The 72,089-nt window shown below is 39.5% G+C and overlaps 2 pseudogenes; both read left to right on the top strand.

The window, feature by feature from the left end:
• Positions 1–14,831: 14,831 nt before the first annotated feature.
• Positions 14,832–23,477, top strand: LOC143399406 (growth hormone-inducible transmembrane protein pseudogene; annotated as a pseudogene).
• A 22,709-nt stretch (positions 23,478–46,186) lies between these two features.
• LOC143408196 (serine/threonine-protein phosphatase 2A catalytic subunit beta isoform pseudogene) lies at positions 46,187–47,721 on the top strand (annotated as a pseudogene).
• The last annotated feature ends 24,368 nt before the right edge of the window (positions 47,722–72,089 follow it).

Here is a 72,089-nt window from a genome sequence, read left to right as displayed (position 1 = left end):
TACAGAGATAATAGTAACAAAAACAGGCAGGTACTGGCATAAAAATAGAAACAGATTAATGAAAAAGAATAAAAACACAGACATACCCACAAAGCTATGGTCAACTGATTATTCACAAAGGTCCTCAAACATACATTAGTGAAAATATTCCCCTTTAACAAATGATGCTGAGAAATTGGTCATCTCTATGTAAAACATTGACACTAGGCTCCTCCACCTTGCACAAATATCAGCCAGCCTGAGACCAGAAACTTTTAAACTCTTTCATACAGGTATAAAGCAGTGAGTTCCTCAGCATAACTCCTGGAGCTCAGCAAGTAACATCAAAAATTAATAAATGGGGTTAGGTGTGGTGGTGGATGCTTGTAATCCCAATGGCTTGAACCCCAATCCCAGAATGACAGGTTCTTGGGTGCATCTATTCTCTCTCTCTCTCTCTTTTGGTACCAGGGATTCAACTCAGGTGTACTCAACTACTGAGCCACATCCCAGCTCTGATTTTTAAATTTTATTTAGAGACAGTATCTCACTGAGTTGCTCAGGGCCTCACTGTTTCTGAGGCTTGCTTTGAACTTGTGATGCTCTGGCTTCAGCCCCCTGAGGCACTGGAATAAAAGGCAATCACCATATGCCTGGCTTTTATTTATCTTTGGAAGTGATCATATTTAAGCAGAGCCCTACATAGTAAGGTTTTGTTGTTGTTCTTATTGTTGTTCTTATTGTTATTTGTTTTGTTTTGTTTTGTGGTGGGGATTGAACCCAGGGCCTTTCACTTGAAAGGCAACGACTCTACCAACTGAGCTATAGCCCCAGCCCTATATATCAGTTTTTGAAAGGCATGCTTTCCCTGAAGTAGTGGAATATAGCCTGGCCACCAGGATACTGCATTTAGCCTTCTACATAGGGTGATATGAAATGATGAATTATATGTGCATATATTATTCATTAATTGAAATAATTTTGTGAAAATTTAAAAAAAATTATATAACTTTTCTGATGTACATTCTTATGAAAAGGCAAATTGAGCTTTGAAGTAGGAAGCCATCCCCTTTATGTCTAATATAAAGAAAATATGAGGCACAGGCGTAATTTTAACTTTTCTAGTATTTATATTTAAAAAAAATACAAGAAACAGTTGAAATTCTTTGCAATTACAAAACCCAACATATCCATAATATTTCTATTGTGTAAAAAATAGAGAATTACTAATGAAGAATATATATGTATTTGAAATGACATCCTCACAATTCACTCTCTATTTGAAGTTTCCAGCATATCTCGGTTAAGTCACATTTCATCTTTGAGAGCTATGGCTCCTTGGACCTTAGGGAGGTGAAGAGTGTGGAGTCCTGCTTTTTCTGTAAGAGTTGAGAAAATACACTTTTATTTTTACCAATTATTTATCCACAGATCCAAAGAGCAGGGGTGACACTCCTTGAAAGAGCAGGGAGCTCCAACAAAGCAGGGTCCAAAAGGAGACCACTGTTTCCACCTGAAGCTGGACACAGATCCATTCTAATTTCAGATGTCAGACAGCATAAAGGAAGATAGAGTCCCAGGAGTTGGAGGCCACATGTCAGTAGATCTTTCCACAGCCTTGACTCTAGAACTTAAAAAAATTAAAAACAAACATTTTATTTTGCAACTTACCCCTTGACCTATTGCCCAGGCTGTAGTGTCTCTTTCCTCATTTAGGATGGGTTACTGTGAGAGTTTTAGCAACAATATTATGCATACATTTCTACATATATTTCTTTGTAAGTAAATGCCATCAAAATAGAGGACTAGACTGAAATTAGAAAAAGAGAAAATCAGTACCAATAAAGCACCTACTGTTTTCCAGACAAGTTCTGCATAACATGTGTCAGAATCTAGGCATTCACCTCCAATGGATCTATTAATTATATAACTAAATAAGGTACTCCAAAGCTGATTGGATCATGACTGGGCTGGTCATCTGTTCAGGCTGGGCTTACCTGGGGCTTTTTTGGTACAGGTTTGGTTACCTGATGACTGTTGAACTTCAAAGGGTAAGCTGTTATCATTACACAGGGCATCTAGACTCTCTGTTTGGATGTGTTCTCGTTACTATGTTAATGTGGGTCTGTTATCTTGGAGATGGCAGGATTTGAAAAGCAAAGGCACTCAAGATGTTTTCACCCTGGGCACCAGACCATGCACTTTTATTTTACAATTTTCTATGAGACATAGAAAATAAAGACATCTAATATTTAAAAATTTTGAAAGATTCTACATTCTGAGAGGTGAATAAAACTACATAGTTCATAAATATAAGAAAGAAGGAAGACTTGCTGACATTTTGACACTCGGTGTCATTCTACCTTTTTTCCATGTATTTTTAAAATTTATTTTTTAAATACAGCTGGATAGAATATCCTTATTTTTATGTGGTGCTGAGGATCAAACTCAGTGCCTCACACACACCAGGTAAGCAATCTACCTCTGAGCCACAACCCCAGCCCAACTCTGCCATTTTTTTATTTTTTTTAGTACATGAAGCTTATATAATGCTTTGAAAGAAAGAAACATGTAGAAAGAGGTTACAGGGAATTAGGCTCCACAGGTGTAGATTGAGCTATGCTTTCTTTAAATTTAGATTCTCACCCCATGCTAAAACTAAATATTTAAGAACATGAATTTAATGAGCTACTGGATAGAGGTGCAGACATTAGCATCATCTCTCGTCAAGAATGGTCAAAACAATGGTCGTTACAACAAGCCACTCAAACGCTTCAAGGCCTAGGAGTGGTGACTAAACCCCATAGAAGTGCAATGGTATTAGATTGGAAGTATCCTGAAGGATGTAAGGGAACTATACAGCCATATGTATTGGATCATCTTCCTATAAATTTATGGGGACGAGATGTCCAAGATCAATTAGGACTAACTTTAACAAATAACATCAATTGAAATGCGTCCACTATTAGGGCTAGACAAGGTTTTAGGAAAGGAAAAGGATTGGAAGAAATAAGAAAAAGTATAGTGGCACCAAAACAAATAGATCAAGAAATAGATAGACATGGATTGGGTTTTCAGGACGAGTCACTGAGACAATAAAAATTACTTGGAAATCAGAAAGACTAGTATGGGTTCCTCAGTGGCCCCTGACTAAAGAAAAGATACAAGCAGCCTATGACCTGGTCAAATAACAATTAGTGGAGGGACATATACAATCTTCTGTATCTCCCCGTAATACTCCCATTTTGTCATTAAAAAGAAATCTGGTAAATGGAGATTATTGCAAGATTTAAGAGCCATTAATAATGAGATGGTTCTTATGGGACCTGCTCAATCAGGGATTCCCCAATTGTCTGCTTTGCCAAAAAAATGGTATGTTTTAGTTAGAAATATTAAAGATTGTTTTTTTTTTTTTTTTCAATTCCAATTCATCCTGAGGATAGTCCACTTATTGCATTTACTATCCCTGCACTGAATCATGAAGGTCCTGATCAGAGATATGAATGGAAAGAACTCCCTCAAGGGATGGCTAACAGCCCAACTATGTGTCAAATTTATATTAACAAAGTAATCCAGTCACTTAGAAATCAAAATCCTGAACTACAAATATTTCACTATATGGATGATGTATTATTAGCACACAAATATAAAAACACATTGGTAGTTTGTTATGCCACACTTACAAACTTATTAAAAAGTTATAATCTAGAGATAGCAATAGATAAAGTACAATTAAATTTTCCAATTAATTATTTAGGAGTTCTATTATCCTCAACCATGGTCCGTCCACCAAAAATTCAAATGCGAGTAGTTCAACTAAAATCACTAAATGAATTTGAAAAGTTATTAGGAGACATAAATTGGATAAGGCCTTATCTAGGCATACAAACAGGAAAGTTGGAACCTTTATGTGATATCCTAAAAGGTCCATCAGATCCAAATTCACCCCGCATGATAACGCCTGAAGCAAGAAAGACATTAAAAATCATTGAAACATATAGAAAATATGCATTTGGATAGAATTGATATAAGTTTGCCTTTATTATTTATTGTACTCCAACAAAATATGTTCCTACAGGAGTATTTTGGCAAGAAGGTCCATTATTATGGATACATTTATCTTATTCTCCTAACACTATTCTTACTAGGTATCCTGAGGCTATAAGACAATTGATACTCAAAGGAATAAAAGCAGCAAAGGGAGTGTTTGAAATTTCTCCCAATAAAAATATTACTCCATATACAATGAATCAAATTGATGAGTTAGCTAATGAGTTAAATACTTGGCAATAATCATGTGCAAATCTAATGTTTCATTTGATAACCACTTACTATCTAATCCTTTGTTGTCTTTTTGGTCTTTGCATCCTATAGTTTTTCCACAAATGACAGGAAAATCACCTATCATGAATGATCCAAATATGTTCACTGATGGGTCAAATAATGGTACAGCAGCAGTAATTACCCCTGACAAACTTTTACATATTTAGTACCCAAACAATCAGCTCAAAAGATAGAGCTTAATGCAGTATTACAAGCTTTTGTAATGTTTAAAGATTCTGTATTTAATTTATTTTCCAATAGTCAGTATATAGTTAATGCTATAGTATCCCTTGAAGATGCTGGTAGGATTTCTTCTTCCTCTACTGTTTTCTCTTTCTTTTCTACTATACAAAGTCTAATCTTGGACAGAAAAGATCCATTCTTTATAGGACATATCAGAGCACATACAGGATTGCCTGGAGCCCTTAGTTTGGGTAATGATTTAGCAGATAAAACTACACAGGACTTACATATTTTCTCTACACTAGAAAAAGCTATAAATTTTCATAAAAAGTTCCATGTCAATGCTAATACTTTACAAAAGTGTTTTAAAATAACTAAGGGACAAGCTAGACAAATAATAAAACAATGTCAAAATTGTGTGACCTTTTTACCACAAGTTAATCTTGGAATCAATCCTAGAGGACTGATACCTAACCATATTTGGCAGATGGACGTCACGCACTTGCCAGAATTTAGAAAATTAAAATATTATCATGTTACAGTTGATACTTCTTCTGGATTTTCGATGAGCTTCCTTCATGCTGGAGAATAAAATTAAAGATATTATAGCTCATTGCTTACAGAATTTTGCCACTATGGGCATTCCAAAACAGTTAAAAACAGATAATGTCCCTGGTTATACTTCTACCTCTTTTAAACAATTTTGCTCATCATTTGGCCGTACTCATATAACAGGAATCCCATACAATCCACAGGGACAAGGCATAGTTGAAACAGCTCATCAAATTACTAAAATGTACTTATTAAAGCAAAAAGAGGGAATTGGGAAGGGGTATATATCCCCCATAACCCTTTTTACTATAAACTTTTAAAATTTGCATTCATCAGGGCTTAGTGTTGCGGAAAGGTGTATGTGTCCAAAAAATGTACATAAGCCTAATGTACTTTGGAAGGATATTCTAACAGGACAAGGAAAGGTCCTGACCCAGTGATTGTCTGCAGTCGGGGGTCTGTGTGTGTGTTTTCACAGGGAGAATAGCAACCGATATGGATTCCAGAGAGATTAACTAAGGTCCTGACCCACTGATTATCTGGAGTCAGGGGTCTGTTTGTATGTTTGCACACGGAGAACAGCAGCCAATTTGGATTCCAGAGAGATTAACTAAAGCAATTTCTACAGACCAAAAAAAAAAGATGATTTGCCTCAAATCCATAACAGCTGATATCCAGAACTCCAGTTTGGCTATCCTTACATCTGCGGCAGTGGTTCTCCCACACCTGGAGGCTAATGTTACCAGGATGCTTTTTTCAATATCTTTTTATTATTGCCCTTTCCCACATTATGAAGTTCTATTTTGTTTTTTGAGCTCATACAGACCTAGGTTAATGTTTTGCTGATCAGTTCTATTTTTTTTTTTTTTACTATGGAGTTTTTAAACATTGCAATGGAGATTTCACCTGTAAAAAGTTACAAGGCCTTTACTATTATGTTATGTGTTGTATGTATTATATTATGTGTGCACACTTGTGTTTTCTGTTGTGTGTTTGTATGTGCATATGTCCATATATCATATATGATGAGCACTCATGAAACAATGGATCCAAATATTTTTTTTCTTATTCACATGATTTAAATGTTTTAATTTAAATTGGGTAAATAGTTGTTGAGGATTGTTTTAATATGTGAACAAAAAGGAGGTTAACAGATCTATTTGTTTACTTTCACCTTTTCTTATCATTGTATTTAATAATTCTGTTCAGGATAATGTAAATTGTTCATAAAAGTGTTTTCTTTTAGTGCCTGCTGGAATGTTACATAATTTTTTATTTAGCCATTATTGCCAGAATTTCTATCTTCATCCCAGTGCTGGTGAAGACAAAGAAAAAACCAAACTACAGCTTCTGCAATAGATATCACTGAACTGCTTGCAGAACTTGCCTCAACTATGTATCGCTTGTATGCATTGTGAACTATCTGTTGGTGCAGCGACTTGTGGTCTTGCTGGGGTATTTTTGCTGATGTTGTCATCGGTGGTACAATTTTTCCAAAAGGAGCCATCAATTGGCTTGGTGTATCCCCCTCCCATCTTCTTTTGATGGTTGTTCAGCTAAAATTTGGGGGCCAATAGAGGTGAGGCAAAGATCCTCACCCCCCACTGGTACAAAGGCCTATGTACAGGTGTGGCTGTATGCTGGACTGGTAGTCAATGAAGGGTAAGATCCAATTACAATGGTACTAACCTAAGACATGAGGCTGATGCCTTGAGTTCAGCTCATTCGATGACGGGTAAGGACCATATGTAGTATTGGACAACCTAAGTCAGGCACGGTTTCTAAGCCACATGCTTGTTGTTTAATTAAACAGAGAGGGTGAGATGTTGAGAGCTACAGCTGAAGTGGCCCCAGCAAACTTCCAGCTGATTGGCTCACCGCGGCCCCAGCAATCTTCCAGGTGATTGGCTCCTCTGCAGTGATGCTCATTGGGCTGTTTCCCCGCCCTTTCAGACCACGGAGCTGCTCATTGGGAGACTCTTTTGGCTCCACCCATGCGACCCAGCCAATCGGCCCAAAGAGCGATTGAGGTGCTGGCCAGAAGATCTGGTGGTGGCAGTTGGGCTCTGAGGGATTTCCTGAAGAGCTCGCGTGTTGTGGCATGTGCATTCCAAAAATAAAGTCCGTTCCTGCTTGATAAGTGGCTCGTGAATTGTGCCCAGCCAGACTGCAGCAGGGAAGTATTCATAAAGATAAGCTAAGAGAAATACTGTGACACACCCTTTCCTAGATGTGCCCCATCAACCTCACTCCTAACACTGTACAGTCCAGAACATCAGGGGACTGACACACTGTCTTCTATCAGTGGGGTGATCTGAGAAAAACTCACAAATAAGGGCCTTAGGAGTAAGGCTGCCAGCTTCACACTTGGATGGCCTCTTGTACTGGGTACTAATATTGTACTGGAATTTCTGTGTGTAAGAACATGTAAATTACAGGGAATTTAACATGAATTTCTAAAATAGGTCACATTTGAAGACTCCACTTCTGGTAAAAGGAAGAATAGGCTTAGCGAGCACATGAGAAAAACAGATCACTCATGAAAAAAAGAAATGTCCTCTCAAATAAGAACATTCCCTTATTAGAGCTGATAGTGAAGACTGGTAGACCCTCATGGTTAAGGCTCCCCTCATTATCTGGATTAAGGAAGCAGGCATGTTAGACAATGTGCCATCCTACAATTACTAACATAATGTGTGCTCTATGATGCATACGCCATCATCCATGTTCACCCAAACTTGTGAGACCTACGCAGGCAGTGGACATGAGCTGGAGGACAGGACAGAAGTAGAGAGAATTGCAGGAGGAGGACACCCCTTTGCAGAGCCTACTGCAAATTTGGGTACTTAGGGTCTTCTAGGTGGGCAGATCCAGGGTGAAGGAGTGAAGGGAGCACACATCTGTTCTCTAATCTGCAGTGTGAGAAGCATCCTCCCTCCCTCTCTCAGGGATGAGATGAAGATAAATCCTGTTTTTACTCATCACTTAGATATGCATGTGCAGAGTCACATAGTTAAGAATTGTCATCATCACACAGCTCAGCTTCACCACTGCTGCCAATCCTCCCCTTCTATAAGTAGAAGTAAACTAAGGTAAAAGTGGACCTTGGGGATCTGAGAGTTGATATTGGTTCTGCTTCAAGAAAGTGGGTTTGGCACTGAGGTTTCTGTAAGACAGCACCCTGTACCTTGTAGCACTATTTTTATGGAAATCTATAATGAGTACTAGGGAAAAATGGCTGGCACCCCTGGGAAGGCAAAACCACTACCCAGAAGATGTCAGTCCTGTGAGCACCTCTACTGTGAAATACAGGAACTCCAGCAATAGCAGCAATGGACTGGGTGGGGTTAGCAGAGTCACGTGTCAGGTACGCCCTGCCCTGGACTCCCAGACACACTCAGTGCGGGAATGAAGAGCCTGTAGGTGAGCTGAGGGTGAGTCAGGTGCATGCTCAGGAAGCGAAGGAGCCCAGAGAGGAGGGTGTGCCTGGAAATACTGTCAGAGGTCACTGTGGACCCAATGGGGAGCAGGGCCCTTGGGCTCCTGCTACCAAAGATGTGACCCCAGAGTCTGCTCCGCTGGGACTCAGTTTCCCATTCACACAGGGGGCTGTGGAGGGAGGCTGAGGACCCGATGTGCAGCCTCCTTTGTCCTTCCTCACGGCATGTGGTGGACTCTGCTCAGGTGAGCTGGGGTTCTGGGGTTTCTGGGAGGATCCTGGGAATGTCACCTTGGAGGCTTGATTTTCTGGGAGTGACCATCATCCTGGCATGTAACAGAGACTCCTCCTGGTGTCTTCATTATAGGTGTTGTGACCTGACTGCCCAGAGAGGGTGGGCGTGTGACGTGGATGTCACACGCTGGTCCTGGTTTGGCACCCATGACCCCCTCATTGATCCTTGGCAGGGCTTCCTGGCCCTGGGCAGCGAGAAAAGCGCTGATGGGCAGCAGCCTTAACCCTGCCAGGGGTGACCTTGGGGACTAAATGTAGCTGTGAATCAGGACACAGAGAGATGCCACCTTTCAGGCTGGTGTAAAGCCAGCTCAGTTTCGTGGTCTCTAAAGGACAGTTTAGCAGTGGCTGGGGCAGGACCAGAGATGACAGCATTGTCATGAAGATTGACAGGTGGAAAATAATCTATTTATTTAAGCCAAACTACCATGGAACAGGCTCTGCTCTAGACAGTGAGAACATAGGAAAGAACACATCAGCCAGGAATCCCTGCTTCTCTGGGAGAAGGCTGCTGTTTCTTTGTCTGACCCAAGAATTCAGACACTGAAACCATTAAGCATGTGATCCAATGTTGCCACCCATGGCGATGTTTCACATGTTCGTTTCTAAAACACACTCCTCATCATGTCACTCAGCTGCCCTCCATCCTTTGCTAGTTGAGAGATAAAGGTTACATTCAGGAGCTGTCTCTCGCCTGCTTCTCTAGTTGCTTCTCCCAACCCTCCTCCCTGAGGTTTCAAGAACACCTGTCTCACCTCTACCTGTCCATACCTCTGCTTGATGCATTTACCTACGCCTTTGTCAGAAGTGCTGAATTTCTTATTAGACACTAGATAGTGCCAGAATTGTACTTAAGACTTTATTTCTAGAGTCACCAGATATCTGCCTACCAATTGGCTGGCTTGGTTATTGGAAAATTAAAAAAAAAAAAAAAAAACTTGCAGTACTTTTTTTACAAGAAGCCTGTGTGTTTTTCTCAGTACAACTCTTAAAGAATTTTATGTATGGAATTAATTATCCCACAATTGAAGGGAGTATCATTACATGCACTACCCAGAGAGTTCATTGTCATTGTGGGGAAAACAATGGAGTTCTCTCTCTCTCTCTCTCTCTCTCTCTCTCTATATATATATATATATATATATATATATATATATATATATATATATATAGTCTGAATTCAGTCATGGGTCATGGTGTCTTCTACATCTGTTGTTCTTTGGATGTTTCAGGAATCTTTTCCAATGTTGGAGGTATTATGTATTCTTTCCTAGGTTCTGATTATTATAAGCCAATAAATAGAACACACACACACACACACACATGCCTGTATATTATTCATAAATAAAAATTACTGAATTTTATATATGTATATATATATATATATATATATATATATATATATATATATATATGTAATCCAGACCAATATATTACCCAATATATTACCTAGTATAATATGAACAAAACTTTATCACTTATCTGAGTCATCTTGGGCCTCCCATTTCAGAATCCAGGGAATCCTGGTTCAGTTTACATCAAAGGAAAACACCAGCTAGAATTCATTGCATTCCCCTTTACACATTAAAATATAGGTTGATATTGAAAATGTGTTACGTTTAATCAGGTTTTATTAATTATAGACACAGGCTGATCTAGAGGTTCTATGTTTTCAAAACAAAGATGGAAATGGGTTTTAAAGGGAAGCAGCAGAAAATTGTATTATTGAAGGCATAGAGCAAAAGGAAGCCAAGTAGGAATATATAATTATTGGCAGTAACATGAATCATCAGAGAAATTGAATCTAGATTTTAGACAAGGAAGAGGTGAGAGAATGTGTTTAGGCATGTGGATGACAGAAGTTTCCATGGTGACCATGTTATAAGCTTCTGAAAGAAAATTGATGTAAGTTGTCACATAATGGTTAAAAATGTCAGATAATGGTTAAAATGGTTACAGTATCTTCACAGTAACTTCAAGGTGTTCTGTCAGCTGTGGATGCCTGGAAACTACCTAGATCAATAGCTTTCCTGAAGCCATTATTAAAATGACTCCTCCAAAAGCATTCAATTGTAGAGATGAAAAAAAAAACACAAACTTCTGGATATCAAATGGCATCTCAACAACATGTGTCATAACTGAGAACTGCCCAGCACCGAACTGTATAAAATTTATTCATAGCTTCTCAAAGTCTGGTTTATTCCTAATAGAGAGGACGTCCATCTGGAGAAATATGATTACTTCCCCATTTTAAAGACAGAGCCTACAGACGACATCCCAGGAGTTCCCTTTGACTTGAAAGACTATTGTTTATTCTTCTTTCATGTGAGGGAAGCCTTCAGAAATAGATGTCTGAGGTATAGCAAAATGGGAACTCAGAAGTTAAGAGCTGGCAGGCTGTGTCTTTTCTGTTTCCTAACAGCTGGACTGCTTACTGACACATAACCATAGAGGCTTTCAGTGGCTAAAAATACCTATAAAGCACAGTATTAGAAGCAGGAAACAAAGTAATGGGGACAGAACAATCCCTCTTTAGGTTTAATGCAGTAAAAGTACCTAAGCTGTATAAGGTAAGAGTCTCTAAGTTGTTGAAAAGCTTCTACCTATGTAAGGAGTGTAGACTGCACCATCCAATGGTATTGCACCAACTTTGTTGCCTTGATGTACCTCAAACTTGCTTATGTATAAAAGTAGAAGCTCCAATGTGCAAAGGGCTCAGACTTTAGGAATCATCCCTCTGGATCACTGACACTATAATAGAGTGTTGCTTCCAGATCTCAGTGTCCTGACACTCATTTTCCCATATATGTCAAGCCACGTTCCTCACAGGGGCACATGCTTAGAGACTACAGAGTACAAGAAAGTATATAACAGGGCCCAAACTGCATATGGCTCAGGGAAGAAAAAAATATATTGGCTGTTAATTAACTGAAAAGTAACTCAAGCTTGTCAGCTGAGAAGTTGAAAAGAAACTAGAAAAGTGTGATTTTATTTGCCACAATGACAATTTTATTTCCTTAAATGCCAACACTCAGGGAATCCTGGCTTCAGAGAAGCTTCTATAACCAGAGATCTCTTGCTCCGTCTCTGTGCAGTTTCCTGGGCTTCTACCTTTCTCTCAGGTCTGGACACCTTTGGCAGACACCACTGGGAGAGAGATTCAGAAAATTTGGGGATGTACCTAAAGACATTTAATAATAAGGCTATGATATCATCAATTTGGTTTCATGTTCCTATCTAATATTTTTAAATTTATTTTATTTTAGTGGCTCTCTTTAAATATACATAACATAGAATCCATTTTAATAAAATTATATAAGCATATGAGTTCCTAACTATAATTCCTATTTTAATCATTTTAATTATAAATCCCATTATTGTGGGTGGGCACAATGGTGGAATTCATTTATGTATTTTATATGCATACAATCTAACTTATGTTAGTTTAATTCTATTGTCTTTCCTATTCCTATGTATGCTCCCTTACTTCAATGCTTCTTTGGATAATCTCCTGAACTTCTCTTTCCCTCTCTCATTTATTGTGGTTTGGCCTCCACATATCAGCAAAACATGCCACCTTTGGATTTTTTGAATTGGCCTGTTTTACTTAGCATTATAATCTCCATATCCATCCATTTACTGACAAATATCATATAGCCATTCTTCTTTATTGTTTAGTAATATTCTGTTGAAAATATATACAACAATTTCTATATCCATTAATCTGTTGATGGGCATCTAGGTTGGTTCCATAGCTTAGCTATTGTGAATTATGCTGCTATAAACATTGATGTGGATGTGTCCCTGGAGTATGCTGATATTAAGTCCTTTGGATATATGATGATGAGTATGAAAATTGGTTCAAAAGGTGGTTTTATTCCTAGTTTGTTTTGAGGAATCTCCATACTACATCCCAGAAAAGTTATACAAATTTGCAGTCCCAACAATAACGTATGAGTGTTTCCTTTTCTTTACATCCTCATCAAAATTTGCTGCTACTTGTATGCTTGATAATTGTCATTATAATTAGAGTGAGATGGAATCTCAGTGTAGTTTTAATTTGTGTTTCTCAAATTGCTAGAGATGTTGCCTTCTCAGTGTTTTTGACTCTTGCTTCTCAGTAACAGCATATGTGGTAATTTGGTGACAAGTTTTGCTCTATTTATTAAGTGGGAACAATATTTTCTTTGAAGGATTGACTGGGAAGCTTAAGGTACATGACCATTAGTCCAGGGATGCCTTGTACACAGTTGTCCTTCCCATGATTATGAGAAAAATGGATATGTGGTTAGAAGAGGGAAGTGAGCCAGGGAGCAGGAAAGAAATGAAACATACTGGGGCCAAAAATTACACCTTCCCCCATGAAGTGTAGGTGAATGGGAACCAAGCCTGATTCTCAGATCTTGATTAGAGAAATAGGCCATTTTCCTAAAAGCCTGTTCCTTAGCTAAGCCAAGCTGAGACTGATACCAATGTGTCCAAGATCCTCCTAGCTATGCTGTGTGACTTGTCTCTAAGAGTGACAACTGAGGTCAGTACCCTCTTGAACTATTTAGGTTAAATTAATGCAGGCATTCCTTCTGGGCACATTGATCCAGGTGCTGTGCTAAATGCTGGCACAGGATCTTGGTCATGGCAGACAAGGCCCAAAATGCCTGAGGATTTTCTAGCCAATGAAGGTAGCAGCCCCAACCACAAAGGGGAACAAGGCTCTAGATTCATCCTAGTGTTAACAAGCAGCATGTCAAAATATGGCCTTAAGCTGTGCTGATGAAGGAAGTCCCTTGTGGGATCCTGCTGAAGAAAGTGGATGTCAGGGAGAGAAACAGAGAAAGAGACACAGGGAACTGTGGCCATAGCTGGCAGCATTGTCTGGTGACCTTGAGTTCCCTTACAATACTAGAGGAGAAACAAGAAGTAAAGAGCTCACTTGTGAATATTCTTCCTGAATTGTAAACTCCCTGAGGTCAGGATCAGAGCTCAACATCCAGCAACTTTGGCACATTCAGTCCCATAAGAAAGTCCAATCCAAGCCTTAAAATTTAGGAAAATATTCCTCAAAATCACATGCATTCTGCAAAATCGATTTCCATTTTTTCTTGATGTGAAACCTCCCATGAAGTAAGACAAGCTAGGCACACCTGGTAGAGCTTTCTAGCCTGAATTCCCAGGGACAGCTGAGTAGGGCTTACAGGCCAGAGGTAGCTGTGTGTGGTCTCCGAGGCTCACTCACAATTTTTCATATCTCTGGTTGTGTACAAAGTATATTCACACCAATTTGTGTCTTCATAATGTCCTTTGGATAATAAATTCCATCATATTTAACAGCTGTGTAGGGCATACAGGCCAGAGGTAGGTGTCCCAGGTACCTCTGGGGCTCTGAGTGAGGTCATGGACTATATTTGGGTCATATCTTTTTTATGTTTCTACACACTGCCTCAGAAGTTCACTAGAACCATTATAGTTTTATATGGGTTGAAACATTTTGCTCAAGAAATGCAGCATCAGATAGTACACTAGTAATCTCATCACACATGCAATTAACTATTTTTTTTACATGTGAACATTATCTGAATTAAATCATCCATATTTTTAAACCATCATTCTTAAGTCTGCATAAGAGCTTTTAGAACAGTTGTACCATGATTGACCCAGACATATTGCTCCTCTTGAATATTTGGGTTCCTCCTAGTTTTTAGATATTCTAAAAATAACATGTAAAATATAAAGATCTTGCATGGGAGGTATAGACTAGTTTCAATAGGGCGAGGGGTGGGAGGGGAGGGGAATGGGCATGGGGTTAGAAATGATGATTAAATATGATGGACATTATTATACAAAGTACATGTATGAAGACACAAATTGCTGTGAATATACTTTGTATACAACCAGAGATATGAAAAATTGTGAGTGAGCCTCGGAGACCACACAAGCACAGGCAGTAGGGAGCAGGAGGAGGGCGGGGAAGTGGGGAATGCACATTTTTCAGACCCGGAAGGCAAACAGCATGGTGGAGGTGACTGGGAACTTAGTGGTTAGATCTGCTCGGTAAACCTGGTGTGTCACCCGGTTGGCTGCAAGTTTTGTGTGTCTCTGGACACTACCTTCCAGGGTTTTCCATCCAGCTTTCACCAAGGCCTCCCCTTTTATGAAGAATTTCATCACGAAAAATCAATGGCTCTTAACACCCAGCAGGGAATATGCCACCAGGAAAAGAAGTGGGATCTGCCATGGAAAAACTGGCCAAGAACTCAAAGATGCTGCAATGGAACCATCGACGGAAAAAATATTTAAAATTAATCAGATTGAAATGTAGTTTGTTAGCTGGAGGAGCTGCTGTTGGTCTTGGGGCACTGTGCTACTATGACTTGGGAATGTCTAAGGAGATTGGAGCTGTAAAAAGGCTGTAATTTGGCCCTGCTATTGGACAACCTAAAGCAGGCATTGTCCTTAAGCCACATGCTTGTTATTTAAACAGAGAGGGGGAGATGTTGAGAGCCACAGCCAAAGTGGCCCCAGCAAACTTTCAGACTGCCAGCTGATGATTGGCTCACAGAGGCCCCAGCAACATCTAGCTGATTGGCTCCTCTGCAGTGATGTTCATTGGGCTGTTTCCCTGCCCTTTCAGGCCACGGAGCTGCTCATTGGGGGACTTTTTTGGCTCCACCCACGCAACCCAGCCAATCGGCCTCAAGAGCAGGAGGATTGTGGGAGGTGGAGAGGCTGATGGTTGGGAGAGTGGCTTGTGGGAAGCCGGTGGTGGCAGTTGGGCTCTGAGGGTTTTTTTCCTGAGGAGCTGTTTTGTTTGGCGTGTGCGGTTCTAAAAATAAAGTTAGTTTCTTTTGACAAGTGGCTCCTGAATTGTGCCCAGCCAGACTGCGGCATTTGGTGGCTCGCACGGGGAGTGACTGAGGGTAAGTAAACCGCTCGCCCCTGAGGGCAGGGCGAGAGGATGGGTAGCCATTTTAAGATTCCTCTTTTGTTTTGCTTCATTTTTGTTTTAAGTTGCCTGTCCCTGGAGATGAGTGAGACGGAAGAAAAACCACTCACATCTGAGGAAAAACTATTTACGTCTGAGGAACAGATAGGGAGAAAGGACGGATACACATGTCAGGAGGATAGAAAGGTTATAATGATTTTGTGTGGTTCAATTGTTATTTCATTCTGTCTCGGATTTCTTTGGTGTTATCTTGTTGGGTTCTATTATAGTAAAAATACGGGATCAGAAATTAGTAAAAAAACAAACCGAAAGATTGTTAAGTAAATTGTTAGAGAAAGGAGGCATCCCAGTAAAACCAAGAGCAGTCAGGGCATACGTTGATACAATACAAAAATGTAGCCCATGGCTTTTTAAGGAGGAGTTGTTAAATATATGACAATGGAACCATCATGGTGAAGATTTAAAAAGAATAGAAAAGAAAAGCCCAGGGACTCTGCCAGTTGGCATATTGCCATTGTGGACGTTCGTATCTTGTTTGCTTAGTCCAAAGCCTTCAGTTCAGACAATGGTAGAGGAAGGAAGTTTAGAGCAGAAAAAGCCATCAGGGGAAAAGTTACAACAGGAGACTGCTATTAACAACTTTCTATCATCAGAGGGTGTAAGTGTCCAACCAACAGCACCACCTCTACAGGAGACTGCTACTAACACTTTCTATCACCAGAGGGCATAAGTGTCCAATCAACAGCACCACCTCCATATGTTGAGAGACTCCCAACCCCCGCAGTTGATAGTTGGAATTCTGAGACAGGATCTCAAGTATTAACATGCCCTGTACTTGAGGTAGGAGGGCAGCGAATTTATCATGCTTTAAATTTCAAAACAGTGAAGCAGCTAAAAGAGGCTGTAACAACCTATGGTCCTCAAGCACCCTTCACTGTAAGCTTGGTCGAATCCATTACCAACTTGAACATGATGCCAGCAGATTGGGCTAATATGCATAAAGCTATGCTAAATGGAGGACAATACCTGTTATGGAAGGTTGCCAATGAGGAATGTTGCAAGGAGACGGCTAGGCGAAATGCAGCAGCTGGTTATCCTCGCAAAAATCTAGATATGTTGTTAGGAAAGGGACCTTATGAGGATCAGCAGCAACAAATTGCACATGATCCTGGTGTATATTTACAAATTGCTGTAGATGCAGTTAAGGCATGGAAGACTTTACAAGGACATGGAGATTTACAAGGTCAATTATCTAAGATAATACAAGGAACTAATGAATCTTACACTGAATTTGTAGATAGGCTTACTCAAACATCTACCAGAGTTTTTGGGAATACAGAACAAGCAATGCCATTAATAAAACAACTGGCTTATGACCAAGGGAATTGTTGGTGCAGAGATATCATTAGACCATGGAAACATGAAGATTTAAACTCATATATTAAATTACGTAGAGACATTAATTAACAAGAGCAAGTCATGGCAGTTGCACTAAAGCAGGCTTTAGATGCCAGAGACATTAATGGACAAGGGAAAATTGTGGCAGCTGCAGTAAAACAGGCTTTAGATGCCAAGCCAAGAACATACTACAATGGTGAACAAACAGGACATTTTAAAAGGAATTGCCCCATAGGAGGAGAGTTTAACAAAACTAGGTATCAAAGGAGTAGAATACCGGGTATTTGCCCACGATGCCGTAGAGGGAGACATTGGGCTAATGAATGCCGTTCTCAAACCACCATAGAGGGTACTCCATTATCAAAAAATAAACAAGGACCAAGTGTTTATCCACGATATCGTGGAGAAAGGCATTGGGCTCCATTGCCAAAAAATGGACAGGGGGGCCCAATGCTCTGGGGCCCAAAACCACAAATATACGGAGCACTGGAGGAACCCAGCAACCCCATCAGGGTAGTGCCCAGGACACATTGTCCATCAGATTCCTCATCAGACAAACCAGAGGGAGCACAGGGTTGGACATCTGCGCCTCCACCAGATCAGTACTAACTCCAGAGATGGGAGTTCAAATCATTCCCACAGAGGTGAAAGGACCTCTTCCCAAAGGAACAGTAGGCTTATTATTGGGACGCAGTTCTTCTACTCTAAAAGGACTTATGATAAGTCCTGGGGTAATTGATCCTGATTATGAAGGTGAAATAAAAATTATACCCAGTTCTCCAAAGGGTATATCAGTAATTTCACCAGGAGATAGAAAAGCACAGTAACTAATAATACCAAGCCTACATGATAAATTTTCCAGTCGTGCTATAGAAAGAGGTTCCAGGGGATTAGGCTCCACAGGTGTAGATTGGGCTATGCTGTCTTTAAATTTAGATTCTCACCCCATGCTAAAACTAAATATTCAAGGACATGAATTTAATGGGCTACTGTATACAGGTGCAGACCTTAGCATCATCTCTTGTCAAGAATGGCCAAAACATTGGCCATTACAACAAGCCACTCAAACACTTTGAGACCTAGGAGTGGCGACTAATCCCCATAGAAGTTCAATGGTATTAGATTGGAAGGATCCTGAAGGATGTGAAGAAACTATACAGCCATATTTATTGGATCATCTTCCTATAAATTTATGGGGACGAGATGTCCTAGATCAATTAGGTTTGACATTAACAAAAAACACCAACCAAAATGCACCCACTATTATGACTAGACAAGGTTTTAGGAAAGGAAAAAGATTAGAAAAACAAGAACAAGGTATAGCAGCACCAATACAAATAGATCAAGGAACAGACAGACATGGGTTGGATTTTCAGAAAGGGCCACTGAGACAATAAAAATTACTTGGAAATCAGAAAGACCAGTATGGGTACCTCAGTGGCCCCTGACTAAAGAAAAGATAAAAGCAGCCCATGATCTTGTCAAACAAAAATTAGCAGAAGGACATATACAACCTTCTGTATCTCCCCATAATACTCCCATTTTTATCATCTAAAAGAAATCTGGTAAATGGAGATTATTGCAAGATTTAAGAGCCATTAATAATGAGATGGTTATTATGGGACCTGCTCAATTGGGGATTCCTTAATTGTATGCTTTGCCAAAAACTTGGTATGTTTTAGTTATAGATATTAACGATTGTTTTTTTTTTCAATTCTAATTCATCCTGAGGATAGTCCACGTTTTGCATTTACTATCCCTGCACTGAATCATGAAGGTCCTGATCAGAGATATGAATGGAAAGTACTCCCTCAAGGGATGGCTAACAGCCCAATTATGTGTCAAATTTATGTTAACAAAGTAATCCAGCCACTTAGAAATCAAAATCCTGAACTACAAATATTTCACTCTATGGATAATGTATTATTAGCACACAAAGATAAACACACATTGCTAGAATGTTATGCCACACTTACAAACTTATTAAAAAATTATAATCTAGAGATAGCAATAGATAAAGTACATTTAAATTTTCCAATTAATTATTTAGGAGTTCTATTATCCTCAACCATGGTCCGTCCACCAAAAATTCAAATGCAAGTAGTTCAACTAAAATCACTAAATGAATTTCAAAAGTTATTAAGAGACATAAATTGGATAAGGCCTTATCTAGGCATAACAACAGGAGAGTTGGGACCTTTATGTGATATCCTAAAAGGTCCATCAGATCCAAATTCACCACACATGATAACACCTGAAGCAATAAAAGCATTAAAAATCATTGAAACATATATGGAAAATATGCATTTGGATAGAATTGATATAAGTTTCCCTATATTATTTATTGTACTACCAACAAAAAGTATTCCTACAGGAGTATTTTGGCAATAAGGTCCATTATTATGGATACATTTATCTTATTCTCCTAACACTATTCTTACTAGGTATCCTGAGGCTGTAGGACAATTAATACTCAAAGGAATAAAAGCGGCAAAGGGAGTGTTTGGAATTTCTCCCAATAAAATTATTACTCCATATACTATGAATCAAATTGATGAGTTAGCTAATGAGTTAAATACTTGGGCAATAATCATGTGCAAATCTAATGTTTCATTTGATAACCACTTACCATCTAATCCTTTATTGTCCTTTTGGTCATCGCATCCTGTAATTTTTCCAAAAATGAGAAGAAAAACACCTATCGGGAATGCTCCAAATGTATTCACTGATGGATCAAATAATGGTACAGCAGCAATAGTTACACCTGACCAAACTTTTACATTTTTAGTACCCAAACAATCAGCTCAAAAGGTAGAGCTTAAGGCAGTATTACAGGCTTTTGTGATGTTTAAAGATTCTGTATTTAATTTATTTTCCGCTAGTCAGTATATAGTTAATGCTATAGTATCCCTTGAAGATGCTGGTAGGATTTCCCATTCCTCTACTGTTTTCTCTTTGCTTTCCACTATTTGAAGTCTAATCTGGGACAGAAAAGATCCATTCTTTATAGGACATATCAGGGCACATACAGGATTGCCTGGAGCCCTTAGTTTGGGCAATGATTTAGCAGATAATACTACACATGACATACATATTTTCTCTACACTAGAAGAAGCTATAAATTTTCATAATAGGTTCCATGTCAATGCTACTACTTTACAAAAGCATTTTAAAATAACTAAGGAACAAGCTAGACAAATAATAAAATAATGTCAAAATTGTGTGACCTTTTTACCACAAGTTAATCTTGGAATCAATCCTAGAGGATTGATACCTAAACATATTTGGCAGATGGACGTCACACACTTGCCAGAATTTGGAAAATTGAAATATTTGCATATTACAGTTGATACTTCTTCTGGATATTTGATGGGCTCCCTTCATGTCGGAGAAAAAACTAAAGATGCTATAGCTCATTGCTTACAAAATTTTGCCACTGTGGGTGTTCCAAAACAGGTAAAAACAGATAATGCCCCTGGTTATACTTCTACCTCTTTTAAACCATTTTGCTCATCATTTGGCATTACTCATATAACAGGAATCCCATACAATCCACAGGGACAAGGCATAGTTGAAAGAGCTCATCAAACTATTAAAGTGTACTTATTAAAGCAAAAAGAAGAAATTGGGAAGGGGTATATATTCCCCAAAGATAAACTTAAAATAATGCTTTTTACTCTAAACTTTTAAAATTTGGATTCATCAGGGCTTAGTGCTGCAGAAAGGCATATGTGTCCAAAAAAATGTACATAAGCCCAAGGTACTTTGGAAGGATATTCTAACAGGACAATGGAAAGGTCCTGGCCCAGTAATTGTCTGGAATCAGGGGTCTGTTTGTGTGTTTCCACAGGGAGAACAGCAGCCGATTTGGATTCCAGAGAGATTAACTAAGATCCTGACCCAGTGATTGCCTGGAGTCGGGGGTCTGTTTATGTGTTTTCACAGGGAGAACAGCAGCTGATTTGGATTCCAGACAGATTAACTAAAGCGATTTTTACAGACCAAAAAGAAGATGATTTGACTCAAATCCATAACAGCTGATATCCAGAACTCCAGTTTGGCTATTCTTACATCTGAGACAGAACCTGGATGCTTTTTTCAATATCTATTTTATTATTGCCCTTTCCCATATCATGTTCTATTTTGTTTTTTGAGCTCATACAGACCTAGGTAATGTTTTGCTGATCAGTTCTATTTTTTTGACTATAGGGTTTTTAAACATTGCAATGGAGATTTCACGTGTAAAAAGTTATAAGGCCTTTACTATTATGTTATGTGTTTTATTATTATAATATGTGTCACACTTTTGTTTTGTGTTATATGTTTGAATGTACGTATGTCCATATATCATATATGATGAGCACTCATGAAAAAATGGATCCAAATAATTTTTTTTATTCACGTGATTTAAATGGTTTAATTTAAATTAGGTAAACAACTGTTGAAGATTGTTTTAATATGTGAACAAAAAAAAAAGAGGTCAACAGATCTGTTTGTTTACTTTCACCTTTCCTTTTCATTATATTTAATATTTCTCTTCAAGATAATGTAAATTGTTAAGAAAATTGTTTTGTTTTAGTGCCTTCTGGAATGTTACATAATTTTTTCTTTAGCCATTATTGCCAGAATTCCTATCAGTGCTGGTGAATACAAACATAAAACCAATCTACAGCTTCTGCAATAGCCATCACTGAACTGCTTCCAGAACTTGCCTGGACTATGTATCACTTGTATGCATTGTGAACTCACTTGTATGCATTGTGAACTATCTGTTGGTGCAGCAACTTGTGGTAGTGTTGGGATATTTATGCTGATGGTGTCATCGGTGGTACAATTTTTCCAAAAGGATCTGTCAATTGGATTGGTGTATCTTCTTCCCTTCTGCTTGTCATGATTGTTCAGCTGAAATTTGGGGGGCAACAGAGGTGAGGCAAAGAACCTCACCCCCCCCGCTGGTACAAAGACCTCTACACAGGTGTGGCTGTATACTGGACTGGTAGTCAGTGACGGGTAAGATCCAATTACAATGGTACCAACCTAAGACGGGAGGCTGATGCCTTGAGGTCAGCTCATCTGATAACGGGTAAGGACCATATGTGCTATTGGACAACCTAAGGCAGGCACGGTCCCTAAGCCACATGCTTGTTGTTTAAACAGAGAGGGGGAGATGTTGAGAGCCACAGCCAAAGTGGCCCCAGCAAACTTTCAGACTGCCAGCTGATGATTGGCTCACAGAGGCACCAGCAACATCTAGCTGATTGGCTCCTCTGTGGTGATGCTCATTGGAGATGCTCATTGAGCTGTTTCCCCACCCTTTCAGACTACCAGCTGATGATTGGCTCACAGCGGTCCCAGCAACATCTAGCTGGATTGGTTCCTCTGCGGTGATGCTCATCGGGCTGTTTCCCTGCCCTTTCAGGCCACGGAGCTGCTCATTGGGGGACTTTTTTGGCTCCACCCACGTGACCCAGTCAATTGGCCTCAAGAGCAAGAGGATTGTGGGAGGTGGAGAGGCTGGTGGTTGGGAGAGTGGCTTGTGGGAAGCCGGTGGTGGCAGTTGGACTCTGAGGGTTTTTTCCTGAGAAGCTGTTTTGTTTGGCGTGTGTGATTCTAAAAATAAAGTTAGTTTCTTTTGACAAGTGGCTCCTGAATTGTGCCCAGCCAGACTGCGACATGGCCCCAATATGTGAAGGGTAGAATTAATTCTACCTATATGTACTTAGCAGGAAATATTGGTTTAACTACTTTGTTTGCTTTGGCAGTGTCTAGAACACCTGCTCTCATGAACTTAATGATGAGAGGCTTTTGGATGACAACTGGTACGACCTTTGCAACCATGACTGGAGCTAGATTGCTAGTGTACTCTATATACAATAAGAGCAAAGCCCAAGTCCAAAGCATCTTGCTTGGTTGTTGCATTCTGGTGTGATGGATGCAGTAGTAGCTCCTCTGACAAAATTAAGGGGGCCTCTTCTTATTAGAGTTGCATGGTACACAGCTGGCACTGTGGGAGGCCTCTCCACTGTGGCTATGTGTGCACCCAGAGAAAAGTTTCTGAACATGGGAGCACCCCTGGGAGTAGGCCTGGGTCTTGTCTTTGTTTCCTCACTGGGATCTCTGTTTCTTCCACCTACCACTGTGGCTGGTGACACTCTATACTCAGTGGCCATGTATGGTGGGTTAGTTCTTTTCAGCATGTTCTTTCTGTATGATACTCAAAAAGTAATCAAGCTCGCAGAAGTAGTACCATCATATGGATTTCAAAAATATGATCCTGAAAATTCAATATTGGGAATCTACATAGATACACTAAAAATATTTATGCAAATTACAACTATGCTAGCATCTGGAGGCAACAGAAAGAAGTGAAGTAACAGCTTCTGGCTTCACTACTGAATCGGATGTCTTACTTGTTTAACAGCAGATATTTGTCACATACTTTGGACAAGCAGCTTTCCATGAAGTTTAGAAGTTAGGAACATACGTTGTCAACATGTTTAAGATGTTCCAGTAATGTGATTCTTCAGGTTTGCTTTTTTTTCTAAAAAATAAACTCAATAGTTCTCTTCCAAATAAGCACATACATTTCCAATTCCCATTTTTTAAAAAAATACAATAACAAAATATGAAATCTAAGTTTTCTGATATAAGAATTTAAGCTTTTAAGTTTATTGGGTTAAATTTAGAAAACTCATATTTGCCTGCTTATTTGGGGAGATGCAGAATGCTGAAAAATATGGGTTTTGGTATAGAGACCAGAGAGAAGTAAAACGTCATCTGTAGTCTTTTGTTGAATACTTAATATGCCTTAGCTATGTGATCATGAGAAACTAATAAGAGTCATCTAGGTATTTGGAAACAGTTGCTATTTTCCCATGTGTCTATGAAACAGAGGTGATAAAATTTGCTCTGCTTCTCATTGCTGTCTTTACATTGTGGATGTAAATATTGGCTTCTCATTGTTAGGGCAGTCCAGAATGTCAATCATATGGAGAATTCCTGATAGAATTATGTTAGTTTACTTTTGAATCTTTTGTTTCAAGATAAAATATTTACTCATGACATTTCACCATGCAACCAGCATGCTAGCTTCATACTAAAGGTTCGTAGCACAGAAGTTAACTAGTGAGATCAAAATAAACACAAAAACTCAATTTACATTTTTCTTTGACCAGGTCTCAGATGGCTCTCCCCTCTGGCTACTGCCTCGGGCCACCTGGTGGGGCAGCGAGCTTTACACAGACTAGCAAGAGAGAGAGAGGCAGGGCACACCAGAGAGTGACCTTTTATTGGGGAACAAGAAATTCAGGGGAAAATTCCATCCAATGAAGGTCGAGGGGGACAGCATTCCAAGGTCACAGTCAGTGATTGGTCTCAGGGTCAATGGTCAGTCACACCCCCAAACGTATGGGCTCTCGAACCTAGAAAGGGTGGGGATTAGTTCCGACACAGTTTAGCCAGAACACCTCACACCCAATCAGGGTGGTGCCCAATCACGTGCAAGAATGGCTTCCCACATATTCCCCCTTTTTTTCTTAAAAATCAGGCAGTGGTTAACTCTTTCGAGTTTCTGCATTCTTGTTCCGAAGACTTGATATCTTATAATTACAACACAAAAGAGAATTAACAGCAAAGAGAACAACCCAATAATGTACCAGGCCTAGTGTTTAAGAATATTTCCAGGGTTAAATCCATTGAACTCTTTCAATACTTGGTTATCCAAAGAAGAAGGATCCGAAAAATCAGCTCTATTATTTTGAATGTCTTGGATATGGTGATGAAGTTCCAAAAGATCCAAGCTATTATTATTATTTTGCCAAATACCTAACAAATGTTTTTTAACCTTCTCCTAATCCCAGAGAGAAGCATTGTACTTGGAAGCTGTAACACACACATATTTATAATTTGCGTGGCATTTAAGTATTTCTTTAAACTTTAAAGCTGAAAGTTCATTATCTATGTTTATAACAGTTGCCTCTAAGGTGTTTAATTTAGTCTCAATCCTTTCATCAATATTTACTTGATTACACAGAGCCTTGGAAGTATTTTGAGCTAAATTATTATGAAATTTTGCATGTTGAATATTTTGAGACAATGTCAGAGAGGCAGAAACACTGGAGGCAATAAAAGAAACTAATGCCAAAACACCAACAATTATAATTCCAATAGCAGGTTTAGGTCTTGCTAGCTGGGCATGAATTTGCTGCAAGACTTGTAAAGCAGCATCAGTATACCATGGCTCTGAAATATTAGCAGGTAATAAAACAAGAGGGCTGATGAAGTATCAGCACTCCTTTTTCTCCATTATACCTAGTAATACAATTGGTTAGGTTACATTTGTTACATGTGACAACGTATCTGTCAACTATCCGTTTAACTTTTATATTTCCAATAATTAAAACATAAGGAGATTGAACACAGGCTCATAAAATATAGCAAGATCCCTCCTTACAGTTCTTGACAACAAATTTTGGTAAAGGCTTGTCTGTAAAATGTAAGAATTCTGAGGCAGCAATTAAGTGCCAAACACCTTTTTGAATACCACCCTCACTGTAAATCAAAATATTACTAACAAATCCTGCAGGTGTCATAGCAGAATTTTTTTCATAATTGTCTCTTATCAATTTTTGGAGACCAGTCTAAAATATACCCACTATTTTTAGACACCTTATGTTGTACAGGAAAAGTATTTACACAATCCATCCATCTAGGAAAGGTGCCAATCTCAATTGTAGAACTATTTGGACAGTGGGGTATCCATGGAGGTTTTGCAAAAATGACTTGTTTGTTATGGGAAAGTCCCATCTTAATTACTGATATAGTATAAGGTTTTAAGTCTCCATAAATAGAATAATTAGTCAGTCTAGGTCTACCAATCACTGTCTTTTCCTCAAATGATACTTTCAGACAGCCAGCATGTTTATTGTGGGACCAACACAAAGGTAATTGCGCACTTTAGCCAGAATAATTAAATCTAATAACATGATTGGGAGTAATATGAGTATCTGTAAATCCTCCCATCATGAATGAGTCATTAGTAAACACTGGAATAGATTCTCCAGTCCACACAGCTGGGTGTACCAGGGGTGGATCTGGGAAATATGTCCAGTAAATGTCTGTCTTGTTCCCCTTTACCTGACAGCCCAGCAGGGCAATTACTGTCAGGGGACCTGTTTTTTCCTTAGGAGTCAAATTATTTGGGAAGCCTGTGTTGTTAGCTTCTTCACATCTTCCCATGAAATCAGCTTTTTGGCTGGGTCAATCTAGTTTCTCTTCATCCTTTTTCTGATATCTATTCCTTTTGAATTAGGGCTTCTCCGGGTTGATCTTCAGTCGCTTGAATCTCGGTTCTATCTCTTCCATATCTGATTGCTCATTCAGGTACCCAGATAGGACGAAACGCACCTTCTGGAAAAATACAAGCATGACCTCTGCCCCACATAATCACTGGGTCTGGGCCTTTCAATTTACCAGTCTGTAAATATTTCCACAAAACTCTGTCTAAAGGGCCTGTTACTTTGTCTCTCAGCTGCACTGTGACTTTCTACGTTACAGTTTAAAAAAATTAAAATGAACAAATCATGATTGTCACTATTTTGGGGAGTCATAAACCTATTCTGCCCCTTTAATTTTTGTAACTGAAGCTTAATAGATAAATGAGCTCGTTCCACAATGGCTTGACCTTGGGGGTTATAAGGAATTCCTGTTTTATGATTAATTTGAAACTCTTGGCAAAATTGTTGAAAAGAAGATCTTACATAAGATGGTGCATTATCTGTTTTGATCTGTATAGGGCACCCTAACACAGCAAAGGCTGCTAGGCAATGAGAAATTACATATTGTACGTGCTGTGGCAAAAATAAATCTGGAATATGTATCAACTATTACATTTACATAACATTACTTACAAAATTGAGCAATATGAGTTACACCCATGTGCCATATTTGATTTGGTTTTAACCCATGGGGATTTACCCCTGATGGTGGAGATGGAGTGTGAATAACACACTTAGGGCATTGACTTACAATTTGACGAGCTTGTTCTCTGGCAATATTAAATATTTTATGTAAGCTAGAAGCATTTTGATGATGCAAGAAATGGGAAGTTTGTGCAGAGTCATATGAAGAAGACATCTGTTGACAAATAGCTACTAATTTATCAATCTTGTCATTACCTGAAACTAAAGGTCCTGGAAAATTAGTGTAGCCCGTATGTGTCCTATGAAACATGGTTATTTTCACATTTGCACTGCCTTTTGTAAATTATGAAATAATTCAAATAACTCTTGTGATGAAGTATACCCAATAACTGAAGTTTTAATATTTTTGGTAACTCCAACTGTATATAAGCTGTCAGAATAAATATTAATAGGCTCATTTGTTAAGTAATTTAAGGCACAAATTAGAGCTTGAAGTTCTGCTCTTTGGACAGAAGTACACGAAGTTTGCATTACCTCTGTGTGAACACGACTATAAAAACCTGCTTTTCCTGAGCTTGAACCATCAGTGAACACCGATAAAGCTTCATCTATAGGGCATGCACACACAATCTTTGGAAAAATAAGTGATGTTAATGATGCAAATTGAATAATTTTATCACGAGGGTAATGACTATCTATCTGGCCATGAAAATCAGCAAAAGCTATCTGCCGTAAGCTAGAAGTTTTAAAAAGCCAATTATTCTGTTGAACAGAAAATGAAATAATTATGATATCAGGCTCAGATCCAATTAATTGTAAAATCCTTGTTCTATCTTTAATTACTAACTGAGCAATAGAGTCATGAAAAGGAATCAATGTTTTTTGAGGGGAGTAGGCTAAATAAATCCACTCAATAACTCCCAATCTTTTCCATATGGCTCCTGTTGGGGTATGCTCAGTTGGGAATATTAATAAATACACTATTTCTTTAGGTTCAACTCTAGTAAGTCATGCATTTTTAATTGCATTTTCAACCTTTTTTAAAGCTGCTCTAGCCTCTATGGTCAGCTGACATGGAGAGGTTGGAGAAGGATTTCCTTGTAATATCTGAAATAAAGGACTTAATTCAGAATTAGTAGTTTTAAGGATGGCCTCGGTCAATTAATATCTCCTAATAGTTTTTGAAAATCATTAGGGGTTTGTACGGAAGCTGTATGTTCCTCTCCTGTAAAATAAAAATGGCAGCCCCCATGGTCGGCGCGATGAAGTCAATTTGGGCGACCGTCATCTACTTCTTCATTGTTCACCCAGGGGAGGCCGACCGGAAGTTTGTGTTCTGGCCAGGCAGAAATGATGTCAAGAAGGCGGGCTGATCCATGCCATCTTGATCCACCATGTGGATTATTATTACTATTATCAACAGTAGATGGAGCCTTGAATTTAAAATTACGAGTTCGACATTCTCGCATAAAATGACCATCTCTGCCACAGAGATAACATCTTCCGCGGGGTTTTCATATCAATTCCTGTGGTTGTAGGGTTTGCTTTAGGGCCACGGCTAACGTTACTGTCTGCAAATGGATGGAATCAATCTCAGAACACAAGTGGATAAACTCAGAAACTGTTCCTTTTTTCCAATGGGGTCTGAGAACATCCTGACAATATTTATTCTCATTTTCAAATGCCAATTGCTTAAAAATAAACTCGGAAGCTCCTGGGTCTCCAATAGACTGATTTGTTGTCTGGTATAAACGTGCTACAAAATCCAAATACAGCTCACTGGCACCTTGTTTGACTCTGGTAAGAACTAAATTGGACTGGTCCTTGGAAATTATTTGTTTCCAGGCACGTTTAGCACAGTCAGTTATCTGATCATACACTGCAAATTCATAATTTAACTGTCTTTTCAAATCAGCAAATTCACCCATTCCTAAAAATATTTCTACTGGGGTCTGCAAATTTTGTCTTCTATTCTTTTCTGTTTGTTTAGTACAAAAATCAGCCCAATAAGACCGCCAAAGTAAAAAGTCTCCGCCACTCAAACAAGATATGGCTAATGAAACCCAATCACTTGGTGGAAGTGGTTGTGAGGATATGGTATCAAACAAATTTTGTACAAAAGGTGAATTCAGACCATAAGTCTCACAAGCACTCTTCAATTCCTTAATAGTCTTAAATGGAATTATAGTATAAACTCGAACCCTTTGGTCCTGGACATTAAGCTGCTCAAAAACTGGGGAAAGTTGAAAACCGCTAATGCCTTCCCCTGCCTCCTGTGCTTTCTTAATACCTTGCTAGAATGGGGTAAGAAAAGTCATTGTTAATTCAGAGTACCTGTTAAATTTTGTCCTTTTAGCAGATAATGGCTGAATTCTAACAGCCTGGGCAGGTGGTGTTAAACACAGTCTGTTAAAATTTCTCCATAAGTTTTGAATTTCAATGTCTGAGTCCTCTTCCTCAGACTGCGACTCATGGGAAGAATCTCCGCTGTCACCATTTTGAAATTGGGGCTTCTAAGCCATGTGGTGGAGAAGGGCTTTGTGCTTCTGTAAGAATTACTTCCGGATTTTCCTCTCCAGGAGGATTGTCTATCTCTTCTGGAGGACTCTCAATGACTGTGGATGTTTCCTATCTATGATCCTGACTTCTACAATCTTCCTCCAGGCTATCCTGATCTTGTTCCTACAAGGTCAAGGTCACATTCCTAACTTTCGGTTTAGGCCCAAGAGCTTTCATTTTTAAATGGCTCAAGGGAAAAGAAATTAACTTAGCCTCAGGCAGATTTTCCATTTGAATAGACTTAATAGCTCTCTGAATGCCTTTCAATAGATCTTCAGGGGGCCACAAGTTCTGATCCAAGTAGTCAAAAAGGCAAATTTCTAAGGCCATCCAAGGTTTTTGAATATTCTTGATGCCTCCAGGTAATTCATTGGAAAGGCAATTTTTTTTGTAATTTCCTCCCTAATTTCTCCCAAGTATGTAAATTTGGAGAATCTTGGTCACAAAACCAAGTACAAAATTCACCTACAACCTTTAAGAATTGTAATAACTGAGTCTTTTTTATCTGTTTTCCTTTCTGATTAATTATAGTTTCTAGAATAGTCAAATACATGTCCTTATCAGAAGTTGAATTTCCCATTTTTATTAATTTAACTTCTCGTCCCTTCAGTACCTCCAGCTATTTTTGTGACCCAAAATTGCCACCAAATCCTTTATCTTTATAGCGTGCTCCCACTCTATCTAGTTAATCTAAAATGCTCCCTCGTGGGCACCAATTCCACCACAAGACCAGCATGCTAGCTTCATACTAGAGGTTCATAGCATAGAAGTTAACTAGTGACATCAAAATAAACACACAAACTCACTTTACCTTTTTCTTTGACCAGGTCTGAGATGGCTCTCCCCTCTGGCTCCTGCCTTGAGCCACTAGGTGGGGCAGCGAGGTTTACACAGACTAGCAAGAGAGAGAGAGGCAGGGCATGCCAGAGAGTGGCCTTTTATTGGGGAACAAGAAATTCAGGAGAAAAGTCCATCCAATGAAGGTCAAGGGGGACAGCAGTCCATGGTCAGGGTCAGTGATTGGTCTCAGGGTCAATGGTCAGTCACACCCCCACACAGATGGGCTCTCGCACCTAGAAAGGGTGAGGATTATTTCTGACACAGTTTAGTCAGAACGCCTCACACCCAATCAGGGAGGTGCCCAATCACATGCGAGAATGACTTCCCACATAACATGAAACTTGTTGCTTTTTTCTTAAGTACACAAAGATGTGTTCATAATTGCTGAGGATTTGTTGCATACTTATTGTGTAATTGAATATGTGCTTGCTTTTCTTATCTCTTCAAACTCAGGAGCCTTTTTCAGAAAAGTCTGTTGCTTACACTGGAGATTATGAAAGAAGTTTTCTCATAAAACTGAAGCCAGATTTAAAGATAGGTAGTTAGTGTTGTTAGATAAATAAGGTCTAATATCCAGTAAGATAAAGAAAATTGAGACATTATGAAGAATGGAGTACAGAAAATCAGAGCAGCACTTTGGGAAATTGAAATGTTAATGTCCCCAAGGCCCGGAACCCATCCTAAGGAACTGTTAATGAAGTGGCTCCCAGCAAACAGGGTGGTGCTAATCAAACCACCCCAGGACCTTCCTGCCTACTCCTCTAGTCCACCTATCTCTCACCTTTTGGCCTTCCCACCTGCATAATAAAGGGAAACAAAGGACAGAAATGTGTGAAGATTAAAAGAAGACCTTAGCTATAAAAAAGGGAAGACCTCCCCCTTCCATGGTAGGTCAGGTACTCTTCTTCCTCTGGGGAGAAGTCTTTTCTGCTATCCTTTAATAAAGCCTTCCACTTTCCACTCTACACTTGCCTCAGCATGCTACTTCAGCATTCAGGGAAGCAAGGACTCACTGGTAAACAGTGGTAACAAAGCCATTGATTTCTTACATTCCCTCTGAGACTAATAAGCACTTAACAAGCAAAGCAAAAGTAGTGTTTGTACAATGCATGAATCAGAAGTGTAGTAGGGAAAGTGTTTTGTTAGTGTCCACTAGCAGTTTTCTTTCTGTCCTGCATAAACCACTGCTTAGCTTTTTTTGTGACTATAAGTTTTTTGATACAAAAGAGTTATTTTTGGAAGTCTTTAATGACCAGAAAGAAATATGTATGATTATTGAGAGGATTGCTGTTTTTGAGATATATTTATTACAATAATCCAGTAATAAATATTTTAACCATCAAAAAAGAAAAATTGTGCTCTATATGTGTAAAAAGAATTTTAATGATTCCGCTGTTATATATAAATTAAAAAATCAATTAAAATAAAAAAGTAAATTATAAAGATCTTATCCAAAAAAATAAAACCAAAGGGTGAGTATAGAGAAAGTATTCTTGGTTGGGGGAAGATTTCTGCTTTCTTCCACTCTTCCCACAAGACCACCCTTTCTTAGAGTTCTGGATTTTTAGCAGAAGCTCTGTCCTTAAATTGCTTGAATCTCTGCCACTTACCCTCTTTGTGTCTGTCACCCCTACTCAGTTCTCTTTCTGATGTAGTTGTGCTGAATCTGGGAAGGTGGGATTTAGCACCCCCCGTGTTGACCACTACCAACACTGATAGAGGAGCCAAAGAAGTCCAGATTGAAACTCAGTTGTAAAACAGGGCTGAGCAGCAGGGAGCTGAGTGGCCAAATGTGAAAAAAAAAAGGGGGGGGAATGGCTCAGACACAGCCTGCCTTCTTGAAGACAAAATGACTTCTTATTACTTTCTGAGAAAGAGGAAATGTAGTCTATGTGCAGCCTCTGGTTTAAGCAGTCACATGAAGCCTTTCCCATCCACAGGGTGAAAAGTGTTGGAATCTTCAGGATGAGAACAGGGTGGGTTGGGGCTCTCTGGATATTTTTTGATGACCCAAGTTTTTTATGTCTATTTCTAAAGGATCATTAGCCTCTAGGAGGTCATTTGGTTTATCTCCCAGGTGAGGGAATGTCATTGTGACTACATGGCTGTACCACAGAGACTAGACTATTTTAGAATGAGAAGTTTTCACCTTCTGTCCTTGGAGCTAGGAGATCAATGTCATTTGAGGTGGAAATATTCTTAGCTGAATAAAAGAAAAACTTGTGCCAGGAGTCAGGGGATATTGATCCAATACAGCTCTGCAACAATTGTTTGTGCCTGATGGTTAGACCAGAGCCCTTATGTCTGGCGACATTCTCTACAGTGAGTTATATTTGCTGCCTCCTCTCAAGGGCTGTTCTTGCTTTTGGAGTTATGTCTTCTGTGTCTTCCCATGGAAATTGATCTAAGGCAGGCATTTGTGCAGCATCTAGGCAGAAGAACAGTGGGCAAAGACATGCTCACCCTAGTAATGCCTGGTTTCCTGGGGACACTGTGCAAACCTGGCTTTTTCTTTCCAGGGCACTTAAAGAAATAATTATAGAAAAGGTAAGATGGGAGTTGTGACATGACTCAATGGTAGGCAAGGAAGTGCCGAGGAACCAAGGGCTCTGAATAAGATTATACACCTACAAGTATATGTGTTCAGAAACTAGGGATGCAGTGGGCAAAACTAGGAGCCTAATGATGAGATATAGAGACTTGGCCACAGTTGGGATAGAATACCCTGGCCTCCTGGTTTAGAGGAGTTGCTAGTTACTTCACCTTTTTCTCAGAGTGCAGGGGATATTGCATGAATAAAAACTTCATGTGGTAGAGGAGCACAGAGGTCATTTGTGTTCTTATGTGACCTGGTAGCTCTAACTTTCCAAACTGAGTCTGAAGACCCCACTTCAAATGGGAAATGATTTTGAGTAGTGCACAGATGGCCAGCCTTTGATTTAATTCTTCTGTGGGATTTTGAAGCTAATTTTTATATGAGGCAAGTGTTACTCATTTTTTTTAAATATTTTTATTTGTTTATTTATTTACTTATTCATTCATTCATTTTTAGTTGTAGTTGGACACAATACCTCCATTTCATTTATTTATTTTTGTGTGGTGTTGAGGATCCAACCCAGAGCCCTGCACATTCCAGGTGAGTGCTTTACTTCTGAGCCACAACCCAGCCTCAAGTGTTACTCCTTTTGATTTAAAATTTCCATAAACAGTTGAGGTTTTAAGTATATTTTTATAAGAATAACAGGCAAATTGACTTAAGAAAAATAAGTAAACAAAAAATAATAAAAATGTCAAAATTTCTAACATGACATGGAAATAAATATGTGTGAAAACCACTAGAAGACATCAGTAGGCAGGAAGCCTCCCAAACTCAGCAACAAACGTACCAATGCAGGATCCTCGTGAGGTGCCTTCAGGTACTCTTCATCCTTCCTACTTCCCCTCTTCCTCCTTTAGATCTATGATAATCTTCTTGAGCTTGAGGGAGACTAGTAGTGAGCTGAGAGGCCAAGAATGATTCAAAACACACCATTGGGAGACTGGATTTGCCTTCATATTTAGTTTTACCACTTTCAAGGCCAGTGGCCTTGAAGAGAAAGACGTTTAACTCCCTCTGAGCTCTGAACTCCACATCTATGAAGTGGGGATTTCCTTGTCCATGAGTTCTTGGACAATGCCATGAGCTGACATAGAGAGACTCATCAGCTCTGCAGTGTAGACAGCATTTCCTATGAAGATCAGAGGGGAGTCTGATCTGTTATCAGTCTCCAGTGTCTTTTTTTCTCTTCTTCCAGAAGTTCTCATGCTTTTTTTTTCCTGGGGTCCTCCTTTTCGATTTCACCCCATATAGGGTGATTTGGACAGGTTACCAGGCCCAAGAAGTCATAGCATGGAAGCTCCCTGAACAAGGAGCCTCTTAGCTTGCCAAGTTGGCTTGAGCTGGTCCAGGAAGACTGTTCCAGAAGCCCACAAATGATTGGGAGGAAGTGAGCATGGAAAGCTTACTGTCGTCTTGTGACTACAGGGAATTTCCAAAAATGGAATGGAGATGAGAGATGAAAAGACAGTGATCTCTGAAACCAGCAGTCAGAACTATCCACAGTATTTTTACTTGTTAAAAAAAACACACACAAAAACAAACTTGGGGCCATATATGGTGGTACAGGCCTTTAATCACAGTGGCTCAGGAGGCTAAAGAAGGAGAATTGTGAGTTCAAAGGCAGCCTCAGCAAAAGTGAGGCACTAAACAACTCAGTGAGACCTTGTCTCCAAATAAAATATAAAATAGGGCTGGGGATGTGATTCAGTAGTCAAGTGCCCTTGAGTTCAATCCCCAGTACCAAACCAAACAAAACAACAACAACAACAATCAAAAAACCACCTTACCACCATCAGATATGTTAGTTTGAGTTGGTTTTCTGTCACTTGGAATCAAAAGTACTCCTCTGACCTGTTGATTTCCTCAATTCCCTTTCTTTTGTAGTACTGGAGGGACAAGAGAATGGTAATGAGAAACAGAAGATTAAATCACCAAAAAAGCCAAATAATCTAACTAATAAATGGATACATAAATTAAACAGACACTTCTCAAAAGAAGAAATATAAATAGCCAACAAATATCAGAAAAAAAAGTTCAACATCATTACTGATTAGGGAAGTGCAAAATCACAACTACACTGAGTTTTTATCTAATACCAGTCAAAATGGCAGTCATCGAGAATAATAAATAAATAAATAAATAAATAAATAAATAAATAAATAAATAATCTGGAGAGGATGTGGAGAAAAAGCAACACTTTTACAATGTTGGTAGGAATGTAAATTAGTACAATTTCTGTGGAAATCAGTATGAAGGCTCTTCAAAACACAAGGCATAAAACAACCACATGACTCAGCTATATGACTCCTCAATATTATCCTGAAGAATTGAAGTCATCATATTACAGGGACACATACATACTCCTGTTTATGGCAGCACTATTTACAATCACTAAACTATGGAACCAGCCGAGGTATCCATCAGTGGATGAATGGATAAAGAAAATATGGTAGAGATACACAAGGGAGTTTTATTCAGCCATAAAAAAATGAAATTATGTCATTTGCAGAAAAATTGATGGAATTGGAGACCATCATGTTAAGACAAATAAGTCAAACTTAAAAGGTTAGTTGTTTTATGTCATATATGGTGATAGAGAAGAAAACAAAGCTGGGTGTGATACTCCTAAAAATCAAAGGGAGATTATTAGAGGAAAGAGAGCAAGTGGTGGAAGGTGGGGAGTGAATGGGAAATGCTGGGAAGCAATAATGGCCAAATTGTATTGTTATAGTGTGTATATTGTGCATATGAAGTAATATGTAAAAACAAATCTCAGCATTCTGTACAACACTAATTTACCAATAAAAAATGTGGGAAGAATTAAGTCCATTCAAGCCTTGAGAGTGACTTAATTCTGGCCACAAGTTGGAGCATGGATTTTGAGAGTTTCTTCTGCCTTCATGGATCCATCACTATGCAAAGTTTAAAAGTTATCTTTTGCTCCTGAGCCCTTTAAATCTTGACAGTGTTGCTGGAAAAACAATGTACTCCATGACAAATTGCATTTTTTTTTAGAATTTCAAAATAAAACATTACCATGGAACACAGGCACTCTTCCTATGGTGATCATGGATAAACCAACTCTAAAGTGCTTTTTCCCCATGTATTAAATATACATGTTTGTAAATAGACATACATTTGTAATCAATAATTTGTTTCTAGTTTCAGGCAAATTATTTTTTGTTAGAACTACAATGCCTATTAAGAACCACATCAACTGAAGTACATTTCTTGACTGAATTGAACAGGTAGAGACAGGATGTAGATTCCATTTGAAGGGGTGTCAGAGTAGAAATCACTTCTGAGTGGCCACATGTACTTGTGGTTTCATTAGGCTCAACAGGATGGAAGGAAGGAGATCAGAGCACTGTTCATTTCTGATTGGGTGAACTAAGGGTAGTCGGTAGTCTTATGGGGCCAAACATCCATCAGAGCCCCATGTTCTGCAGACTGCATGCTGGAAATGATCCTCTTATGAAATCCTGCTGGTTGTCCAGTACAGAGACTTTCCATTTGTGTTGGTAAATCTCTATCATGAAATGTCTCACATGCAAATTTTTGTGTAAAAGTGATGAAATTTACATCTATCATGTGGAGACCTCTAAAACCTGGCCTCACAGAGTGTGGATGATGACCATTGATACCTCATTGACCATTTGGATGCTGCAATGGGGACCAGAGGAATTTACTGCTCAGGAACTGCATCCAACATTATCTCCAGGTGGACCCACCCACTAGATGTAAGGAGAAGGCAAGTCTCAGTGCTTTGCTCTATCTTGGCTTATCTTAGATCTCTCTTTTGACTTTTCCTGAAAGAGTTAGAGACTAAGGCCCTTTAAATCTTGACAGTGTTGCTGGAACAAGCTCAATGTAGATCATGAGAATATTTCAAATGTTTAGTGGTACAGGACTGGTGCCTTCTGGGAAATTGAGAAGCAAGAAACCCCCCCCCCAATTTTGAACCCCAATTCTTGTAATCAAGTCAAAAAGATTTCAGGTAGGTAATTCAGAGAAACAGGTATAAGTTTTTTGAAGGGCTACAGAGGGAAAGGAGTCACTCTCAAGGAAGATAATGGGTTCTCTTGGAGAGAAGAGGGACAGTGTGCCTTCTCTATGCTCTACTTTTATTGGGAATCCTGGAGAAGTTTCTAGAGAGTCCCACCTAGGCCTACCACTTGATGTTGAACTGACAGCTGGATGACATCAGACTGTCAAGTCCCCACTGCCATGACAACTCTAGGTTCCTAGGCCCATGCTACTGTTTCTCATTGGATTCTCCTTTTTTAACATAGTTTTATAGTAGTGGATGGACACAATATCTTTATTTTATTTATTTTTATGTGGTGCTATGGATCGAGCCCAGTGCCACATGTGTGTAAGGCAAGTGCTCTACCATTGAGCTATAACCCAAGCTCCTCTCATTGGATTTTTTTTTTTTTTTTTTTTTTTTTTTTTTAGTTTTTGGCAGACACATCTTTGTATGTGGTGCTGAGGATCAAACCCGGGCCGCACGCATGCCAGGCGAGCGTGCTACTGCTTGAGCCATATCCCCAGACCTCACTGGATTCTTAATTATAAATTCTTACATATTTTGTACTTAGGAATAATTGTCTTTATCCTCCTGAGTTTCAGAATCTGGTGTATGGAAAGAGTCACAAGTCTCCCTCTTCAGAGTAACTTGGGTTTGTTTTAACAGCATTATTTTAGGCAGACTTTTCTAATGCAGATAACTGATAGTTTGCTGAGGAATGTGACATACTCTGTCCACTTAATTCAGGCAGGATTGCAGGTAATTTTTTTTTTTTTCGAAAAGAAACACACAGTGGGCCCACATTATGGAAATATTCTATGAACCTCATGCTTCCACTATTTACATCAGTCCCCTATTATTTAGGAAGAAGCAGTCCAACCTAAGTCATAATTTCAAAGAGTGGGCCCCAGACCAACATCAGTTTCACCAGAGAAACAGGTAGCAATGCAGATTCTCAGGCTGCAGCCCAGACCTAAAGTATTAAACTCCAAATGGCTGAGGAATCTTAATTTTCATGATCCTTCCAGGTTCATGCTTGAGGCTGACAATCTATGACCTGGTTTGGTCTCTCCTCCAAGAACAAGATCTTTTTTACCAATTTACAAAAAAAAAAATAAATTATTATGATGACCTCACTGATACCCGCAGCAGACAGGCAACAAGGATTAGCCAGTTCTAGCCCAGGTGGAAAGGCCCTGAGACCCAAGGGGCCAGGAGCACAGTTCCTAGTGCTTAGGAGTCGAGGCAATCCTGTTGCAATGTCCCCTTTACACAACACCCACACCTAATAGTCAAAATCCTGTAAACGTTTTGACCTTTACTTCTCTTCCAGAGATGGAAGCAATACCCAATTTGTCATTTAAGAAATCCTAAAGACCATGTCACTTTGCTGTGATCATGATTTTGAGGACTATGGTTTTCTTATGTGAAGACCTTGGATCATGGTGAACAGATCTTTGCAGTTACTGCATAAGACCACTAGATGGCAAGCATGCATTTTCCTGCCAGTTCCAAAGGGCACACCACAGCCAGTGGCCTAATTCTCTGGTAGCTTCCATTAGAGTCCTTGTGCTGAAGCCAATTTTACTGCAGGGTCCAGGCAGTAATATGAAGGTAGAGGCTTTGACTAGAGGGAGAAATGACCATAGGTACTGTAGCAGCAAAATCCTTTAGAATGTCACAGGTCCAACTCTTCATGCAAGACAGGCTGACCATTTCCCCACAGGCTGAAATCCTGGGGGTGGCAGAGATCTGGTCACAGGACCTAATAGTACCAATCTGGAGGAGAAAACTCATGAAAGGCCATTTCTCCTGGGAAGTCTAATCTAATTGTAAGGACACCCAGAAAAGAAAATAATCTGCCTTTTTTGATGCTTTAAAGTGTTCATTGGGAAGGTAACTGAGGAGGTGGGAAAAGAACTAGCATTTATATCTTGGACCCAAGTCTAGCTCTACTCCTGACTATTGTGGGCTTTTGCCTGCTTCTTGGCCTCTTCTGTTACTCACGTTTTCAGCCATGGCAGGAAAGAGTGTGTGCAACAGGAACAGTGCTTGCAAACTTTCTATTTTCCAGGTGCAGCAGCTTTCCTCCCTCCCACCTCTGGCAGTTCTTCCTGTTCCCCAGCATTAAGATGGGGAGGGCCTAACAGAAAGCAGAGGGCTGGGTGCACCCTCAGTACCCATGCCCAGAGTTGCAGGCTATGGACCCTGGCTCTTCTGAGAAACTTTACAGGTTTGGCATTGCTGTAAGTGTGCCTTGAGCTTGTTTTAATCAGGTATGGGAGACTCACAGAAACAGATGAACTGTCACAGACAGCTTCAGTTTTCTATAAATAGTAGTGCAGGGCCATGTTGGAAGCATCTGTGTTGATTAAGAGAGGATCAGAGTGTGTGAAGATGAGGGAGAACATGGGAAAGAAGCTTTACTGTATTTGTGCAGGGGGGAAAAAAAGATGAGGCAGCATAATCAGGTTTAGCATTAGTATTTTTCAGTCATTTTAGTGGGCTCTAGGGGGTTGGGGCCATCAATGGTTCTCTGGGATCTGGACTTGCTGTAATTAGAACAGACAGAGAGTGGACTGGAAATGTGAGAGCCCACTATGGAGGGGATTGGTGGTGTGAGAACAATATTGGTTAATTTGCATAATGTAAACATGATGGGGAGATGGCTGACTATGTCCAGGAATTTGCTATCTCCAGGAGGACATGCCCTGGATGCACCGGTACATGCCTATAATCCAAGTGACTCAAGGGCTGAGGATGGAGGATCAAAAGTTCAAGGCCACCTGGACAATTTAGTGAGACCTTGTCTCACAATAAAATTTTAAAAGGGCCTGGGAATTTTGTTCAGGCACACATCAGTTGTAGAATGCTCCTAAGTTCAATCTCCAGTATCCCTCCCTCAACACCCCCCCACACACACACACACACAAACACAAGAAGCCTAAGTCATACACTTCAGCGTCAGCAAAGCCCCATTGTCAAAGAAACCAAGTACCAACAGAAAACGGTCTGGTTAACAGAAGCAATTTCCATCCCCAGGAATGGACTCTGCAGGTGCTCCTAGCAGCCTGCTCTCTGCTCCCTCAGGCCAGGGCTTGTGTTTATGGTTTTGTAGGTAACATGCTTCATGGACACTAAGCAGACTTATGAGTGACTGCCAAACAGCAGGACTCTTTGTTTTAATGGAATATCTTCCAGTGTGACATAAGACTTGGCCAGCAGAGCAGAGAATGTCAACAGTCTCTTCTCTATCCTTTGATCCTCAATCTATCATCAAGAGATGCCTGACAGGGGTGGACTAAAAATGTTTGGGACAAGCACAGACTTCTCAGGGTGAGAAGAGGGCAGTGGCCTGGCTTTGCATGACATTGCATCTCACTGGAGCTTTTATTCTCTCTGATGGCACCTTGGAAGGGGAAGTGAAGCACTACATAGAACTCTCTGAATGTACAGGATCGGAAGTCAACAGGTTTTTTTTGCAGTTGGCAAGAAACCATCCCAGGCAACCAGCTCTTGCATGGGGTCATGGATCTGATGGCCTGCATGTTTGTGTGGGCACATGTGTGTGAAGATCAAGTGCTCAATGACTCCCTGTGCATGCTTGGGATAGAGGAGGAGGAAAGACTACTTTCTTCATGGGGGTTAATGCTTAGAAAGAATCTTGCCTAATATTCAAGAAGGGGCATCTGGCTTGATATCCACAACATGACCTTGGACTGGAAAACTCTTAACAATCAGACCATAGAACAATCAGGCCCTAATTAATAATTATTCTTCCTGCAGGCTTTAGGTTTTTTTCTGATAATATGCAGTGTGTCTCCCTCTCCCTTTTCTTTTGTTTCTTTTTTCCTTCCTCACCCACTGTAAGACAATCACTGTGCTTAAAGCACTGGGGATAAAATAATAAACTAAAAATGTCTCAGTGCTTTCCTGTGCAGCATGTATGATCTAGCCCAGGGTTCCTGAGCCTCAGCATGAGCAACACAAGAGGCCAGAGTGTTGTTTGTGGTAAGGGGCTTGCCCAAAATGGTGATGTGTAGCCATCCTGTTTCCTACTTACTAGATGTCCTAGGACCCCCTCCAATTCTTGACAATCAAAAATGCCTCTAGAGAGGCCGAATGTTCCCTAGGTGTGACCATTTCCCAGCTGAGAACTGCTGAGCAGTAAGGTGGAGAGCTAAGTCCACACTTGCAGTGGAGTTTTCATGGATGTCTCTATGCCTACTTGGGGTCTGCTCAGGGTCTTCTACTGATCAAAGATTCTCAGTTAATGGGACTTGCAGGGGGCATTTGTACCTGCCTGTTGTGATACAGTAATTGATTATAGGCTACTAAATAAAACTCCCATCAAGAGAGGCTCCATCTCAATATGGTGGTATTGTTGCAGAGACATTTAAATGACAGCAAAAATCAGCAAAATTCAGTAGAAATATCTAATAAAAATTAAAATTGCCTCCCCTGTTATCTACTTTCAACCTTTCCTTCACCTTGAAATAACTTCAGGGTGTGAGAATGAGTGTGTTTTCTGGCAGGTCTACATCCTCAAGTTTTTCTACTTTTCAAATTAAACTCCAATTACCTCTGTCTATGTGGCCCCTTAAAGAAAAGGCAAAGAAAGGGGTGGGAATGATTTTCTTTATGCCTGATATTTTGGGTCAGTCTCCACTTTTGCTGAATATTTGACCTTTTCTGACACTTGTTGAAGGCATATAAGTCTGTTTCCATAACATATCATCTGACTCCAAGAGTCATTTTTAGTAATTTAGCAAAACACTAAGAAACTCAAGGAGATCTGACTCTAAATAAAATACGAAATTGGGCTGGGGATGTGGCTGCATGGTTGAGTGTCCTGAATTCAATCCCTACTACAAAAAAAAAAATCTTGACCTAGAAAATAAGGTTCTCTCCTCAATCCCCTCTAAGGCAAGTAGAGTCAGAAAGTGCTGCTTTTGCTAATACCACACAGATGCCTGGCAGTATAAAATGCCCAGAGAACTCTCTTTCTATGTGTATTTTAAACTTACAAATTGGGAGAAGAAACCTTTTCTTTTACACTCCTGTGAAAGAATTTCTCCCCACTCTAAACCCTTTTTAGTGGTTCCTTCCTGTTCTTGTCTATCACAGTCAATATTGCTCATTTATAGCTGTCCATTAGTTTCCACAGGGCACTGGTTTCAGCATCTCCTGTGGATACCACAGATCAAGTCCCTTATATAAAATAGCAGAATATTTGCATACTACCTAGGTACATTATTTTGTAATACTTAAATAATCTCTAAAGAATTTGCAATGCCTAATATATTATAACTGCTCTATAAATAGTTATTATACTAAATTGTTTAGGGAATATAATACAAAAAAATGTCTCTAGATATTAAGTACAATTTTTCCCCTGAATAATTTTAGCCTGTTGCTGGTTGAATCTGTGGATATTGATGATCAATTACAATGCAAATATAGTTGACCATTAAAGAGAGAAGGAGGAAATACTGAGATCCTCATACTTTGCTAAGTGCAAAGCAATGCTCTCTTCTGCAATGACCTCTCTTCTACTCTGAGGCACTAGAACTTGGGGTTTGACTCTTTTTCTTCCCATAATGTTCATGGTCACTGTTGTCCCAGAATGTCCCATGGAGCTTTCTGGATGCATCTTTGTCTTTGGTGTGTGCTGCCATTTAGTGTTATTTGCCAAATGTTTTCCTTTCTTTTCACTATGATCAAGAAGTGGCATTGCATTTCCTGTCTCCCTTATGATTGGGTGGTGCCAATTGTTAAGGTCAGGCCAGTCACTGTGCTATGACCATCTTACCCACACAATGATGTTTCACCACAAATATTAAAACTTTGCCCCATGCCACTGGTGTTTAGTGCCATTCAAGATGATCATTGTTTATTTAGCCAGTATCTCTTAGCAAAGTCCCCTTGCTGACCATCAAAGGAAATGTAACATGGCTTTCAGCCCTTGGATATTTTTTTTACACTCCTGTGCAAGAATTCCTCCCACCCTCCACCCTTTTTAGTGGTTTCTTCCTGTTCTTGTCTATCACAGGCAATATTGCTCAATTATAGCTGTCCATTAGTTTACACAGGCTTTGAGGCTTAATATTTACCATAACTTCACTTACAGGGGCAGTGAAATTGCCTAATATGAATAATCATTTCACCTTTCTTGAGGGATTTTTCATTCTATTGGGCTAATAGGGGTCAAGAGTGACAACATTGAAAATAAAAATAATTTTTTAGGCAACTCAGTACAGTTTTTTGATATCTGAGAATGACTTGGTAAACTTAGTGACATGAGCACTTCCTGCATTAAAAATGGGTGCCTCATCTTGGAAATGATGCTGAACTTGGAAAATATTGGTAATATCTATAACCTTACTGAGCACCAACCATGTGCCAGACCCTAAGTATACCCTATCTCTGATTATGACTATAACTCTTTCAGGTACACTATCTAGTATCCTAATTTCAGAGGATAAAACTGATGGACAAAGGGCTAACAAATTCCCCAAACTCATCTTGAAATTGGAGTCAAGCTTTGAAATTAAACCTGGGTTGCAAAATTCCATGCTATTTCTCTTACTCCTAGGCAATTCACCTTTAAAAATTCCTAGGAATGCAATGAAAGTTTCCTCTAGGTTTTTATCCTAGAAACTGTATAGTCTGTGTTTGATTAGATTTAACATTTTTATGCATTCATTTAATCATTCCTCAATTCACTCATTCTTATAGACATTCAGTCTTTCAAAGGCCTTGTCAAGAATCTATCAGATTCAGAGCTTTGTTTAGTGATGGATTTAGATATGAACCTATTATGATTCCTGCCTTCAACTGCAACCGATTTACAATTTGAGGAAAGGAGCAATACACACAGACATACACTCAGTGTTATAGGTATGTCTAGGAAAATATTGCATACTGAGGAGGTAGCTCTTACTGTATACAGGGTGTGTAAGGGTAGTGGAGGGAGTTCTAAAGGTTTCAGCATTCTATTTCTTATTGAGCATTTTATACAAAACCTCCCTTTCCCATACCACTTAACCCACAGTCTAGGAGTAAATGCCATTATTCCTGCCATGGTCCTTGTTTCTGAAGGTCACAGTGTCAATGGCTTCTATATTCTGTCTTCCTTCCTAGAAGATACCCCCTTGTTTTTGCTCTCCTCTTCCCCTTTGGAGTCATCTTTTCATATTTTTTCTTACCCATCAGGTTAACTTCTTAAAAATAGTGGTATAAATATTTTAGGTTTTTGAAGGACATAAACAGGATTCCTCCATATAGAGCCTGTCACTTGCTCTTCATAGTGTGGAGTCATTTACAGAACTGTACAGCAGGAAAACAGTGAAAAGAACCCTTTGGTTATGTGCTCATAAGATAGATAATTTGAGTGGAAACAGCTCTGCAGCTTTGGGGAATAAAATAAGCATGTGTCTTATGTGTGAAAAGTTTATGCCAGTGTTGCCATGTTTACTTCATTTTTAAAGTCTTCACTACAAGCCATTGTCTGGGTCAGAGGGTCTTTTGGGCATCTGTCAGGCCTGGGGGATGGTGGTCAATTCTATAACCTACAGGGAAGTGGCTCCAATGCAAGAACCCTGAAATGTTCACCACCCACTTCATGTAGTTTATAAGCCCTTTGTGAGGAAACCAAAGTCAACTAAACCCCAGGTTCCCCCAATGCTTACAATGCTTCTACAAGCCAAGGCTTTGGAAATGCCTATCTTCAAAGGAAACATAGGCAGATTTTCCATGGCTTCTCTCAGCCCTTAAAATGAGGCATGTAGAAATGCAAGGAAAAGATGGGAAAGGACATTATACTGAGAGAATACCTGAGGAATAGACCAGACAATTCTGTCAGGTGGTCTTAAGGAGTATAATCTTGACCAGATATTAATGTTTAATTGGGTGCTTGGAGAAGAGCACTTGAGAAAAATTATGAGAATCCATATGACTGATGATGGTCCTTCTGATGGAGGAGGCTGGTATTGCCAAGATGGATCTACTTATGAAGCTCCCCTCTGAATCTCTTTCTACAGAATGGTCATAGTGTGCATTCTAGCTTATACTTGTATCTGCCACAGGGTCTCATCTGAGCTTTGTCTTAGCAAGAGTGGCTGCTTGTGAGCTGCAGTAACTCCAAGGGCTCTCTCTGACCAGATAGCAACCCTCTCTGAAACTTTAATGACACCTCATAAATCTTGGCCTTCACTCTGAGGCTCTAATGACCTTCATAAATTCTGATGTTAGGCCAGCAAAAATATAAACTAGCCTTTATGTTATGCTCCTCATAGTTTTGTTATCTGTAACCTCCCACTTTGTGTTACTTTCTGGGCTATAAAGCTGGACTGCAAGAAAGCTGCAGTGGTATCTTGTTCCCATAGTTTTTATTGGGAGAGGCAGGCTGGCCAGTTGAATAATAAGCTTGCTTTAATTTGATTTTAATTGGAGTCAATGGTCTTTTCTTTGTGTCCTGGTCTAACAGCTGAAGAAGGAGAATCCCGAGTTCAAAGCCAGCCTCAGCAAAAGTGAGGCCCTAAGCAACTCAGCTGAGATCTTGTCTCCAAATGAAATACAAAATAGTCCTGGGGGTGTGGCTCAGTGGTCAAGTGCTCTGAGTTCAACTCCCAGCACCCCCCCTCCCCCCAAAAAAGACATTGACAAAAGACAGTGCTGTCCATCCAAGGTTATGGGGAAAACTTTGAAGGGATCCCACACTCGAGCCATAAGACAGTTTCATTAAAGTGTTGGTTTGGTAGAAAAGTGGCCTGAAAGTCCAAAGATAGGAATAAGCTTTTGAAAAAAAAAGATGATTTGAATTTAATCAATACACATGGATTGGAGAAGGGGCGAGAGAAAGGCTGGTGAGAGGGAAGGGTGCTGAGGCCCCCATTGCACTTTCCCCAAATTCCTACAGTTTTCACGGGCTTCTGGGGCGCATACTTTGGGGCAATGGGCAGGGTCTCCTGGAGTCCGTGCCCCTAAGCTGCCCCTCAACCCTCGGCAGCCCTCCTCTCAACCTTGTCTTTTGCTGGGAGCTGGAGGTCGTGTCCAAGCTGGAGAGAGTACAGCAGGGGCAGGGCTGGGGTGGGGAGGGGGCCACCCAAAACAACCAGGGGTCACCAAGAAGCTGGAATCGTGGGTCAGCCACTGAATGAGTGTCAAGAGCTTAACAAGAAGTGTGGAAAAATTGTGAAAAGGCTAAGCAAAATTCTTAAATTAATTAACTTGTTCTAATTAGTTATACATGACAGGAGAATGCATTTCAGTTCATTCTACACAAATGGAGCACTAATTTTCATTTCTGTGGTTGTACACACAATAAACATATACCATTGGTGTCTTTATATATGTACCTAGGGTAATGATGTTGATCTCCTTTCACAATTTTTTGGGCCCCTATCCTCTCCCTCCCTTTCCTTCCCTCCCTCCACTGTGCCTCATCCAGAGTTTTTCCATTCCTCTCATGTTCCCCCCTCACCGTCATTATGGTTAAGCATCCACTTATCAGACAGACATTTTTTGGGGGGATTGACTTACTTCAGTTACCATGATATTCTCCAACTCCATCTACTTACTTGCAAATGCCATGATTTTAATCTTATTTATTGCTGAGTAATATTCCATTGTGCATATATACCACAATTTATCCATTCATCTGTTGAGGGCACATAAGTTGGTTTCACAGTTTAGCTATTGTGAATTTGCTGCTATAAACATTGATGTGGCTGTGTCACTGTAGTATGCTGATTTTAAATCCTTTGGATATAAACCAAAGAGTGGAATAGCTGGGTCTATTTGTGGTTTTATTCCAGGATTTCTAAGGAATCACCATACTGCTAAAAAAAAAGCTAAGGAAATTTTAACAAAAGAATCAAATATGCAAGAAGTTTTGTGTCCTTTTACCATCTGTGGGAGACATAAATAGTCAATTCCATGACCTTATGAAACTCTTTAGAATTAGTAGAAAATCATCAGATAAAAAACTATCTATTCATGGTGACTATAGAGACAGAAGTTATTATTCCATGGAGACTGTGACTCTTCTTGTAGCATTGTCATTCCAGAAGGCATGACAATACTGAGAGGAAATCATGAAAGCAAACAAATTACCTATGACTATGACTTTTATGATAAATGTCTATTAAAGCATAGAAATACCAATGTTTGGATATATTTTACAAATCAGTTTATTTATATTCCACTTACAGTGTTAGGAGATGGTGCTTCCATGGTGGCCTTTCACCATCCATACATACACTGGATTATATAAGAGTCCTGGATTGTTTACAAGAAGTTCCACATAAGGGCCCAGTGTGCGATCTGTTAAGGTCAGATCCAGATGATCTTGTGGTTGGTGTATTTCACCATGAGGTGCTGGCTACACCTTTGGACAAGACATTTCAGAAACATTTAACTATGCCAATGGTCTCAAACTGGTTTCTCATGCTCACCACCTTGTAATGGAAGGATATAATTGGTGCCATGATCAGAATGTGCTTACCATTTTCAGTGCTTCCAATTACAGTTATGGTTGTGGGAACCAGGTTGCTGTTTTGGAACTAGATAAGACTTTAAAATATTTTCTTTCTTCAGTTTGAACCAACATATTGTGGTGGAGAACCGCATATTACCCAGTACACCCCAGACTGCTTCCTGTAAATTCCTCCTGGGAAAACCTGCCTTTGAATGTTGAAATATAATATAATATAATATAATATATATATATATACACACACACACACACACACACACACACACACACACACACGTACACAAACGGAAAAAGCAACTGTGTGTTTCTGTAACTCATTGTGATCTATCTTGACATTAAACCACATCATGGACCAAAATGTACTATAGTAATGATAAGCATTTAGTACAATTTGAGTTTGAAATTTAGTGCACTGTGTTCTATATTGTTTAGTCTAATAGTATGCCTGATGTATTTGTAGTAAACATTTTCCTCTGTACTGTTCAAGCTAAGAGAGAGAGAGAGAGAGAGAGAGAGAGAGAGAGAGAGAGAGAGAGAGAGAAAGGAAACTAATTGCATCTTCTCTGTGCTTACTTGGAAATTCTAGTTGTAGTGTTTAACTGGAATGGATTAATAAAAGTTGGAGTTTCATTTTTATGAAAAATTTATAAACTGACTTCCACTTAATCCATTACCCTTTATTTTCTTGAATTGTATAATTAACTTAACAAATAAGTCTTTTGGGGAGTATGTTGTCATAAAATTGTAGAGATTTTCCTTAATTTAAACTAAATTACTGTTTTATGTTGATCTGCATATTCCTATATATTTGTCATGAAAGTGCTTGCATCCTATTTGGTGTACTGAACAAATAAACTTTCTATTTTAAACAAAAACAAGACAAAACAAAAAATTTGAAATTCTTTTTTTCAGTGTTATATGCATACAAATTTATTTATTCTACATATTATTGGTGCATTTTAATTATACATAATGGTGGGATTCATTGTTACACATTCATACATGCACATGATATAAAAATATAATTTTATCAATACTATTTCCCAGTATTTTCTTTTTCAACCCTTCTCTCTTCCTCTGATTGCATTAGAATTTTCTAAGTATGTATTTAGAATGTGAAGGTTTTGAGGCAGAATAATACAAGGAAAAGGTGGGTCTAGTGGCTCTCAATTTTAAACCCAGGGGTTTGAGAAACTGAGGCAGGAGGACCACAAGTTCAAATCAGCCTCACAAGTTATGGAGGCCCTAAGCAACTTAGTGAGACCCTGTCTCACTTTAAAAAAAAATGTTCTGCCACTTCCCAGGGGTGCCACAGGCTGGGACCATGGCCTCAGCATCTGGGCTCCAGTGGAACATTTATTCAAATTACAGCATAGGAGTGTGATGGGGGCAAGACTTTTGGCCTCTCTGCCTCCCTCTACAATAGAAGTTGGCAAATAGCCACAAAGGGCCAGAAAGCTCATGTTTTATACTTTGAGGGTCATAAGGTCTGTGCCACCACTTTTCAACTTTGCTTCATGAAACGCCATCTATATACAAGAAGTTAATGGGCATGGCTGGTTCCAATAAAACTTCAAGTACAAAACAGCATTGTATACCAGTTTGGTCCATTGCTTGCTTTCTGCTGCTCTGGAACTCTTTGTGAGAGTGAGGCAGACAGGGAAGAGGTTTCTGAAAGTCTCTCTGAGGAGGGCACATTTCTCTTTATCGCTTGTTTAATATTGCATGGAGAGAGGCAGCCTTGTACTATTTCCCCCACTCTCTCTTTGTCTCTTCATTCCAGAATCTTAAACTTGGTGCTGAAATCCAGGATAGGCATCTTGAAGCAGGTAATCCTATGGGATTCTACTCTTGCTGCTGATTTCTCTGCAAAAACCCTGAAACACTGTCATACTCTGTTGAATCTCCATTAAATCTAGCACAAGTTCAACAATTGCAGTTTGTCTATTCTCTTATACCAACCTCCTGAGTCCAGAGATGCCGGTACACAGTCTCAGTCTATTTTCTGTCTCCACAACAGAACCTGTGGGATCTGAGGGGACTTATATTTCTCACTCTTTTTTCTCCAGGCCCACCAGACTCACCCAAGCCCATAACAGTTACTCTTAATCTCACCCATCCAAAGCCTTCCCCCGACTTCTCTTTTTCAAAGCCTTAGGGTTCTTGACTCTGGGGGTAAAAAGTAAACATAAAAATTCAATACTGTTTGTCCACAATAGAAGCTGGATAGCTTTTAGTGGCCTGAAAAGGTACCTTTGTTTTTCAAACCCCAAAAGAGGTACTTAACTGTATTCAGAGCAATAGCAAGTGGGCAGAAACCCCTCACATTCAAGTTTTCTGCTTCATTTATAATTGCCCCTGCCTCTGTCAATCCCATACCACATTCCAAATACTACTATCACACACACACACACACCCACATACACACTCACACACCACCCCCAAAACAGATATCAGATCAAGTATCAATTAATTGCAGCAACTATCTAAGGTTATCATTGACTATCTCAATTCTTTTCTTGTTACTTTCCCCATTCAGTCTATCCTAAACTTCTAATATATTCCACACCTTACATTTTTGGTGACTAGAGGGAAATGTCTTGAGCTAACTGATAATTTTCTTGGTGAAATCACACTCTAGTAAAAACTTTTAAATCTCTTGAGTGGAACTCAGATGCCACAGTCCTTACAGGTAAGAATTGAGGCTTTCACCCTTGGTCTTTTAGAGTGTAATAGTTTCTCCACTGACAATTAAAAGATTATTGACAAACGCAACATGCCTATAGAATCTAAAAGCCAGTGATAATGAGATTTCAAACCTTATTAGGGTAAATAATCTTCCTTTCCTCCTACTTCCTTATCTCTACCTCTAGAATGCCATGAGACCTCACTCAAGTCTCAAATCCATAGATTTATATCTAAGATGAAGGAATGTCCTCTATCACCTTAGGTCAGGATGTTCCATTTGTTGCCCTTTGCCTCTTATGCTAAAAATGACAGCTTTCCTTGCTCCTTAGACTTCTACCTGACATCTCTCTCTACAAGGCTTCCAGTTGGAATATAAGTTTCATGAGCTATTTTATAAAACCTATTCTGGACAAGAGGAAAATTTTCAATTTTAAATCTAGTCTACTGTAGGACAAAAATGACTGTTTTCTTGAGAAACTTTTTCCTGAATTCCATCCTCTTCCAGACATCATGTGCTCTTATATTCTTTAAATATCTGGTATGATGTTAATTTGACCCAAAAGTACAGTAGTTGTAGATGTAGACATTCCATATTCTCTTTAACAGAGTCATAACAGCTATGCCACTTTTTTTAAAACCCCATATTAGCTCAAGAAGGAAAAAAAAAGATTGAGAAGGCATAAGTTATCAGAATTATGTTATAGAAAAAAGATTATCACTTAGCCTGCATCTCAAAGTAGCTGATATTAAAGAAGGAATCAAATATATTGATGCATCAATCAGAATATAGAAGCTTCCTCTTTAATCTCTTGCTAATACTGAACAGTCAGTGGAGAATCAATCCTATTTTCCAGTTTTGATCATTGTTTCAAGAGCTACCACTCATTAATGATTGGATTTCTATAATGTAAATTTTGTCCCATGATTATTACCAAAAAAATTGGTTTTCTAATACTGGTAAAACAATAATTAAAATTTAATGAGAAAGGTGGAAGCAGCGGCACATACCTACAATCTCAGTGAGTGGAATGCTGAGGCAAGAGGATCACAAGTTCAAAGCCAGACTCAGAAGCTCAGTGAGGCACTAAGCAACTCAGTAAGACCCTACCTCTAAATTAACTATTTTGAAAAAGTGCTTGGAATTGGCTCAGTGGTTAAGCAGCCTTGGGTTTAATCTCCAGTACAAAAAAATGAGATAAAATAGTGAAAATTACATGTTCATCATTATGAAGAATTTAAATCCAATATCTTAAGTGTGTTATTTTGTGTGAACAGACCAATATCAAGGTGGAGGCAGGGCCCCACCAACGTCAAAGGCTCTAAGACAGAATCATTGTTTATATCTTCTCAATTAATATAGCTGTGGATATTCTGTATTATGGTCAAAAATGCATTTCTTTTCCATATGTCAATGAACCCCCCAAAGGTAAAGTAGACGAGCTCATTCACAAAAAAGGTGAAGAGAATGGAGATGGGAGCTATCCTCAAAGCCCACTGGGTCTGGAAGTCATATGGCAGGAGATGGAAGAGGCCTCACCAAGCTTTTTCTCCTAAATGATAGTTTCCAAGAGGGAGAAATGTCAGCTCCATTAACAGAATGAGTGAGGTGAGTCTTTGGCTCTGGAGACTACAGAAGGTAAAAAAAAAGCCAAAAATGTGAAATGGGTAGAGAATATTGGAGGACACTGTCTTTGCAATCCTGAGTCTCTCTGGTCCATTATCATTCCTGGCAATGTCATCACCCAAAATATGCTTTAAATCATGTATACAGGTGCACTAATACAGAAATCTGTATTCCAGGCTTGGATCAGGAAGCCTTGAGTAATAGACACTGCAAGAGAATTTAAATATGGTAGCTCTGAGAACCTTGTTCAGGTAGGTCTGAAATCCAGGACTACAAATAGATGGGAGGGTTGAATCATACAATAATGTTGACAATGGCAACTATTCCATCAAAGACAATGTAATAAGTTATCTATATCTAGGGAAACCAGGTTCCTGTATTTCTCCAACATCATGTTCGTGTACAAAGCCCTCTTAGCAGGATCCAGGCATTTTGAATGCTACTCAGAAAATTCTAGGGTCTTCTACCTGAATTTTAATATACCCTCTCTGGATGGCTGCACTCCCTGCAGGGATGATGGAAGTAAGATCCTGGGTGAAGATCTGTACTGTGGACATAGAGGAGGAAACTTTGAAAAGGGACACCATGAGCAGACCCACACCAGTCAGGTTGCGGGCAAAGTTGCCACAGCTGAACCTTTGGCTCTGGTCAGTGATGTGGAAAATCTACATATATAGAACCTTCAGGCTACACTGTGACCTTCACTGCATGATATGTGCAAAGCCTGTGTAGAGTTCAATTTTGAACATTTTTAAGAGTACAATTTAGTGTTATTAAATACACAATGTTGTGCAATGAATGATCACTATCACTCATCTCCCAAACTTTTTTTTTTTATTTTGCAAATTCAAAATTTCATACTCATCTCTCAACCCCAGCCTCTGGCAACAACCGTGCTACCTCCCATCTTCTAGTTGAACACTTCTGGATATCTCCTGTGAAGGCATGTGACGAAATTGTCTTCCTTTTTAAGGATTAATAATCTTGCATAGAGAAGCTATAGTTTGCTTCTCCATTCCTGAATCAAGGGGCATTTGTTTTTTTGCTTTTATCTTTGGCCCATTTTGAATCATGCTGCTATGAACCACAATCAATTTTAAAATTTGGTTGTCGTAGATGACTCTATAAGGGTTGCAATTTTGATGTGGTCAGGAATGTTCTGTGTCCTGCTGGTTGTGGTAGTTGCATGATTCTGTTCATGGAATCAAACTGACTGCACGCACGCACACGCACACGCACACACACACACACACACAAATTCACACATACAGAAATTATATAAAAGTTGATGAACAACAAATGAGGCCCATAGTATTGTTAACAGTACTGTACCAAAGTCAGTTACCTGGTTCTGATAATACGCTACTGTTTGACTCAGGTCACCATTGTATAGTTGCGATCTCTATAAACACCGTGACTCCACACAATCTTTCCAAATTCCCATGACTGGCATTTCAAAATAAAAAGTTCAGTAGTATGAAATATAAAGAATTTAGTAATTTATTTGCTGCTTCAGCTCATCCTCCATCAGGTGAGGATGACATCAGGTGAGGATGTCACTATGTTATCATGAGGGTGCCAGTTAGGTTCAGTTCCTTGGTGACCTGAACATAGAATTGAGCAAGACAAAGAGAAATAACAGGCAAAGTCCAGATTTACTGAAAATTCAGGTGAAAGCACTACTTGGTAGGGTAGAACAGAGTGGGCTGAGCAAGAAAGAAAGGCTCAAGGACCAGAAATCCAAAATTGGTTTCTTATGTGCTGGGCTATGAGATTGTCTGTTCCCTATGTGGACCTGATTGAAGACCTTACCCCATTTGCAGCATTTTATCCCTTAATGTTCAAAGTTCTTCCCATGGTTCCTCATTGGCCAAGTACTATGGGGTGCACAGTCTTCCCCAATGTTGCCTTGGTTTTCCTGTCTCCCAATTGATTTAAAGGAGGCTGAGGGAGAAGAATTGCAGTTCAAGGGCATCCTCAGCAACTTAGAAAGACCTAAATAACTTAGCAAGAACCTGTCTCAAAATAAAAATATATTTAAAAAGCTGGGGATGTGACACAGTGGTTAAGCATTCATGAGTTTAATCACCATCACCAAAAAAAAGAGACTCTCATTCCAATTCACAATTTTGGGGATCAAGTAAGAATGATTTGAGATAAGCTGCTCACAGGAATGAGTTTATTAAAAGGAAAGAAAAAGGAAAATCGGACACTGGAGTAAGAGAAGGGGGTCTTCTTGAAGATGAGAAGGCAATGTGCCATTAATACAGTCCACTTGTTTGGGGGATCCCAGGGAAATTTCCAGAATCCTGCCCATGTCCACCTCTTGACTCTTGGATGACAGCAGAATTATATCAGACTCCCAAGTTCTCACTACCATTACAACTCTAGGTCACTTTGGCCAGACTAACTGGCTCTATTGAATTCTTTAAGAAATATATTTATCTTTTAGTTGTAGTTAGACACAATACCTTTATTTTATTTACTTATTTTTATGTGTTTCAAGGATTGAACCCAGAGGCTTCACGGGCTAGGTGAGTGTTCTACTGCTGACCCACAACCCCAGCCCTCTAATTAAATTCTTTACCATACATTCTTACAGATTTTGTGATTATGAAGCATTATCCTGATCTCTTTGAGTTTCAGGATTTGGTCTGTGGAAAGCATCACAAAAATTCTTCCCTTCAGAATAATTTGATTTTTTCTTATCCACATTAATTCAGGCCTGCTTTTCTTCTGCAGACAACAGGTAGTTTGCTGAGAAATGTGACATATCTCGTCCACTTAGGCCTGGAGGGGATAAACATAAATTGCTTCTTAAAGTAGAGGACATGCAGGGTTCAGCATAGTGAGCCCATTTTATATGTTTATTCTATTAACCTCATGTTCCCACCACTGGAATCTTCCTGCCCCTTAACAAGTGCTGGGGATTGAAACCAGGCTTTTGTGCATGCAGACAACTTCTCTACTCTTACATCCCCAGCCCCAATCTGTTTTGTATCTTACATGCAATGCACAATTATTGCAAATACATCTAAACTGAAGCATGAGTTGAGTGTGTTGAGTCAATAACTCAGTAACTTCTGGTCTCTTAGGAACCAGGAAAAGTGATGTTAGAAAAACACATGAAGGTGATATGTTATCACTGGTCTCCAGTGCAAACTTGAAATTTAGAGGCACCTCTTCACCTTTATACCCTCCTCTCCCTTACCCCCAGGTATTTGTATTTTCAGAATGCAAAAAAAGTGGCAGGAATTAGTTGAAATATGAGCAAGTACTTCTCTGGTTCTGCCAGCCAGGTGAGTAGTGAATAAACCACTGAGTCTCAATGGCATAAGCATCTACTTGTAGTTAAACATTTGCATGTGGATCTAATTGTATATTTAAAATTATTCCTGAGAAATAAGAGTCTGGTTATTTTAAGCCATCACAACCACTTGGTACTGTAGGTCCAATTTTACTAGTACATTTTTACCTCCATGACTGTACATGATTTTTTTGTAAATCTACACCATACTTAGAATGCTATTTTAAGATTTTCAGGATTAAGAATTCTGATGGTGTAATTATAGCATTCAAATTATGAGTTGAAAAAAATCCAGTTAATACAAATCTTGTCAGAAAGCTGGTTTGACAAATACATTTCCTGAGCACATTTGGTATGGCTACCTGACAATATGGAAGGAATCAGTCATTCAGTCTACATGGATGGATGGAAGAGCAATGTTAGTGACTCAAACATTCACCCATGAACAAAGTCCTTCATCAGTCATGCAGAATGCCCATCATATTCCTGGCTCTGTGTTGGAGAAAAATATTAATCTACTTGCTGATGTTCAAGAGTGATAGTGCTGATGGTGTTTGGGAGAAGGACTCCTTCACCCTGCCTGGGGAAGACAGACGAGCTCAAAGACCACAGAGTAAACATTATAAGGCAACTTGCAGAAACAACAAAGAGGTCAAATAGTCCAGAGTGAAAAAGCAACTATGAACCACAGAGGAGAAAAGAGATAGCAGGCTTGTTTTCTAGCAGATAGAGGACCATGGAGGGTGGTAGTGGATTAGTGCATTCTGTTCTTTTATATTAACACATATGTATCTGGGTACTTTATAAAAAAAAGCACAGTTTACTTAGCTCACATTTCTGGCAGGCAAAGAGTTCAATAATATGATACCTGTGTTCTGAAGAGTGTTAAAAATGATAAGGTGCTGTCAGGCATGGTGGCAAATGCCTGTAATCCCAGCAGCTTGGGAGGCTGAGACAGGAGGATCACAAGTTCAAAGCCAGTCTGAGAAACAGCAAGGTGCTAAACAACACAGTGAGACCCTATCTCTAAATCAAATACAAAATAAGACTGAGGATGATGCTCAGTAGTTGGGTACCCCTGAGTTCAATAAATGGTACCACTCAAAAAAAAAAAAAGGTGCTGCAAAAAAATCAAACACATCCTTAGAAGTTGGAGGGCAAGGCAAATATTTATTTCAGCCAGAAGGGTGTGTTACCAGAACCGGGCTAGCAAACACACCTGGAAGGGCAGTCCACAGGTATATATATATGATGAAATGCTTCCCTGAATGGAGAACTTAGAGGACATTCTCCATGATTGGCTAATTTTAGCATTAGGGCAGGCAAATGGGAAGAGCTACAATTGAACATGGCCACAGTTGGATCTAATTAAGGCTGAATACTACATTCTGAAAATGTATCACCAAAGGATTTCTCACAAGGAGGACCCCGCTGGCTATATTGCAACACAGTGAAGAAGCACAAAGGGAATCAGCAGCATGCACAGAAGGCCATGCACATGGGATGACCTCACTTTTTGCCAACCCACTCTCTTGGAAAGAGACTCCTTGAGACCAACTTTAATCCTTTTGGAGGTTGTACCTCCATGAACTAATCACTTCTCCTTGGCCCCACCTCTTAATGGTTCCATCACTTTCCAACATGGCATACAGGAGAATAAGCTTCTAGCATCTGAAACACTTTGTGGTGGTGGTGGGGCACTCAAACCATGTTCAAACCACAGCAGGTGGGCATGAGGATAGTGAGGAAATGAGAATATGAGACCATGAAAGAGCTTGGAAGCTGAGCTGGGACTTGGACCTCAACCTGAGGGATCTCTAACTGTGTGGCAATGCCTGTGGTGACCACTCAGCCTCCCTGTAAATCAAAGGCTACAGTAGCCATGGCTTGAGTGCCCCCCCACAAGTGTTTTATGTGCTAGAAGCTTATTTTACTAACTGCCCAAGATCTTTTTTAAAAAAATTATCTTTTCAGTACTGGTTCTTTTAAGACAGAGTCTTGCTAAATTTCCCAGGCTGGCCTTGAATTTGGGATCCTGCCTTATTCTTCTGACACAAAATCCTTTTAAAAAATACTGTGATCTGGGGGCTTGGCTTGTGGCTCAGTGGTGTAGTGCTTGAGTAGCATGTGTGAGGCACATAAATTAATAAAGGCCCATCAACAACTAATAAAATATAAACAAACAAAACAAAACAAAAAACACACAAAAACTTTGTGGTCTATTTCCTAGAACCATTCCTTCTCATCTCTGACATCTTGTTCCTACAAAGATCATAATGTTAAGCAGACCCTGAGCACAACAACAACACTGTACGTTACAATTTAAAAAAAAAAAAATATATATATATATATATATATATATATATATATATATATATATATATATCCACACACACACACACACACACAAACACACACACACACAGACACACACACCAATGCAGGTAAAGGGGCTTGGATGCTGATGATTATCTTTATTTTATTTAACAATTATTTAGTTCAATGGTTTTCCAGGAAGTGTCTTGGGACATTTTTGGTTGTCATGACAACAATTTATGTGCTAGTGACGTCTACATCGGTGAGGCCAGGGATGCTGTTTAATATCTTAAATGTTTAGTACAACCTCTACCACAAACCATCTGGACCAAACTGTCAGTAGTGCTGAAGATAAGAAAACCCAATTCAGTGCTTAGTTGGTCTGGACACAGTGCCACTTCCTGGGAACACTGAGAGCACTTAGACTGCCGCAGTCTGGCTAGGCACAAAAATAACCGAGCTGCCAGGAGACACTTGTAGGTTCAAACAGGAACTCCTTTAGTGCCAGATCTCCACCAGCACTCCACGTGCACTTCCCGGGAACTCTCTCACCCTCCACCAGGCTCTGCGCGAACAACCGGGAACCCCAAACCCTGCGAGTACTCCACAGGTACTCCAAAGTAGTGGGCATGAGAAGCAGCAGGAGCCGCCATATTCCCAGAGCAGCCCTATTCCCAGAGTTGCCCTATTCCAGGAGCTGCCCTATTGTCCGACAGCAGGATCTATATACAACTCAATATACAGCCTGTTTCAATCCAGCATCATCCAGTCACAGCAATTATAATTTAATTATCATCATCTTAATTGCTCACTGTCATCACCCCTTAACCACTCCTTCTGGCAAAAGACCATGCACCATCCCAACTTGGCTGTGGCCCTCAATATTAAACTTAACAGCAAGAAACTGATATGCAGCAAATGGCAAGCTTGGATGTGAGGGCTGAGGTGCTTGAGGTTACAGGGCTGTGTGCTTCTAGAAGCAAGAGTAATCTATGCATGTATTGACCAAAGCCAGCATGCTAGTGAACTAGGGTGTTGCTTTGTTTTATTTTCTTTGAAAAACAAGCTATATTATTTCTTCTTGGGTGAATTCAGCTTTTGACCTGCATCAAAGTAAGGACAGTAAGGGGAGTAGAAAGGGTAATAAGTGTCACTAGTAGAAAAGGGCAGAGAAAAAACAAACTAAGATTAGAAGGCTGTAGCTATACTTGAAGTTTATTTCTAGATCATATTTCATTTGTACAGACATTTCAGTAGAGATTTGAGTGAAGTAAGGACCTTGAATTAGTTTCTGAAGTTTATGTGTTCTACCTCAGAGCTAACCCATGGTCTACATCTCTTGTCTTTCTTCCCTTGCTCCTTTTTTCCTAATTTCTTAATATTTTAACATCTTCTTCTTGTCTCCTTTTCTGCCTCCTATTTTGTAAGATGAATTTTATTGTGTTCATTCAAGATATATACCATGAGGTGACAAGGTACACACAGAGAAAGTAAAGTGATTACTATAGAGGAACAATTTAGAATACCCATTTTCTCATATAAGACTTTCTTTTGGGGTACCAGGAATTGAATCCTGAGGCACTTAACAACTAAGTCATATCCCCAGTTCTTTTTTATTTATTCATTCATTTAAATTTTGAGATAGGTTCTTGCTAAGTCATTAACACTTGTCGAGTTGATTTGGAATCTAGTGTTGCGTGATATCCCCTACACTTTTGTGCCCTCTCAGGGGGAATATTATTATGGTGTCAAAGATTTCCAAAGCGTGATATTGCTTGTCCTGGAGGAAGCTGACTCCTCAGTAAGCATCCTCTGAGCCATCTCTCAGCAGGTTCTTTATCTCAGACTTGGCCACATTGCCTCAGCCTAATTTTGCCATCAGGCTGGTTAACAAAATCCCATCTTCTTGTGTAGAGGGTGATCTGCAGCTGCAGGGCCAGCCTGAATGCTGACAGCATCCCAGATATATGTGCTTCAGGGATGATGCTCCCTCCTCAGTCCAAATGCCACCCTTCTGAGACCCTGTTGGCTTCAGAGAGTCATTTGCTGACACTCTGTGTCACAGAAGCATATACAGAGAACCTACACTGAAGCAGAAAGTGTTATGATGTTTATTCACTGAGTTCCTGCTGAGCATTGTTGTAATTTAAATGTACTCTTTGAAAAGTTGATTGAGCCCTGGAGCAACTTCTTACTAAACCAGTCTCTTAGTCTATTATGTTCTTAGTGAGTTAAAGGATTTCCTTTCACAGAAAATCCCCAGATAACAAGACCAAATGCAGAATGAGATATCTTCTCATTCTGGGAAAAAAAAAAAAAAAAACATTAAAAAGATAAAGAAGGAAATGGCTGCTCCCCACTACAGAAGATAGCTTGGGTGATCTGGAAACAAAAGAAGGATTTATTCTGCCTGGAGTTGAGCACAGGGAGATCACTGTGAAACAAATCACTCAAATGAAGCACCTTGAATTCTTGGAAATAAAGCCATTGAGTTTTCCTGCTGAGAGATCCAGTATTTCTATTTAAAACCTGCTTTTGTTTGCAGTGATTCCCAATGTAGCAGTAATAAAGAATATCATAAAGTTAAGAAAGACCTGCTGGAATCCCCAGCTGCATGCATAATATTGCACTAAGGACATTACATCAGTTGAGAAAATGAAGAATTATGTGGCAATGCACACATTTTGAGTTGTTTGAGTGGGCTAGCGTGGTTGTCTGAGCCTAGTCTTGCTCTGTGAATTTGTGTAACTGTGGTCCTTTTTACCTTTTGAATACTCCCCCTGTTGCTTAAAATATGTTTTTTCCCCTCTTTTCCTTTTCCCTCTCTCTGGGGGCAGAAAACAAGTTTAACTTTAGTTATCTGACCAAGAGAAGAAGATTTCACCTGGAAGAATTAGGAAGTGACTATCTCCCAAATTAATAAGTGAAATTCAACACACCATAAGGGCTCACCTGGGACTCCCTGAAAGGGCACACCTGGAATGTAGTCTTTAATTAGCTACTTTAAAAGCCCTCTGTTTTATATGTGAAATTATATTCTACTATCATACAACAAAAAAGAACATATATGGTGTTAAAAAAAGGCTGTAGTTGTAGCTCAGTGGTAGAGCACTTGCCTTTTATTTGTGAGGCCCTGGGTTCAATCCTCAGGAGCACATAAAAATAAATAAACAAATATTTTGTCCATCTACAACTAAAAAAGTATTAAAACAAAACTTCTTTTTTCCTTGTTAGGCAGACTCATACGCTCTGGCATAGGACTCCCCTGTGTTTCTCCCTTGCTAGCGCAATAAAACTTCTTTCTTCTTTTTCTCAAAACCATTTCTTCATTATTAGATTGGCATTGAGTACAAGGACCAAAATTTTGGTAACACAATGACCAATATTTCAATAACATTTGGTAAAGCTGAGGTGTCAGAAAAGGTTGCTAAATTGCATCAAATCTACCTTAGCCCTAATCCACATTTATTTTTTCTAAATGATGTTCTCTAAGCCTTCTTGGCACATGCTGTGGCCAGCTTTTTGGTATAATGCCAGATTCATGGGACCCCAGTAGACCTCCAGGAGCTGAATCCTATGCAATCACACAAGAGTCTTTATTGCAAGCTTGAGCCTGGACTCACAACCGTTTCCAACGCAGCGGTCCCAGGGAGTGAGTCCTGGTCCTTTGTGCAGTGAGATTTTATAGGTTTTGGGGGTGATACTCTATGCATCACAACATCACACAGCAAATTATTTCACACCACAGGAAAGTCAAACAACAACTTTTAACATTGATTAGCACATTCACTGGTGGGAACAAGTTGGGTAGGGATGATTGGTTAGTACAAGAAAGAGATTCCTTTGAACAGATTGGTTTAAGCCATGAGGGGTATATATGCTAACCTACATGGTTTCTCAACATGTTATCAACCACCATAAACTACTGGGGGTCATCTGGCATCCCAGGTATTTTCCCTGTCTCATGCTGATTGGTGGTTGCTAGGGGGTTGCTATGGGTCCTCGTCTAGCCTTAGTCAAAAACACCTGGCGCCACAGATGTCTCCTGTTATTTGCAGACAAACTACTCAGCAGGGTGGGTATGTGCCTAGGAGTGATCTGAGGACTTTTCCAAAGACAAGGGTCATGCCCTTGCTCTGAGATCAAGGCTGGTTTCTCAAAAATGGAGTCACATCAGTTTCTCAGTGGGCTGTTTACCTAATATTTATTTATTTTTTCTTTTTCACTAGCAGCATTTAAGAGAGACAATATACAGACCAAAGAAGGTCTAGACATCCCTTGGTATCAGAAGGGGATTGGTTAGAGTGTTACAGAACTGAGGGCTGTAACTGAAAACTCAGTCCTTGTTTCCATTTTTTTTTTAGAAAAAGAGAAAAAGTTTATTGCTTTGCTAGGAAAGGAGAAACACAGGGAACTTCTGTCTAAAAGGCTGTGATTCTTCCCATCAGCATGAACAGGGGGCTTTTTGATGAACCCATCCTAATTCCATTTTAAGATTGGGAGCCATCTCATCACAAAGTCACAAAAAGTTAATTTCTGTTTTACTATAAATTACTGCAATTTCTAAACTTGTTTGGAATTTCTATCCATTGCCTTGAACTCACCCATGCTTGGCTTTCCTTGACCAGATAACAACCCTTTCTAAAATCTTAGTGGTGTCTCATAAATCCTGGCTCCCCCTAAGCAGATAACAACCCTCTCTGAAACCTCAGCAGTGCCTCATAAATTCTGATGTTGGGATCTGAATTTACTCCCTACCTTGAGATATCATGCCATTTAGATCATTAATCTACTATCTGCCTTTGTATTATGCTTACCAAATCCTGTTATCTGTAAGTTCTCAAGATACCCCCCACCTTTGTGCAACTTTTTATGCTAAAAAAAATTTGTTCCTGGAGAGCTAGGGTGCTGATCTCTACCTCGGATTGGGAGATACAGCAGCTGATCAGCTCCTTTTTGTGCACACAATATAAGCTTGCTTTAATTTGATTTAAAATTGGAGTCTTTTCTTTGCATTGGAGTTCAACACTTTTAAAGGGGAATTCAAAGGCTACATTCTTCTTGTTCTCTATTAGGGGTTACATTCATTTACTAATTTGGGAGGTAGTCATTTCTGAAACTTTCTAGTGCCATTCCAAAAATCTGGATGACTTTGATACTATGGTTGGTGTATACTCAGAAACAGATGACTTTGCCAAAAATAGGGAGGAAAGGTGATCCTGTTTCCCCTGAGATTAGGGAGGAGCAAGCAGGGGGAGAGGAAGAGGAAGAAACAAGTCCATTAAAAAAAAGTTGAAGTGGCAGAGCAACAAGGGTCGTATTCAAAGCATAAAATGGACAACTGTTACAGGGCCTTCTGGGAAAATAAGGCATTGTAACAGGACTTGATGCTTTGACTATATCCCTTATTGGTTTAAAACTTAATATTTTTTTTCTATTTCCCAATATTCTTCTTCCTGATATTTTTCTTGATCTTCTTCTTTCTGATCTTCTTTTCAGGAGAACCCTTATCTTCTCCTTCCTCATCTTTCCTCTCTAACTTATTTCTCTGAATCACCCCTTTAACACTCCCCTCCCCCATTCCTCATTATGGGAAGAATCACAGGCTCTAGGACAAGAGTTCTTGTGTTTTTTCTTTAATAGCAAAGCATTTTTTTTTCATTTTTCCAAAACCTTGTCTTCATTATTGGATTGGCATCAAGGATTCAGCTACCCATTACAGTCACATTAATTCACCCTTCAAATCGTAATTCATTCAATCTAGTCAAAAAGATTTCAGACATGTTTCTCAGAGTAACAGGCATGAGTTTATTAGAAGAAATTGGAGAAGGGAAAGGGGACATGCTCAAGGAAGAAATTGAGTCCTCTCAGAGAGCAAAGAGAATGCCTTTCCTGCCCTCCAGTATTATTAGAGATCTAAAGAAATTTCCAGAGAGTCCTGCCTATGTCTTCCTCTTGATTTTTGACTGACAGCTGGATGACAGTAGACTGTCAAGTCCTCACCACCATGAAACTGTGTCACTTTGGCCCATGCTGACTGGTTCTCATTGGATTATTTTTGTTTTTCTTAATTTATTTATTTGTTCTTCTCACTAGATTCTTAACTATAAATTCTTATAGATTTTATGATTCTGGGAAATTATCCTTATATCCTTGAGTTTCAGAATCTGGTCTGTGAAAAGAGTCACAAAAGTCTCCTTCTTCAGGGTAATTGATTTCCTCTTATCAACAGTATTTCAGGCCTGCATTTCTAATATAGATAATAGTTCACTGATAATATGACATAACCTTTTCACTGAAGCCAGACAGGGGTGCAGGTAAATTTCTTCTTGGAAAAAAAAAAGCATGTAGGGTTCAGCACAGTGGGCTCACTATATAGAATTATTTTCTTAACCTTGTGTCCCCACCATTCATGTCTGTCTCCTGCCAATAAGACCTCCCTCTAATATTCAAATTAAATCTACATGCATTCTCTCTATACATCTTAAGTGATGTCTAGATGACATCTCATGCAATGTAAGTGCTATGTGAATAGTCATGATACCATCTCATATAGGGAATAATGACAACAAAGAAGACTGCACATTTGGTACAACAAAGAAGACTGCACCTACAAGAAGCCTATATTCTTTATGATTTCCTTGGGCAAAGAGAAGGGCAAAGCTCTGTCATCCAACATTTTGACTGCTGAGTCCTAGGCCAAAAAGTTTAGATTCAGAAAAATAAATATTTTCTTAATTTTAGGCATAGAGTTAAAAAAGATGTCATAGGCAGCATGGGATGTCATCTGGGATTATTTGGTGCAAGGCTACCCCAGCTTCCCTGAAGGAGAAATGCCAGTTCCTATCACTAAGAGGATGGATTGGACCTACTGTGGCACATTCTCTGAGCATAGGAAAAATAGAGAAAGAACTGTTGATGGCCTTCTGTGACAAGAGATTTTCAGGGTTCTCTTGCCCTAGATTCCACTGCAGCAGAGAAAGTGCTCCCCTGGAGGTGGGCATTTCAGTCAATCTCTTCTCCATGATGTATGTGCAGAGGGCTCAGGAAAAAGATATGGACTGCAAATAAGAGAAATGAGAACACGGAGAAAGAGGCCCTTACAGAGATGGCAAGGTAGAAGATAGTGAGGCAGTTGCAGAGAGAGAGAGAGAGAGTATGAGAGTAAAAGAAGCAGCCAGAAAGCAGCAGGGGAAAAAACAAATGGAGAAATGTGGAATGTCAGTCTCCAGAGAGGTAAAGGATAGCCACATATAAAAGGGGCAGAAAAGGGGAGAAATCTCAAGAGAGAGGGAGGAGAGGATGTATTACCTGCAGGAATAATACACAGCAACTGTGGTGCAGGGACAAGAAGATGGGTAGCAGATAATAAGAGGAGCACAGGGAGGAGCATTTCAGTAGGACAATTGGGATGTGAGTGTACAGAGCATGGGGCCAGGGACCTGCAGCAGGCAGAGCAGAGGGAGAGTGTGGATGAGGAAAAAAGAAGCAGAAGGATATGGAGATTGAGAGCAATCAGGAGAGTGGGGATAAAGACTGACAAAAGGTGAAGGGAGTTGAAGGAATGAGAAAGATCAAGTGGAACAATGGATTAGAGGAGAAAAAAAGGAGAAAAGCAGGAGAGGAGAGGGAAGCAAAATGAGCAAAAACTCAGGTGGACTAAAGAAACAGACTTGAGGTGAGGAAAAAAATTGTAAAACTACTATCTTTGAGGCTTGTGTATTTTTATTTATTTATTTTTTCACTTGGAAAATCAGTTTGTTTAAAAGAAAGGGTGAATTAGAATCAAAAGAATATTTACCTATCAAATTTTCTTTATTAATTTACATATTCTACTATCATCTATCATTAGATGAGATTAAAAGATTCATTTATTGACCAAACTCAATAATATATGCAGTCGTCCCTTAGTATCTTTGGAGAACCAGTTCTAGGACTACCCTCTCCTGAGGATACTCAAATCTGCAGATTGCTTAAGTCCTTCATACAAAATGGAATGGCATTTGCATATAACCTACATACATTCTCCTATATGCTTTAAAACATCTCTAGGTTACATATAATATGCAATACAAAAAAATATATAATACAATGTAAAAAGCAATGTAAAAAATTTTAAGAGGCTTATGTGTTTTTAAATTATTGGAGTAACAGGATAACTTCCTTATTCAGCAGTGGATACATTCCCTTTGGCAAGGACTGAACTCATGGTGTTGAGTGTCACCCTCCTCCCTTTTCCTGGATTGTGGTGTTATGTAGACAGTGTATGAGATAAAAGAGATATTCAAAGTTTTTTTTTCTTTTTGTCACACAGAATGAGTGGCTACTCACCAAAGAATTCCTCACCTCCAGCCACCTAAATGTGTGGGGATTTCTCCCCATCAACAAAAGCTGTCCGTGTCACCTGAAAAATTATCATTCTATAATTACATTCATACCTGACAGTCATAACCTAAAGAAAGCAACAGAAGGCTGAGAGCATTTTCTGATAATGCTGCCCCCACTTTATATGACAGTCACATGAGGCACATGGGACCCCCTGCTCAGGCCCTGTTAATATTTATGGTTTTTCACAACTGTCAAAGAAATATTGTCCTTTTGTTGGTGTGATTGCTATAAAGAAAAATGTCACAGGTTACCAAGAAACAGACAGATGGAAGAGCCATGCTAAAGATAAATTGAACTCAAAAAGGGAGTTTCAGGAACCATGAGATACCAAGGAGAAGTCTGAAAGAGAACTGGTCATTACTGGAAAAATCACACATGCATTTTTGGTGAATAGAGAGGAAGTACTGTGTGTTAAATGTCAGAACAGTTGAAAGAGGGTGGATTGTTCCTGCCATCAGTAAAGGAAAGAGATTTTGTCCAATTCTCGTCTCTCTCAAGGCCTGTGTCCTTACTCACTGCTGCCTGAACTGGATGTGTCTTTGCCTCTAGGTGTAGCTAACACTGCAGTCATGCCTCTGCAAATCAGTGTGAAGTTAGAATGTTATCTTTCCTCTCTGTACCATGAATTTTCCCACAACAGAATTACTGTGGTAATTATCCAAAAGACACTGATTTTGAGCATTCACACACACACACACACACACACACACACACACACACACACACACACACACACACACACACACACACACACAATAAAGACTTCTTTTGCTTTCTATTTTTCTATCTCTAAGAAATAAGGTACTCTATTAATTACATTTCTCCCTGTAACAGATACCCCCCTTTCAGACTATGTTTACCTGCTGAAAACTTGTTTATACACTATCATTTAATTCTGGAATTACCTCTTCCAATCAAGTTTTCTCACCCACCCTAATCTGCTGGTTTAATTTTCACGGTCTTTGGTGATCTCTCCATTTGTAAATTCATTTTAATTGTCTTTTCTTTATATCTCTTTTCTGTCAGTAGCATATTGCCCAGGGGATGTTTTTTTTTTTTCCTTAGCTCTGAGGACATCCTACCTATGTTAAAAATGTCCTTGCTCTCATTGTGTCTCTCTCCTGATCACCTTGGCAATGCCTCTGCTGGTGGGCCCCACACCCTGTTCTTTGAATGTGATGGAGTCTCCCAGTAAAGCTTGCATCTTTTCACACCCTGTGCCCACTGTCTCTCCTTATTTCTTTCTTGTCTTTGATACCATTCAAGTCTCCATTTCCTCTGGGGACCTCTCCAATGAACCCTAGAGTCCTGTGTCCTGTTATCTTTTCAAGACCATGCTGGATTTTTCAAAGGCCCTTCCACCTTCATGGTCCACATGTGACCTCCTGAGCTCCCCAGTAGCCTCCTGCTCTGGTCCTCAGCATCTCAGGTAGGGTAATCCTGTACCTGGGGGCTTCACTGGACACTTTCACATATACTGAAATTGTATAATATATTACAACATTGCTAAGTTTTATATTTAAAAAGAAAGTGATTTTTAATTTTTCCAGATGGGCAAGAAAATTAGCATCTACACTGCTCTTTATGCTTGGAGGAAAAATGTGGGAAGACTTGGGTCCTGGTGGCTTTGCTTCTTCAGGGCCTCTGCTCTCATCTCTTGAAGTTCCTCTGCTCACTCACCCCAGTTACACAAGCTTATTTCCTTTTCTGGGCAGAAGGTTACTTAGACTCAGGGCCTTCACTGCGTACTGTCCCTTTACTGAGTCCTCTGTGGGCCCTGGGCTGCAAGTGACCAACATTTCAGGCCTTTGTTCTGACAGCACCTGCTCCATGGAGACTCCTGTGACCTCCCCAGCTACTGTGAAAACATCCACCACACCCTGCCCCACCTCTGCCTCATACACCTGCTGCAGGTGTCTTTTCATGCCTTCACCATCCACTGTCTGGATCCTGGTGAAAACAAGGCCCCATGAAGGGGGTAGAACAAGAAGGTGGGTGGTGGGCTGGACCTCGTCCTCTGGGAGGTGCTCAACTCTGGCTTTTCATGTAAGTTCTGAGGCATTTTACAATAAGTCTGTGTCCCCTTACTGGAAATTCTATACGTGGGGTAACATTTGTGCCCAGCCTTAATAATACCTAAGGTTAATTCTCCTCTGTGTGCAGTATTGAGTTCCATCCTGAGGGCTGAGATTATCCTGAGATCCCAGGGAGGTGAGGGGAGCTGTGCTGTGGTTCAGTGGGTTCAGGGCCAAACTGTGCCCTAAAGGGGAGCCCAGTGCTGCCCAGCTCCCCACTGCTACAGTGTGTGTGGGCTTCACCACCAGGGAAATGAATCTCAAAAAAAGAGTCAAAGAAGTCTCCTGTGGGCCTTCTTGCAGGAGTTTACTGTCCCTGAATCTCCTAGGTGCAGCAGGCTGTTAGGGAACATCTTCCCACATGCTGAGGTACCTTCTGTGACAGGGTATGACTGTGGCACAGGAAAAAGATGTGTTGATTCTGAGCCTTAAACAGTAAGTTTCCACCATCCAGGATTGATTCATAAAGACTCATGTTATCTGAGCAAGAAGCTCTGAAGAGGAGGAAGAAAGAAAGGAATCAGGGATGGCTGTCACTGAGGCAAAGTTATGTTCTCAGGTGGTCCTGAGTCTCCTTTCTTCTATAGTACTGGGCATAGTTGCTAGCCTCCTGTGACTCTGTAGCAAACCCACTAACAGGTGTGCCTGTGCTCTCCAGGGCCTCCCTCAGCCCCTTATCTCTGCACTTAGATTCCATCCCACTGGGACCTGGTGGCCGGGAGCATGTGAGGAGGCTCCACTGGGTGTGGTCCTGAGAACTGTCTGTCATTTCTTTTGATTTTTTTTTTTTTTTGAGAAACTCATCCACTGAGCCATATCCCCAGCTCTATTTTTATTTTATTTTATTTTACTTAGAGACAGGTACTCACTGAGTTACTTAGGACCTTGCTTTTGCTGAGGCTGGCTTTGAACACATGATCCTCCTGCCTCAGCCTCCAAAGACACTGGGATTATAGGCACAAAACACTGTGCCTGGTATTTTTGTTGATATTTTCAAAAAAGTGAGCATATTGTTTGGCTGATGATTTCTGTCCTCTACAGCAGGTCTTTCTGCTCTAGTGCTCATTTTTTCTCCTTCTTTTTGCTTTTGTGGTCTTTAGTTGGCAGTTTTTCTTTTGAGATGTGTAGTTACTTGATCCAAATTTTCTTCATCCTTGTTGTAAAGTTTCACTGTTAACATCTTGCTTTTGATTTTGTGGGTTTTTTCCCTCCTTCACTGCATTCCATAAGTTTCAGTGTATTTTTATTTTATTTTTGCTTCAGATTTTTTTTGAATCCTTTTTCTCTTGTTACCACTTGTTGCTTAAGAAGGAAGTGTTTCATTTAATTTTTCATCTGCAGTTAGCTTCAGTATTTATTCTATTGTGAACAGGAAGAAAACTGGGGTGATTTCAAGTGTCTGAAACTGGATTTTAAAATTTGTCAACTAATCTTTGAACTTTTATGTAGACGGTCCTTGTGGATTTTAAGAGGAAGTGCTTCCAGCTGCACTACGGTATCATGTTCAGGATAGGTGTGAGAACTCCACTTGGTGTGCCATGGTATTAAAGATCTGTTTATGGATCTGTTGTCTATTAAAGCATCTCAGTGTAATTGGCAGATTTTTGGCTATCTCAGCTTCAGACAGGCCCAGAGACAATCTCTGTCACTCTTCTTCTGCTGAGATGCACATGATAATGTCCTGCATATCTTTTAGACCTTTCATTTTCCTACATTTTTTTTCCTCCTGTGCTTGCACTAAGTCTTCCAACTTGTTTGTGATTTCTAAGTTTCTGAGAAGGACATTTGGTTCATGTGTTCTTGTTAAATACATTTCCAGGAGGATGTGGCAGTACAAATCTCTACCTCAGTTACTCAGGAGGCCGAAGAAGGGGAATTGAAATTTGGAGACCAGTCTGGGTAATTTAGAAAGACCCTGTATAAAAATTTTAAAAGAAATAAATGAACTAAAAGGCATGTGGTGAAACATGCCTGTCAGACCACTGACTTGAGAAGCTGAGGCAGGAGGATTATGAATTCAAAGCAGCCTCAGCAAAAGCAAGAGAGCCTGTCTCTAACCAAAATGCATAATAAGGGTGGGGAAGTGGCTTGGTGGTTGAGTGCCCCTGAGTTCAATCCCCAGTACCACTCACACACACACACACACACACACACACCACAAAATCCACAAACAAAAAAATGTGGTTGTTAGGGAGGTCACACCTGGGCCTTTCTGCTCTGCAGTACAGTTGTGTGATCTCTTTTCACATGTCTGGAGATGCCTTTTTGGGGGTATTTTGCTATATTTGCTAAAGGAGATAAAGAATTTTTGTGTGTGTTGTGTGTTTGTGCACCATCTTTGTTTTTGTTGTTATTGTTTGTGTGTGTGTGTGTGTGTGTGTGTGTTTTAGCAATGGAATTTGAACAAGAGGCATTATACCACTAAGCTACATGCCCAGCTTAATTTATTTATTTAATTTTTGAGAAAGGGTATTTCTAAGTAGCTGAAGGCCTCACTAGGATGCTGAGCCTAGCTTTGAATTTATTATCTCCTGCCTCATTCCACAAAGTTTATGGGATTAAGGTACATACTGTGCTTTTTGATGAGCACTTTAAACACCAAAACTTCTTTCCCCATATTATTATTAATGCCTCTGTTGAAATAACATTTTTTCAAAATTAGGGATTGAACTCAGGGGTGCTTAACCACTGAGCCACATCCCCAGCCCTATTTAATATATTATTTATTTATTTTTTGGTACCAGAAATTGAATTCCAGGGCACTCAATAAATGAACAACATACCCAGCCCTATTTTGAATTGCATTTAGAGACAGGATCTCACTGAATTGCTCACTAAGTTGCTGAGGCTGACTTTGAACTTGCAATCCTCTTGCCTCAGCCTCCCAAGCCGCTGGGATTACAGGCATGCACCACTTTGCCCAGCTTAATATTTTATTTAAAGACAGGGTCTTTCTATATTGCTCAGGGCCTTGCTAAGTTGCTGAGGCTGGCTTTGAATTTCTAATCCTTCTGTCTCAGCCTCCGAAGCCCCTGAGATTAAAGGCATGCATTACACCACCCAGTGAAACACCTGATTCTTAACTACATGCTTTCTAATTTTTTTCTTTGACTTTTCTTCGCTATGGTGTTCAGGGATTCTGTTTCTGATGTAATCTGGTTTACTGGAGGCAATTTGTTCCCTTGTTTTTTTTTTTTGCTTTTTTTTGTTTTTGTTTTGTTTTGTTTTTATGTTGTTTGTATGCCTACCCATCTAACAGTTTACTTTGAGGCAGTAGAATTTCAACCTTGTGGATTTACAGTATCCCTTGAAGTTACTTCTATCTCACAGTTTATGGGGAGACAGACACTAACAGCAACCGATGCAAACAATTTACAGTATTAAACCAAATATCTCTTGCAATGAAATATACAATATTGGTTTTTACAATACTGAGAAATGATACGATCAGTTATTGCCCAAAATAATAAAAGTAAGTTTAGGTAAGAATGTACAATTTCATGTGGTAATCATGAATAATAGAAGTGATGTAGGATGTGATGATATGAGGAAGGAGTAGCAAAAAAATCAAGTTGAAAATGAAAGAGAGTGGAAGAGAGTACATTAGGGGTTGGTTGTTAGTAGAGTAAAAGAAAGGAAGAAAGTCAAGGGAAATCTAGAAGTGTAAGAAAAAAAGTAATAAAAATAAGAATAAGATAGAAAATAGAAAAAATTAAAAAGTAAAAAATAAATGAAATAAAATATACAGAAAAGAAATTAAAGTTTATAAGAAGAAAATCAATATGTACTAAACATGTTAGTCTTTGAAATAATGATCTATAAATAATAACAGTCTTCAAATAAAATGGTAGCTATGAGGGAGCAATGAGGATATATGAATGTGTATCTTTCCCATTATAGATACAGTTCTTTAAGAGGAAATGAAGAAGAAATTGGGTGGTTGAAAAGGGTTTGTAGATCCTACAGGTGGGTGATGTCTATGCAGAGATGTATTTTTAAGAGGTGAGAATAAAAAACAAAAACTAACCAAACAAAAACACAATAATTAAGAAAAAAAATGAATAGAGGTAAAGAATTAAAAGAACAGTGAGAGAACAGTAAAGTTTCCCTGTTGGCAAGAAGAAGGAATTATAAACA

Source organism: Callospermophilus lateralis, chromosome 1 (assembly GCF_048772815.1).
Source record: "Callospermophilus lateralis isolate mCalLat2 chromosome 1, mCalLat2.hap1, whole genome shotgun sequence".
NCBI lineage: Eukaryota > Metazoa > Chordata > Mammalia > Rodentia > Sciuridae > Callospermophilus > Callospermophilus lateralis.
The sequence above is the reverse complement of the archived record's forward strand: the minus strand, read 5'-3'. Positions and strand labels throughout refer to the sequence as shown.